This window comes from Alligator mississippiensis, chromosome 1 (genome assembly GCF_030867095.1).
Source record: "Alligator mississippiensis isolate rAllMis1 chromosome 1, rAllMis1, whole genome shotgun sequence".
In the NCBI taxonomy this organism is placed as follows: domain Eukaryota; kingdom Metazoa; phylum Chordata; order Crocodylia; family Alligatoridae; genus Alligator; species Alligator mississippiensis.
In genome coordinates, this window is record NC_081824.1 from 307,988,004 (window position 1) to 308,060,092 (window position 72,089).

The following is a 72,089-nucleotide window of genomic DNA, read 5'->3' on the forward strand; positions in this document are numbered from 1 at the left end:
CAATAGTATTAAGCTACTGCGCATTTAGTGTCTCATGTTGACTTGCCCATTGAAAACATTAACTCAGGTGAACATTAATTCATATGTATAAATAACTTGTAGTGAAGCATTGACTGCTCTGTCAAGATGCTCAAGACTTGATTTGTTTTATGAATTTCAAAGAGATGTAAATTTAATTTTAATTATTACAGAACTAAAGGAACAAACATTTTTGGATTATTTTGGCCTAGTTTGTTCTGTTTTTCAGTACAAAATTTGATATAGCAACTTAATGTACATTCTAATAAAGTTATATTAGTTTTTACTTTGCTCTTAAACTGGATAATATTGCCTTGGTCTCTAGCATATGAGTAAAGCTTCTAGGTTTTTTTTTTCACCTGGAGAAAAATAAGTACTATGTTATATGTAATGATGTACCACACCATCCTCCCCACTCTTTCAAAATTCTAAATTCATCCATGGTTAAGAGTCCTGTCAGTAGCATCGAGAGTACTTTCTAATGCCATAAGTAAAAGTAAAAAAATAGAGTTACACAATTTTCTGAGTTTTCTAACTCAGAAGTTATTTTGCCAAAAAAGAAAGAAAGCAGCCACATTTGTATGCATCTTGAAATCACCCTCATTTTTTTTCTTCATTTGGAGTTGGGCAGAGCAGACAAATCCAGTATGACAAATTTTAATTTACATAGCTTTGAAGCCAAGGACATGGAGTCACTCCAAGTCAATATGGAGATGCTAGTTTATCATGTCCATGTACATTTGTTCATACACAGCACCATCTGATGCTTATGTGCTAAAGAGAAATATTGGCATTAAGCTAAAGTTGTCACAAAACTCAACTAGGCTTTAAGATAATTATAGTACAGCCAGCTTGAATTTGATCCCAAGCCCTAGAGGATAGCAGAGTTATGAAATTACCATAAAATGAAACCTTAAAAATTTGGAGGATTTCATAAATTGAAAACCTGGTGGCTTTGCATTATGATAGCAGGTAATATACTTTAAAATGACATGTTAATGTAGGATTGTGAGGGGCTGCTTTGGAATTTTTCATTATTTTCATTGCCAATACTAAGACCAAATTCTAAAGTTGTCAAAAAATGTCTATTCCTTACTTTTCTGGCACACTCAAGTTGGTTCCTCTACCTAGCTGATGCCTTAGTTCACTAAGGTCCTTAAGGGCATCTATACATGTGCTTCAGGGGGCACTTTAATTAGAGTGGTTCTTGGAGCCGCTCTAATTTAAGTGCCCTCAACATCACGTGTATTCAGCGTCCCACACTTCAAAATGGCAATGAGGGTGCTTGAATTAAAGCTTATTCAAGCTTTAATTCAAGAACCCCTGCTGCCATTTTGAAGCACAGGGACACTGAATAAATGTGATATGGGGGCTGCTGGAGAATATTAATTAACACACTCCAGCAGACTTGATTAATCAAGACTACTCCGATGCGTGCTAATTAGCACGTAGAAGCAAACATTCAGCATGTGTATACGTGCACAAAGATTAGATCTAATTTTGAGCCTCTGAATGGCCCCGCTAACAGTAACTTCACTTGAACTACTTGTGGTTAAACTTAGATATATGTCTACAAATGCACTGCTGAATGGAGCATATATTTTCAGCGTCTTCCTACTAGCTTTGCTGCTGATAAATATTTTCTCCTAATGTAAAGGATGGTGCTTAAGACTCTGGACCTGATTCCCATTTGCACAAAGGTCAATTCATACCACATTAACTGCCTATGTAGTGTATAGATGTCTTGGCACACATGAAAGTATGGCTCTGTGTTGCTTTAAAATTTCTAGACATCCACATAGAAATCTACCCTATCACACTGTTTGTTCTGGCATCTGCACATAAAATATCCACCAGTCTTATACTACTAAGGATCTCCTTCTCAACCAAATGATTACATTTAGAAGACCAAAACAAGAGCTCTATAGCCAGGTTAATTTCCAAATGAACAGATTATCCTAGGCATCTGTTCTGAGCATGCCTCTGCATATACTGCTGATAGCCAAGATTCAAGAGGTTGTGCAAAACCAGCAGCACCGTTGCCAATAGTTGGCTGTGGTCCCACTGCAGTCCCATCTGGATATAAAGTTTTGAGCATAATGTAATGTTCTGTAAGTGGTAAAGGGAAGGGAAAAATCTCAGAGTTTTTACTGCAGATGTGAAATTAAAAAGAAAAGTAATGATCCTATTTAAATATTTTTTTAAAATTTAAGAATCATTTTGGGTGGAATGGGGAGAGGGAAAGGAGGGTTGAAATGCCAGGGTTGTGAAAAAAATATCTCACCGCTTCTCTTTATTTCTTGCTGGTACCCAATACTGCATTCTTTACAACTCACCCTTGTCAATCAAAAGGAGTTTAGGGTGACCAAGAACTCTAGGACTGGACCTATTGAAGCCCTTTCACTTTCATGCTAGTCGGAGAGATTATTTTTCAATCTATCATATTCTATGTGTTTTATAACTTACTTTTTCAGTCAGTGGCTGCTCTATACTTGGTGCTTCCTGTGCCTTTCTGCTGAAAGCAGATTAGTTATGCCATGTATAGTCTTTGACACTTTTGTTCATTGGATCATAGAAACTTCTCTCTTTTGATTTGTGCTGCTTATAGTCAATCCATTTCAGATTCTTTGCAAATCTTGGGCTCCAGTTCTGTCAGAATGGCCAGATTCTTTCCTCTTTGTGAGCCTTAAGTATCAGTTACACAGTTACTTACAAAGCTGCAGTTTTGGCACTTACACACAGTCTGGGATTCAGCATAGCTATGTTTCCCAACCCCTCCTTTCTGAATGCAGTCAGTCAGCTTCATTTTGGCTGCATTTTCACACAGGCCTGTGTACAGTGTCAAACAAGTCTCAGAATTTTGCTTGCCAAAATATTATGGTAGGGGAGAGGAGGAGGAAGGGAACTGTCCCATCTATTAACCTAGTAGATAAGGGCAGTTGCCTAGAGAGTAGGATACTCCAAATTTAGGCCTCTTTCACCCAGAAGAGGTTTGAACCTCTGTGTATCCTGCTTCTGAGTCATGTGTTATAACTGCCAAGCCACTAGCTATGCTTTGCCAAAAATATCTTCCACCCCTCTTATGGAAGCTAGCCTACTGGTCTACCACGAGGGGGCAGGAGGAGAGCCAACCCGATGGAGTGGGGCTTAATGAGACAGATGTTGCCTTGAAAAGGAGGGATCTTAGGGTTTTGGCTTTGGGTCTTGCTCCCAATGAGGTAGAAACTATCCCAGTGGTGTTTATCCCTTTATCCAATGAATATGAAATGAGAGCTTCTGCAGGTGTGCTTCAGGGGGAGGAATGGAAAACAATCTGGGCAAAGCCCAGCCTGCACTATGGTGGTTAGATCACTGTTAAAAAGCAGGATACATAGTAAGAGAAGTAGGGGCTGGTGGGCTAGAACATGGAGTTCCTATTCAGTGGGCTAAAAAGTGGAAGGGCCCTCCTCCTCTGGCAAGTCTGCATGCAGAAAGACCCTATTCCACTCCAGGTTGAAACAGCATCCCAAACTAGACATGTGTCAAGCATTGCAGCAATGTACACACCTCTTAACTGTGTGAAGGGGGATTAAGATTTACCCCTATCTCCTTACTCATCATGTATAATGAACTAGAAGATACCCAAAGATGCCTTTTATGCACAGAAGAATAGTTTCTGACCCCTATGATTTTCCTGTGGAAATAAATGAGAAAGGGACAAAGTTATGCTGTAATTTGCATTTGGAGTTTTCTCCTAACTTCTGAATTGAAATGTATTTGACTGGTAACTTCCACATGGAAGTTTCAGAGTTCAGCCTCCAAAACTATAAGTACCCTGAGATACACAGAGGAAATTAAGGACTTACCTCCATGATTCTACCCCACACCTTCTCTTGCAAGAGTTCTATAGAAGCAGGAACAGATCCAGAGTTGGGGGTATGGGGAAATACAGTTATCACACCTGTCTTCTGCTGCTGCCACCTGTCCCAGCTGCCTGCGGAGGGTTCGGGATTGATTGAGAATGTGGCCAGGGGTAGAAAGGTAAGAAAGGTTCATTGACTTAACAAAAACACAACTACGTGTAGTAACAAAACAAACAATGACACACAAGAATAACTCATGTCGGCAACTTATCAGCAGTCCCCTCTGATGCCTGATGTATGACAAGTTTCTCTTTCCACAAAGCTCAGCGAAGTCAGGCATCCCTGATCAGTGCTGTCCAAGAGGTACTGGGAAGGACCCTGGTATTAAGTCTTTGGACTCCTCGTGATCCACGGGCCCACTGATCCCGGTCAACAGCTAATTAGTCCCTTTCACAGAGCTGTATCTTCCTTCTGAATGATTTCCAGATGTGCCAGCCAATTTATAACTTCTGAGATGTGCTGATAACTTACAGCCATTCAGATTATTTTTACTTCAACTGTCCTTAGACTGACCAATAGCAGTACAAGCCTTGCATTCTTCTGATAAGGTTAATTTTAACTACACCACAGGGCCTTACTACTTCAAGGCTTTGCTAAATTTACTAGGCCTTGCTTCATACAAGGCCTTACTACATCTTAAACTTTAATTGGGCTCTTAGCAACAACATATAGCTTAATATCTAAACAAATGACAGAAAAAACACTTGGTCTAATCATCATAGAGCCTTCAGCAAGCACCTTTATTACATAGACATAATTTTCAGCTGTCACAGCCACCAGTGTCCCTAGCTGATCTGGGTGAAGGGGGAGCCCCAGAGCTGCTCCTGGCTGCTCCAGTCAGGACTGTGGCTGTTTGGGCTGCCAGGCTCAACCAGGGATAGTGGTGGTGCCATACAGGTTCCTCCTTCTAGTGCTTACTCCCTGCCTGCCTCTTCCCTGAAGGTGTTTCCCACTGGCTGGGAGCAGGTGCTGCTGCCACTTGCCCCTGGCTGATGCAGGCACGGGGGATCTCCAGAGCCGCTCTTGATTCACTCTTGCCCTGCATGTACAGCAAGCTGTGCTCAGCTGAGATCAGTACTGGCAGTGTACAAATTCTTCATTCCAGCGCCTGCTCCCAGCCAACAGGGAACATTGGTGTGGGATGTTCAAGCAGGGAGCAGGCACTGGAAGGAAAAACCTGCACAGTGCCACTGCTGTCCCCAGTTGAGCATGGCTCTCTGCAGATATGCTCCTCACAGACCCTGAGTGGAACAGGGCAGGAGCAGCTCTGCCCATCCCCTCCCTTCCCACCCCAGGTCAGCTGGGAATAGGTTTCCTCCTCCCGCTCTCCCCCCCCCCCCAATCATGTACCTGTTCCCTCGTGGCTTCTTGATGTTCCCTGCCAACCTGGTGGCTCTAGCCATTCCTTGTCCCCATCTCTCCATGGCCTTTGGGATAGTGTGCTGCACCCTGTTTTAGTAAATCCTAGATCCACCCATGTATATGAGCTGTGTATGAATGGTGGTCTTTCCTAAACCATACTGCTTTTCAGCATGTGCCATCTATACTAACTTGACTACTTCAAAGCTGCAGATTTGGGAAAGCATTACCTAGCGCCTAACCCCATCATGTCCTCTTCTAATTTTTCTTCACCAGTGGAACTGGAACTGCATGGAGCCCTGGCTGAGTAATTTTGGAAGGATATTACCTGAGGTCTAGATCTGGCCCCCATCTCATTAAAGGTTAAAATAAGTATTCCTCAATTTCTCTCTCTCTTTCTGATTAAAAAATTATGAAGTAATATGCTACCAATTTCAGAGGTGGAAGGAAACATCGTGGGCCTTATTTTTATTGCATTACTGCAGATTTACACTAGTGTTGTTCACTTTACTTCAATGGAATCAAATTGTAAAACTAGATAATGGAAGCAGTGAATTAAAAATTTTTCAAGATTCAGGATGCTGATCACTTCATGGAACTAAAATGCATAATGAACATAGTTAAACAGAGCCAGTTGACATCTCTGATGTAGACTAACTTACAGCACTGTTGGATAGTTCTCTCAGACAGGTACTATCTGACAGTGGAGTAAATTAGTGGGCTTAAACATATGTGTAGATGGTGACATAGGGATTAGCTTATTCTGGCTGAAATTGCACCAGAGTTTATTCAGTTGCATTAATTGCACATATAGACACCCCCACTGTATTGCAACTAGTGCTGCAACATACCATTTATGAACTCTGTCAAAAACAAGTGACAGCTGGGTGGTATGGAAAAGGAAGGGGAAAGGTACGCTGTATGGCTATTTGTTTTATTCTGAATTTAAAATTTGTGTGTGAAGCATAGCTGATGTGTGGGGAAATGCTGATTAGAAGACTAAAAACAAATTGGTGGTGTGCTAGAAAGCACCTTAAGTGCTGCCTTCTCATGGCATTCACACACATGTGAGAATGTATCCTATATCTCCATTTTGCAAATGGGAACTCTGAGATACAGAGGCCTAAGTGATGTGCCCAAGATCTCATAGTTAATATCAGAGCTAAAAGCAAATCTCTAAGGCCAGATCTACATCATAAATGTACCACATCTGGTAGTAGTGTCCTCAAGGTCACTGTCAAGTCCAGGCAGTTTGCTTCCAAAAGTAGAAGCAGCATAGTTATATCTGGGCTATACTTAAGCAGGCTAGCTGGCACTGCTGAGTGCTTGAAATCCAGTAGAGTAACTAAGAGGGTAGAACTGGGGACCAGCCCTGCTTGCCAACCCTGGGTGGGGGAGGTGGAGTGATGTAAAAAACACAGCAGCTGTTTGAGCCCAAGGTGCTCAAACATCCAGTTATATTTATATTGACACGGCCATAACTAGGCAGGGTATAGTTACCAAAGATTCTGGTTTCTCCCCATCTCTTTTGAGGTCCCAAGTTGCCTTTCTTTCAAATACTTTTTTCCTCATTGACTGTAATTAGACTAAGCTTGTAGTGATATAAGCATTAGTTTATAAAACTGAAAATAGCAATAAACAAGCTTCCTGTTTACCCTATATGATGAAAATCTTACCCTGCCTTCTGCCTGACTTCAGACTAACATGGCTAACTACCCCTCTCAAAAGATTTTGCCTTTTAACTTGAAGACCCACAAAATAAATTAATACCATGCTACAAGTACAAGCAAAAATGCAGCAACATCAATCCAACCAATGAAAAATGGATTTCTGTTGCTGCTCGCAGGCACATGAGAAGTGTTAAAATACATGAGCGAAGAAATGTGCTCAGTCAGAAATACAAATGACAACAATTTGGGAGAAAGATTGTAAATGTTATGAAATAAATTCTAACAGGCATCAACAAGCAGAATGAATACACGTCCTTCAATATTTTGGTGTGAGCTTTCATAGTAATTGGCTTGACCATAACTGGTATTGATATAGCAGGAGGTAACAGAATCCTTATTATCATAGGTTTTGTGGAACAAAGACGTCTTAACATCCAGTAATATTGCCCAGTCTCCCAGTCTTTGTAATGAATTCTCATTTGAATCATGTGCTTTCCTTGGCACAGCTAGTATCTGATGAACAATATAATTCATGCTCCATCTTTTCTTCTTGGGAAATTGTCTTACTTTGCTTCATCAAAATCTTCACATTACAGTTCACTTTGGATTGCTCTTATATGTTCTTTATGCTGCCTTCTGTTTGTGTTCTAAGCAGCTATTTTTCCATGATCTCTAGCACTTTTGCCACCTCTTAGGAACAATGGTTCTGTTTTTGCATCCAATGTAGTAAGTAGTATAAACCACTGGTTTCCAAAATATTTTTTTTAATAAGAAGATGGTGGGGAGAGAAGGCAGTTATAATACTGTCCAGTATTTGAAGGGCTTTCCATCTATTCCATAGGGATAGATTTATCATGGGTAAGAACAGCCAGCAGTCAACCCTCAAGTGCAGGGGGGTGGGCGCAATGATCTTGTAAGATTCTTTCTACCTCCTGACATCTATAAATTTATGCTTCCTGCTTGATAACTTCTTGGCTGCAGAGCCCCATCTGGAGCAATAAGCAACAGCAACCACCACTCATTCATAACCTAGATACAAAGGTAGTTAACAAAGAGCCAGCAGCATAGGGAAATAAAATAGTACTGCTGCTTTAGGGACTACTAGTCTTATCTTAAGGTCTTTATGCTGAAGTCACCAGAACCATTTGTATAAAGTATTTGCATAAAGGCTATAAAACATATGTATCCATTGACTTCAGTTGCAATGTAACTTTCATTACTTCTGCAGATGTGGCTGCAGATATCTCAGGCTGACCATTCATAAAATGTATCATACCCAAGTAACATTGAACTCTCAGCATTTTGGTGTAAAGGACTTGTACAGTACTTGTGGTAGAAGCAGAGATACAATTAAACTTTCTTGGGTTGTATTCCAACTACATGTAAGATTAACTTTGACTGGTTTATGACAGAGCGACTGTGATGCAGTTGCCTGCAATCTCAAGGGGCTAGAACTGATGACCTAGGAGATCCCTTCCAATCCTATGTTCCTAATATGGCACATAACCGGTATAGGAAGACCAATAGTTCCTGGTTGCTAAGACAGAACTTATGTTAAGGTGTGCTCTCTTGAACCAGAGAAATCTATACTCAAGCACTCCACATAAATGCCACCATGCATACTAAATTCTACAACCCATTCCTGTGCGTACATGACATGGTTTAATATTATTACTACATTTGCACACCATTCTTATATCTACCTCCCTTCTAACATTGCCCATAGCAAGAGAGCCAATACGTATGGCTACAAATACAGAGCTCATTTCTGAAAAGAGGCATAATGGATCCCACAAGGTACATGTACATCTCTCCAGAGAGCAGTGGGGAAGGAGAGGAGTTCAAAACTCTATCTCCATAACAGCATCACTGCAGATCCCCTCCAATTGCAATTACAGCTCTGTCAATTTGCTTCAACTGACAGAGGGGAGAGACCGGGAGAACTACATTTGTTGTGGTTGCTTCTTAACTCTTTAAGTCCTAGTTTTCAGATATCTCCAATTCAAGAACTTCACATTCTTGCAGAATATGAGATACTGCTAGGGATTCTGATCTTTTAATTAATGAAGTTTTTTGCCTGAATAATGCATATATAAGGGCACCAAATTTAGGTCTCACAGGAAGCTTTAAATCTAGCATTTTCTAAATTTAAAGTGTTAAACTTTACATCTACATGCTTTTAAAACAAGTTTAATATGCACCTTCTTAAAAATAATTCTAAACACATTCCATCATGTGGAATCCTGGTATGATTCCATGCTAACTCATGACTCATACCAGGATTCTCACATTTAGACACAGGGCTCAGACCTCTACCATTTCAACTCATGGTAGAAATGATTGGTTGCCAACTTCTATGTGGACTAGCTGACAGAAGAGGAATATAGGCTGCTTACAGACATTAAAAAACCAAAATGATGCTTTATTTTAAATTCCGTGTGCCCCCGCGCTGAGCCCAGCAAATGCCCAAAAGAGGCATGATGTTAGTTGGACCTGGCTTGCCCAACATCTATATAGATTGGGCGCTTTAGTGGGGCTTTTTTGGCACTTATCTAAAAGTTGATTGACTCAGCTGTTAGAGAAAAGTGCTGACGCCCAAGCTATACAGATGCTGCAAAACTGGGTCGAACTGTGAATCATGATTTTTTTTAAATGTCTGTAAGCATCCATAGACTGTCAATTCTTGGACCAAATGTCTGGTTTTAGACAAAGCTAAGCTTGTAAACTCTGCTGTCTTTGTTTCCCCCAACTTTGTTTTTCTTCCATTCTTCTCTTACCTATTTAAACATGTCTTCTACATTTTTCCAATATACTCCTATCCCCTCCCACTCCATTATCATACCTCCATGATTCTTTTAGACCTGACTCTAGCTTTTGCATCTAACCTCTGTATCCTAATTCCCATAGATAGAAAGAGCAATTTTAAGTAAAGTGGTACCTGTGAAGTCCCATGATGGAATATGCACAATTCTTTGGTCAGTCATACATAGGGACCTACCTAAGTTGCGGCAAAAGAACAGGTTTTTCACAGCCTGTTTGAAGCACACAAAGCTGATTTTTGTGGGCATTTTTGGTGGCCCTGCCCCTTGCTGCTGATTGGCGGATGGGCCCCAGGAGCCCCACCCCTCACCACTGATTGGAGGAGGGTGCCTTCTCCAAGTTTACATCACTACCACTTTCTTTGCCTCACTCCTCACTGCTGATTGGCAGAAGTCACCTTCATTCAGTCTACCTCACTACTGTTTTTTTTTTAGTTGATTTCATGGGAAATCATGGCCATGGTGGATTTCCTGATGCTTGCAGACAATGGTGTTTTTCACGGTTTCTGCAAAATCCATGAAACTGCAATTTAGGTAGCCCCTGCTCATACACAGTCCATAGTTATGTGCAGGAGGTGAGAGAAAAATGGAATATGCTCCATGTAGGACTTACATTTTAGGTGGAATCTTTGGAGCATTTATCTGTCAGGTGCTAGCAAGTCTCTTTTGTGAAAATGTAAGTATGGTTTGTGTGGTTTTGTTTTATAAACATTATTGGGATGAGTTATCATGGGTATTGTTAAGACTGCATCCCAGGTTGACCCTCTACCTGTTTCCAAGTCCCTCCTCCAAAATCTGGAGATTTAGAGATTCTCAGTTAAAAAGACTGTAAGCCATCTTTAAGAGGCAAAGCAATTCATTTTTCTATAATTTCCCTCTATGAAATGGCTGAACCACTTTTTGGTTGAAACTTAGAAAAAATCTTGAGATTGAAAACATTCTGCCCAAATAGTTAAAATGAAAGGTTCTTGAATGCAAAGTGTTGGGATATATTAACCACAGAAACTGCTGCCATCTCTGCCTGTAATAAGTAACATTTCCCAGGGCTGCTTGCATTCTGTTGACATTTACTCCACCCTTTCACAAAGCCGTGTGGGGGAGGGAGGGAGGGAGGGAGGGAGGGAGTGAGCCCTGAGCCATGATTGTTCATATCATCTTGATTTGGAATTGTGAGTCTCACTTGGCCCAAGTACGTTCTTTATCAATTTTTAATTCCACTCTCATTTTCTAATTATATTTGCCATGTTCTTCTAATTATTAATTATTACAAGCTGAATATAATACTGAGATAATTCAGCCAATCTGATTGGCTAATACATAAATGCCTTGTACATACTTTTTAATGGCACCAGCCATTTAAAAAAAAAAAATCCATATACCTATTTCCCACCCCCTTTCAACTGCATCTTAAAATAGAAATAATGACTCAATACAATGTATTTCTTTAAGATTAATAGCTGGCTGAGGATAATAGGCTTCAGTTCTGCTTTATGAGTTCACAAATTTCTACTGCACAGAACTTTTAGAAATATAAGAAACTTGACAGTCTATTTTAAAAAGCTTTTAATTCTACTAACATAATTTGGTTTCCACCTAAGCATTTTTAAAATTGATAATACCAGGTTGGGGAACAGAAGAGAAGTTAGAAATGCCTTTTCTATCTAGAAATGATTGTAAATATGCAGAGTCTACATATTGAGATGGCATCATGAAATAAGCAATCACATACAAGTCCACCTTACCCTAAGTAAGTACTGTATATATTTGTAATGAAAAGTTTCTTCCCCAAAGAGTCTGAAGTCCAAGTCATATGATTCTCTCTGTCTTACAATGGGGTGAAATAGGAGACAGTTCTTTTTAGTCTGTCTTTAAGATACAATAGAGAACCAATAGCATTTTTTGTATAGAGTTTTAAAGCAACCAGGATCAGGCCATTGGAAAGAAAACCAGAGCTTTGAAGAAAGAATGGTAAAAGGATTATTGATGCTGAAGTCATAGTTCCTTGGATTTCCAGAGTAGAATGATTGCTTCCCTGAGGTGCTTTCTCACATCTCATTTTTTCACAAACCTACCTCCAATGTAAGTGGCATCATGATGATCCCTCTCTTTTTAATCCAAGGCTTGAATTTATTTATTTTTCTATGTCAGCCTTCCTGGATACCAGATCTGGTCTCTATTAGTGGGTTGGGGGAAGACAGCAGTGCTTCTGCTGGAGCTGGCTGATGGAGCCAGGGCTTCAGAGTGGCTTTTAGGGTAGCCATCATAGAGGACATTCTGGTTTTCTGCTACTCCTCTATCGATACAAAACTGGGCGCCTTTGTGTCTTCTATTTTTCTCTTCAAGAGAAAGAGATCATTGGGTCTTCAAGAGAAAAATAGAGGGCAGACAGGCGTCTGATTTCATATCAATAGAGGGCAGAGGACAACCGGACTGTCCTCTATGATGGCCACCGTAGTGGCGTCAAGCAGCAGCAGGCAGGTGGCAAACCAGGTCCCCTCACACGCAGGGGCAGGGATGTAGGGTGGTAGCCGCGTTGGTCTAAGGACATCCATTCGCAGACGAGGTGTCACAGTTGTTCGGGGCTGGAAGGGACCTTACAGACCAGCGAGTCCAGCCAGCTTTGCCTGATGTATAAGCCTGAAGCCATCCTCAATCAGCTTGTGCCCATATTTCTTGTCCTCCCCTGGGGGGGCTGGGAGGGGTGCTTCGGGTAAATCCCATCTTTGATTAGACCAGCTCAAATACCAGGGGCAATTCTTCTTGGCAAGCTCTGTTTAGACCAGGGCTAGGCAACCCGGATGCCTGTGTGTGGCCGGCGAGGGCATTTTGCTTGGCACGGGCACTTCTGGGGGGCGGGGGAAGGGGCCAGGTCTGCACTGCCACCGCGAGGACTGGACCCCCGGTGGCTCCCCTGGCACACCAACACGTTAGGAGTCGAGGTGTTTGGGGCACTTTGCCCCCAGTCCCTTATACACCCCCTGGATTGAACCAACTGGCATAGCAGGGGAAATGCTTCTCGGGAAGCTTTCGGGCACAACCCCCTTCATGAGGTAGAGGGAGCAGCGGCGGCGAGCGGCTGCGAGGTGGCTCCAACTTCCCGCAAACTTTGCCTGGAGCGGGGGGGGGAGAGGCCAGGGGGCGCCCCCGCCCTTTGCCCAGCCAGGGGGCGGGCGCTGGGAGGAGCGAGCGGCGCCGGGAGCCGGGGGAGCTGCAGCAGCGGCGCGGGGCGCACTGCCCAGCCCAGCCCAGCCCAGCCCGCGCGGGGCCCGGGGGAGGCGGCGGCGGCGGCGGCAGCGCGCTCCTCCCGCCCGGGGCCCCCGATGGCTTCGGCCGGCAGCGGCATGGAGGAGGTGCGCGTGTCGGTGCTGACCCCGCTGAAGCTGGTGGGGCTGGTGTGCATCTTCCTGGCGCTCTGCCTGGACCTGGGCGCCGTGCTGAGCCCGGCCTGGGTCACGGCCGACCACCAGTACTACCTGTCCCTCTGGGAGTCCTGCCGCAAGCTCAGCGACCTGGACTGGATCTGCGAGTCCACCCTGCACAGCGGTGAGAACCCCCCTCCCCGCCCCCCAGCCCTGGCAGCTCCAGCTCCACCTTTGAAGACCAGACAGGAGAGGACGGGATGGGGTTGGAAGCCAGCTCCTGCCTCTCCTCTCTCTCTGCCTCGCCATCCTCCCCTCCCAGGCACCCCAGCCCTGGCTCCCTCAGCCCTCTCCGCCATCACCCTTGTGTCCCCTTTTCCCCCTCTTCCCTCCCTCCCCCCCCCCCCCATTGACCTTTATCCCCACCTGGCCACCAGCCTGGTCTCCCCACTCGCCCCATCTGCTCCCTGTTCAGCAGCCCCCATCCATCCTTTCCCAACACGCCAAATCCCAGTTTCCAATCGGCCATACTCACCCCCCCCCCGCCTCCCCCCAGGCTTACCTCCCTGTCCATCTATCCCTTTCAGTCCCCAAAGGACTGGAGAGGGCTTTGTGTAAATCACGCATGCCGAAGGAAGCTCCGTGGGGCACCTGCCCTGCCCCAGTTGGATGGTCAGGGAGGTGGTGAGGGGCTTAAAGAAGGGGTGCTGCCTTTAAGGGAACCGGGTGGCCCCTTATGTCTCAGTGTTTTCCCAAAAGGTCCTGAGTTGTGGCTGGTTTTTGGTTTTTGTGGGGCAGTGGTTGCTTGCCACATCATGAGGAATCAATGGAGATTAAGGAGCATCTCTGTGCTCCAGCTGGGAATTGCCTGCAAAGTTCTCTCTTGTCTAGGCATATCTACAAGCTCACAGAAACCACATTTTTTTTTACTTTGTCCTGAGCAAAGACATGTTCTGGATTTTCTTCTCCCTTTTGCTCTTCTCTGCCCCCTTGGATGTGTCTGTGCATCTTCTTAGCAAGTTCCTGTTCTTCCTTCCCTTTTAAGCTCCTTCTGCCTTATTGTCGCTTAATTTAGTTTCTTGGTGTTTCTTCTTCAGCATTTTGTCCCTCTTTTTCATGAACGGAGAAAAAACCCGGTGGCTTTCCTGTTTAAACCTTTCTTGGGATATTCAGAAGCTGGTTGTGAATGAAACAAGCTGCCTGTTGGATTTCTCTCAATAAAAATCGTTCTCTTTTTTTTTTCTTCTCATGGAGTGTTTTAGGCTTCATTGCAACAACTTCTGGAGTCCCAATGGAAACATTTGCAAATTAAACCAAAGCCCACGCATAAAGCATGCTAAATCATCCATTTGGATCAGTCTTTGCCCTCAGATTTTTGGTAACCATACAGGAAAAGATCACTTAATGCTTGTCTGGCTTTCTGCTGCTTGCTTTGAAAGCTTGTATTTCTACTTTTCTTGGCTTCTTGAAATCCTTTAATATTTTCAGAACCAACATATGTATGTGGAAAAATCACAGGCATTCCTTTGTTGCTGTCAGTGTTGTAATGATTTGATTTGTTGTCAGTGTTGCACAACATTTGGTGGGTTTGGCCCTTGCTTGCTTTAGATTTGTGTAACATGATTGCAAAAAATATATATATTTTTAATGCCACCTTCATTAAGTTACCAGGTCTAAACAAACTTTCCAGGAGAGCTTCTTTTCTTCCTCAGTATAAATGGAAATTTATGTAGGAATGTCAGCTTCAACATGTCGCCTTGGCAACCTGAATCCCTTGCCCCTTCTTTCTCTCTCTTGAAATAATATCCCCTTGATTGCATAAAGACTTTTCAGATGGCTTGGGTGAGGATGAACCCATTTCAAATCCCTCTTTTTTTATTTTGCTGCTTTCATCAGGATCATGACCCCTCCCCCCCGCTCTGTAAAATGTGGGAAATTAAAGAAAGATTACCAGTGTTTTCTAGTGCAGCATCTGAAAACTGCTAGTCAGTCCTCAGTTGCTTTGAGAGGCATTTACCTTATGTTTTTCTATAAAAAGGTGGGAGATAGGTGGGCGAGGAAAGGATGATGGGGGATGATTTAAAATGCAGTCTTGCTGGATGGTATATACTAAAAACCAGAGCAGATCTGTTGCCTTCTCCTGACCCTTTCTTCCACCCCTTTCAGAAATTCCTAACTGTTCATTTCTATTTTAGGTTTTTGAATCAGCCTTGCTCATTTTCCTTAAATACTTTCAGTGTAGTACAGCCAGGTTTCACAAGCTACTGGGGAAGAAGTGAATGATTGTTTTATTTGAGGTGACTTGAATAAGCCCTTCAATTTCCTCATGTTTGGCACGTAATCCCGCTCTCAGAGGAGACCTGAAATATAAGAAACTGCAGTATTCTTCCTGCCCTGCTCCCTCTCCTCAGAGCCTGATATAATTCCCATTAAACTCAGTGGAAAAGCTCCCATTGAAGTGAACGAATTTGGGATCAGACTCATACTATTTAACACTGTGTGTTCTTGCTTAATATTTTAAGTGTACTTTCCTCCCACATCAAGAACACAGCAAGCAGTATGTTTTGGAGATAGCAAAGAGTTCCCACTGGGAAAGCTCTTCCTACTTGGTACCAAGGCAGCAGCTTTGTAGCTAGCTAGCTGTGAGAAACAGTAGCAGACAGAAGCAAAAGATGTCTCAACCTGTGGTTTCAAGAGATTTGCTTCCTCACTCATTAAAGGAGACCACATCAAGTGGCACTATCCAGGGCAGGCTCAGACTGAAAGATGTTAAAGTGCTTTCAAAGTTTAATTAAAATCCTGTGTTATAATAAGATTCAAAAGGCATGTTCATTTTGTAGTATGGAATTTACCGAATATGATGGCATCAGTTGTAGCAAAAAATAATGCCTCTGTCAACCTCCCTCTGTTCCAAAATTTTCATTCCTTGACGTACCACATGTTCTTATACTTAAAGTGGTTTCTTTTTAAATTTTGTAACTTTAAGCATCGTTTAGCGCCAAGGTTTGTGTGAACACTTTCCAGAATTGCCAGCCTCAAGTATTCAAAATAGTGAGTCAGAATGATGTAAGAATCATAAGATTTAAAAGGAAAAAAAATGAAGTTCTCTTGATTTGCTTTCCTATTTTGAGTTTTCAGACTTCTCTTGGGTCACTCAATCTTTTCTCTGCAACCACAAACTGTAGAAACTAGCTATTGTTTGTAAATGAAAGCCGAGTTTCTTGCCTAATGGTGTATAAAAAAAAAAAAAAGAGTTGGGACTTTAAGAACAACTACAGATATGACAAGGCTAGCAATTCCAATTGAGAGCTTTAGGAGTTGTCCAGCCATGCAAATTTTGTCTAGGGCCAAACCTTAACATGAATAGTTTTGCTCATGTACAGATCTTTTTGTAACTTAAAAAAAAGACTTTGTGGTGATTTTCGTAAATATATGCGACTAAACCAAATAATGATAAATATGCAGAGTTTAGATGCTTTCTTTGCTTTGCTTTTAAACAGAATTTTGCAGATGATTAGTCTGAAGTGATTTGGCCCCATTTTGCATTTGAGTGTGCTTATGATAAAGCAGTTTATGTTTAAATCAGAGTTACTGTGCATAAACACATCATTGCATGTATCTTATTTAGAACTTAATTGGATGTGTGTGTGGTTGTTCCCATGCAGAACCATGTGACAATAAATTTGTTTCTGTGCAATATATTGCAGCTGTAATAATTTTTCAAATAAAAAATGCTTAAATGTGACCTAGCAAACCAAAACAATTCCATAGTATCTGGTCTCTCAGCTAAGCACCTTGCATTTTGTAGAGCAGAATGTCTCCTTTGGGAGTATTATGGTCTATTGTGTAAATAATGCACATGAAAATATGTATGAATGAATATCCTTACCCAGTATAAAACCTTTTTGATTCACAGGACATATATTTTGCTAGTAAATGACCTAAATGCATGTTTATGCAACATTCCTTTAAGAAAATTAGGTTCCTTACAACCTTCCATGAAGGCTTAAAAAAAACACCCCCAAAGGAATAAACACAAGAACCTCTCTGTATATCTTTTTTTAGTAGTCAGAAAACATAAAAAGGTGTACTCATAATCCATCCTTCATTTAGAATTGAGCGCATATTAAAATAATTATTTAATGTTGATGGTAGCCTATTCTAACATAAGAAGCTGTTCTTCAAATGATAAGCAGCATAGGATGTCCCCTTTTGGTGGGAGATCGCTTGAATGGACTTAACCTTAACTATATATTAAGTAAAAATTGCTGAATTTCCACAGTTCACTGGGTTGTGTGTCATCTCTTTTAGCTCTGTTTTGTTTAAAAACAAAGTTGCTAGTTCAAAAACAACATCCTTCTGTAAAGATGTGAATTGTTGGTCTATCTGAGTTGATATTGATGCACATTTGCAAACTGTTCCTCAAGGGTAGTAGTCACTAATCAATACTCTTCTCATTTTAAAGGTGGTTAAATAGAAGTAGAGAATATTGGGCGTTCATAGATGTGTTCCGGGAGGTGGTGGTAGGGGGGGGCTTTAATTAGCACAGTTCCACGAGCCATGCTAATTAAAGCACCAGGATTGTCATGTGTATCAGCATCCCTGAGCTGAAAAATGGTGGCAGGGCACTTTGAACTAAAGCTTGTCAAATGACACTGAAGTCTGCTGGACTGCAGCAATTACCATTACAACCCGCTGTAATTACGTGTTGGAGAAGCCTCCCTGCACATGTATAGGATTTCTTAATGACCAGTCCCATAGCATGAAAACTCTCATGTTTTACTGATATGTCCAAAAAGTTTGATACCAAACCAAATAAAAGGCAAGTTCAACATCCTTCACTTTTTTGCCTTCGATTAGGGAGGGTGTAAGTTTTGGATCATGCTGCTCCAGAAAAAAAAAGTCTGATCTACAAGAATTTATATTCAGCATACTTTTCTCTCAAGATATCAAGTAAAGCTGTGGAACCTGTTGATTTTTTAAATTTGTCTTTCAGCAAACTCTGCTCTCAAATACCACTTAGTAGTATTTTACTTGCTCAGGTATTTAAAAAAAACAAAACAAAATCTGATTTAGATCTGTAACCAATAGAATTCCCTTGTTACTTAACACGTATGAAAATTTTCAGACATGTTCAAAGTGAATTATAATTAATCATCAAAATAGCCTGAAAGGTGGTGGTATAAGCATGCTCCCCATTTTACAGGCAGGAAAACAGACCAAGTGATCTTAGTGGAACCCATGCTTGGGGTGATTTGCAGAACCAGGGCTTTTTCACACCTAAGCATACATGCATACTTTCAGCTGCATGAGCTCCTACTGTAGTGTGTCATTAAGCATGAAGCTCCTGGCTGTTCAGAGGATCCTGGCAGACATTAAGATAGTGGTGTGATGAGATCTGATCCCTAATTCCAGGAATTGCACCTCCTGCCTTGCCACATGTACATGGTAAGAGGTGCGATTATTGAGATTGGTTACTGATTCCAGTTGTGTCACTATTTTAATGGGACCCTTGCAAATTGATTGGGGTTAGCAAGGTTCCAGATCCCCCCCCACTGAGGACTTTAACCGTTTCCCATGCCCAGCAGTGCATCTGAGTATAGAAGAACCCAAGTGGTTGGCTGCCTTGTCCTATGGCTCCTTCTGGAGCTGTTTTGAGCTGTTGGGTCCTGGTGAGCCCTGTGGCTGACCACAGCCTGGCAGGTTGCTTTCCTTGCCCCACAGTGCCCTGCATCAACACATTGAAAGTCACACATGCTTCCTCATACAGTGCTGCACTGTGTGGCTGTTAGCCTACCAAGGTTAAAGAATCCATCAGCTGATGGGATCCCAGTTCTGCACCTAAAGAAGTGTGGTGCTGAACCAGCATCACTGTCTGGCAAGCCTTGCAATGCAGCCAGCATTGGTTCCCATAGTGGTCTGCCCTGCCACACATTTGGTTTAAGGTGCACTGCAAACTAGCCACAAACGTGTTCCACTTATTTTGTAGCAAAATGTGGTGGTTATTTTGTTTGTTTGTTTGTTTTTGCCATGCCATAACTTCCGTGAATGTGTGCCCAAGTTACTATTAATGGTTCAATTAATAGGTCAATCATATTATAAAAGTAATATCTGCCAGGTCCACAGTAACAAAGGCAAACATCTCACCACCTCTTCCTCCCTTGTCATGTGTGAAGCATGTCCATGGAACTCAGATATAATATGGCTATATGAAATGTGTGTTGTATGCATGTTGTACATGGGTACAAATTAACAACTATTTTTTTTCAAAAGTAAAACAAATGTCATCAATACACTTAATTGACCTTACCATAATTTCTTTTGTGCATCATCACTCCTAATAATGGAAAGCTGCTGGTTTTTTGTTTGGCTTATTTACTGGTAATAAATATCTTCACCCAGTAGTTTAAAATGCTCTTAATGCTAATGATAATAAGTGGTTTAAATATTTTATGAGACTTATATTTAGAACGAAGCGGGGTATAGCCTTGTCTCTACTACTGATTTGTGTCCAAAGAGGACCATACAAGTTCCAAGCTAGCAAGCAGAAATGGATAAGATCTGTTAGTTTGTATTGCTTTCAATGTATTAGAATGCTCTGGTTCAGTAAAAAAGGCTGCCAGTTTGATGGAAAAGGAAAAACTATATTTAAATGCTAATTATTTTTTACAAGGTCCACTGGAATAAGTTTTGAAAATATCAGCAGATTGCCAGTTAGTTTGATGAACACTGACATTCCTCTTACAGCCTAGATCATGGTTAGAGTTGCTGAAATATTACTAAGTGCCATGCTGTATATGTGGAGGTCAGAAAAGAGAGCTCAGGCTCTTTTAATCTTGAAAAGAACATCTTGTGCCTTTTGTCTCTCTTCTTCTCCCCTAGCTACATATACTTGTAAAGTTTCTTCCATGGATGTTTGGAAGGACAGCCCAGTAATTAATTTGACACGGTAAACCTGTTCTATGAATCTCGGAGCAAGGCCATGCATCTGGTGTGAGAGATCCCTAAGCATAGTTTGTACTTCCTTTTCTGTGAATGAATTATAGATGACATGATTTCCTGTAATGCTGTACTCAAGCTGGCAAAGGTGGTATGTAATATATTAGACCTCAGAAAAAAAGTTAGCATTTCAGGTAGGTCTTTTATCTGAAGAATGCTTTCTCCTCAGCATCTAAAGAATGGTCTCTTGTGGTCCTTAAAACGTGTGTTCATTGAGCTTTGAAAAGAAAACAGCTGGTTTAAAAAGAAAAAAAAGGCATCTACTTGTTTTGTGGGAATTGGAGGTTTAAAAAAAATAAATAACAATTTAACTTTTACTTTAGAGAGCGATATATTAATGGCCACATGAGCAAGCACATGCTACCTCTCAAGTAATTCATAGACCTGTAAACCTGTGGATCTGGCAGCATTTTGTGGACTTGAAAATATGTCTTAGTTGCACAGCACTAGGTACTGGGTAACATTTTAGTTGATGTTCTACCATGAAGACCAAAGATAACGTTTTCACTGGTGTCTAGTTCTAAATGCACAAGGGAATGGGTGAGATAAATGAAATATAGTTTGAGATTCCTGCAGGAGCCTAGCACCCTTGAGCAGCTCTGTAGCATCAGTAACTTTGAGGTGCTTTTCTATATATCCATTTTTGGAAATCTAAGCCACTAAATATTTATATATTTGGATATCATCTGAGTGGGGTTGGGAAAGTCAGTGTTGCCTAAATGTTGAACTTAGGTACCAAAGGTACTTTGACATTTTTTCCTTAAGTGATTTAAGAACGTAAATTGTATTTTCTAAAGAGACTTGGGTTCCTGAGTTCCACTGATACAGGTGCTTTGGAATATTTTATTCCTACAGTCCACTTCCATTGTAAAAAATCCCTATCAATCTGGAACTGATCTTGCCATTGTCTAGTGCATTTGGCACAGAGCCTCATGATCTACAGTGAGGTTTTGCATGGATACAACATTTGCTTGCATGGAACAGCTTGCAGGATTGAAACTTTAACTGTGTTTTATGAGAATAAGAAAAGTAATATTCAGTTCCATATGTCCAGAATGGTAACTTCACTCCTCAACTATGAAGTTTAAAGATAAAATGTATAGTGGGATGTTTTCATTTCACTATATACATTTTTATGCCAACATCCTCTAGTTTGGGATTTAGATGATTAACTTAACTAAAATGAAGTTTCTTGTCTGTAGGTATTTTGCTCTAACATGTTAGCAGCAGAATTAAGTATGCCTTATTACATTAAAAAACAAATTGTTCTCTTCACTTCCTGTGAGTGGCTCGTCTCAGAACCTCAACTGCAGACTTACATAGATGCTGTGAGCGCCCAAATTTACCTTTGTGTTAAAGTACAGCAGTGACTTAGCAAAATAGTTATGCTCACCTTGAGAAAAAAGGTGTATACAGCCAAAGTTGCTCTGGTTCATTTAGCAGGCAGTAGCTGTACATGCATATTGTTGGCTGTGAGTAAAACTGTCACAAGTTCCTGAGGGGCTGAGGAGCCAAGTAGTCAAATCATTTAGACAGGGGTGTCAAAGATATGGCCTGCAGGCTGGATTCGGCCCGCAGAGCCACATAACTTGGCCCCCAGTGCTGATTCCACACGGGGCCAGTCCTGGATACCCCCACCTCTCTGCCTCATGTACCAGATCCAGGGCCTGGTCTGGCCAGTCCAGAACTTCACTGCACACAGTGCCTGCTTTGGCCAGTCCAGGATGAGCTGCATGCAGTGCCTGCTTTGCCTGGTGTGGGGTGGGTGCCACATGCAGTGCAGGTCCCAGAGCAGATGGGGAGTGCAGCACAGTCCCAGGCCAGCTAGTGCAGCCATTGAATCAAGTATGCAGGGGTTGGGGGGTCTCCCACATGCTGGATCCAGTGCCTGGGCTGGACCCACTTGGCACATGGCATCTGTCTTGGATCAGCTGGAGTGATGCTTGTGCTTTGTGTCCCAATCTAGCCAGAGTAGGGACCACGTGCAGCACACTCACTCCCTAACTGGCCAGAATGAGCACCACGGGCACTAGATCCAGCATGTGGGGTCCCAAAGGGCTTGCCTCATCCAGCTTGTAGACCAGTCCTGTGCCACTGTTCTGGCCCACAGGACCAGATGAGTTTGACACACCTGATTTAGACACTTAAAAAAATTTACTCCATTTTCCATAAAATAAAAAATAGAAAATGGTCTACATGGGCCAGGCTGGACAGCAGCCATGATATATGCACAATCTATAAATAGAAGGACCTATGCATAGAACAGTAAAGGTCTGCTGGTGGAATAGATTTTGGGGGCAGAAGGCCTATTCACTGCTAATAGGTGTGGAAAGCGTCTCTGCGAAGAAAAGCAGAAGAGAGATGCTATAGATCCCTGAGAGAATCATTGTAGAGTAAATAACATTTTTCTTATCCTGATAAGTTTCTTGTTCAGTGTTTGAAGAAAGCAATTCTGTGATTCATTACCATTGTAATGACACTTGACATAAACAATTTGCAGTATTTCATTCCATACAAGGAGAGGGCTTAGGAGAGAACTATTGTGGAAACTAAAGGAATCGGGGCCGGCTTTATCTTGTTTTCCTAAAGAGATTAACTAAGTTTCCTTATAGTGTTTGATAGAGCTGCCACATGTTAGTATTCAGTATATTGTTTATTTTCACAATCACTTTGAATTCAGAATTCTATGGAGAGGAAAATAAATATATGTATATGTGTGTGATGCCTTTTCAGGACTGCACAGAAGCATTAAAGGACTGACAACACAAAGCATTTGCATGGCTTTTTCGTACACTAAGAACAAATTACCTAATTAATAAAGCCAAATGTTTTCTTTCAGAACTTTGAGAGATTTTATTCCTCTATTATTACTTCTCTTGATGTTATCCTAGTGCTAGAGTGTTGTTTTGGCAAAGAAATAAAGCAGATAAAGCTATTCCTAATTAAGAATGAATATACAGCTAAAAGCCTCAGGTCATTTTGCTTTAGGGGAAAGCAGGGAGCAGAGTGAAACTTTTCAGTGTCCAATTAACACTATACTTCTATGTAGTTAAAAAACTGGCAGAATTTCTAAAAAGCTATGAAACTGAAAGAATTCTTAAATAAGAAAAGGCAATAAATTACAAATGTTACAAGTGAGCATTAAATTAAAGGAGGGGGCGGGGAGATGGATTTTCTTTATTTATTTTTGAGGAAGATCTTTCCCTGCCCTCATCCCTCTGTTTTTCATCATCTGTTCTGGGTGATTTTTTGTTTAAAATGTACATATATTCCTAAATATAAAAGGGATATTAAAAACACCTGTTATTTTATTAAAGGCTACCTAGGCTACCATTTTATTAAAGGCTACCTAGGCTACCATCAGGATCAACTAAATATTTCCTTTAACATGTGCATTATGACTCCTTAGCAACATAAATCAATAGTTTTTTCAAACATACTAATGAACATATATGAGGAATCTCTCTTTCACTGCATCATGGTGACTATGAAGCATGTCAATTCTGGTAATGTTAACAGCACTGCTAAAATAAAGAACTAGATGTTTAAAACATAATTTATGAAGTGAGCTCTATGTTTTCTGCATTTTTCTCAGCTTGTCCAATACAAATCAATCAAATAAACTTCACTTTTGTTTCTTTCCAGTTTTAGGTTCTAAGTGTTGCAGCGTGTGGTTTTCAAATACTTTATCAGAAGTATTTGCTTAAAAATAACTGTTTCCACTGTGTCTTGAATTACCAATGGACATTTTAAATTATATTTAAACAAAAGATAAAGTATTTTCACAGTTTTAATTTGGGCTTGGATTTGAAGCAGCCCTTTAAATTGAAGAAGATAATGTTTTGAAGACAATACCAGGTGTCACACTTTCTTAACACTTCATGTATGAGAAGACTTCTGTAATTCCAAGGACAACTCATGTAAACAACTCTGAAGAATTGGGGCTTAAGTTTTTGAGGAATGCATATAAATAATTTTTATAGTTTAATCTGACATTAATGCTCTATGTACAGGTCACATGACATTGCAGAGGGAGTCCACCGTTAACTTCTTTCTCCCTTTATTGCCGTTTATTATAAATTATTTCACTGCAATTTCAAAGATAAGTGAAATCTAAACGAATGTATAAAAACAATGCTTGTTAATTACATTTTCCTTGCTTCTTTCTTTTCCTCTACATGAAATAAGTTCAACAATCCTTTTTTCTTTTAGAAAATTATGCCATATGTAAGATGAAATTCACCTCTGTTTAGAGAGGGCCACTAGAAGGTTATTAAATCCCATTTAGTCCCTCTTTTTGCCATCATCAGAAAGCCTTCACAACATAAAGGCTGACATTTTTTCTAGGATGACAGGGGCCTTTAGACATACAAAGTGCATTTAAAATCAACTCTGTAATTCTAAGACTAGAATTATTTCTTGACCTGTGTCTATCTTGACAATGGTCCATATTTGCCATCAGTTTTCAAGCAGTACTCCTATATTGAATTCAATGGCTGGTTCTGCTTAGAAGTTTATTGGCACAATACAGTTTTGTGAGTGGTAACTACATATAGGATGACATGAGGGGACAACCTTTTTGTGAGCTAGTAAAGGGAAGGAGGACTGTACCTTTTTAGCCTTGAGTCACTACCTATAGTTAAAATAACTTGCCCTCAACTATTATTTGGGAGCATATACATGTGCAAATGCTGCTTGATGGATTTACTCTAGAGTATTCTCCAGTAGCATTCTGCTCCTACCATGTTAGAGCACCCTGCGCAGGCACTTACACATGCGTCCATTTGGGAGCAGATTTGATGGTCCTGGCAGCAGTCTGCTTTAGCCCCTGACCAGGACAGTTCCTGATCAGCCCTGGGCTGATCAGCTCAGGCTGCTCAGTCCCTGGCCAGCTCCAGGCTGCACATGCAGACTTCCCCGCATAGCCTGGGGCTGGTCAAGAACTGTCCTGATCAGGGGCAGGTCTCAGCCACAGCTCCAGGCTGGATGGGAAACTCTCCCTTGGTAGGGAGCTCCCTGCCCTAGTTCCGCTCTGCAATTGAGGAGCAGGGGCTAGGAGTTCACTGCTGCTGGGGAGGAGGATACTGTCCCCAACTAGGATCTGGTGGCGGGGCCCACCCAGGTAGCAGGCAGCCCCTGGAGGCAGGGAGCAACCTCCTAACCCCCTGATGCCTGGCTGACTGGGAGCAAATTTGCTGTCAGACAGCCATCTATGTGTGCCTTACTGCACAGTAATTACTAGCTACTTGCAAATGCAAATAGCAAAATAACTGCCTAGTAGAGCAAATTGCTGCGCAGTAAGGGTCTGCAGTACTTAGACGCAGATGCTTACTATTCAGTAATTTGCTCTATCACTCAGTAAAGCATCTCATGTAGACACACCCTTTGGTAATAAATAGACAGAAACTGGGCTTTTACTGTTCTGAATTTATTGTCAGCACCATAATCTTGGACACTTAGGTCCTAGGAATTCATTCCACTTAAATAGAACTCCAGAGAGTGGCTGTCTTCCAACACTGATTTGTCCTTTTATAACCTACATGCATATAATAATAAAGTAATAGATATATTTTTTTAACCTTTGCAAAATCTATAGATGTGACTGCTAATGATTAAAATATTAGCCCACACTTGCATCTCTTTGTGCCTTAACTATAGCACGATTAATTGCTTTCCTGCCTTATCTATTACCTGTTTATCATCTATTAGAAAAGCAAAAGCATGCTTAATTTTTTTATCGTCCTGCTACTCCAGTGTCATTCACCTTTTATTTAGAGCCGTTGGCTTCTGATCAGCCTGGAGATAGTTGTGTGTAATCTCCTATTACTTGTACCGGCATTTAAAATCTTCATTCAACTGCTTCTCCCATGTGACAGTTTGATTCACACTTGCAGTCTTTTATGGGTTTGGCCTCTGGGTGAGACAATTTTACATGTCTTCTCTTTGTACCTGTGCAACTTCTAAGTGGAGAGTTTTCTTTTATGTGGTTCCAAGCTGTTGGGAAAGCCATCTTTTTCAAGTGTGTGTATTTGTTGTTAGTTGCACAGGGCACTTCATAATTTGCATAGGAAGTGTACTAACCAATGTTAATCATTGCTTAAATTTTTCAGGGTTCATCAACATTAATTAGTCAGTCTTTGCAACGCTTCTGTAATGTAACTGAGGTTCTTTCCATTTTGCTTTTAGTATATCAATAAGACATATAAAATAAATGACTTTTTAAACTACATACTGAGATAGGCTAAGAGGGTTGAGGATTAAGTTGTTCCCAACTCCAGTGTCTGTCCATTTAGACAATACCTAGTAAACAAAGCTTGAAAGTTTTAGTATTTTTTTCTTTGTAATAAAACTGATGTGTTCATTAACATTTTAGTAGTATGACAGTAGAGCATATGCATGGAGAAATGTTTACAAGAAAATTTTTTTTTTTTTTCATTTAGAGACGCACTTTCAATCTCTCCTCAGTAATCTTTTTATTTTCCATCTTTCATTCAGTGATTCATAAATGACATTTAGTCATACCAGTCCCAAAAAAGCCATGCTGTATGTATTCTAACAGTCATTATTGGAACCTAGATGTGCTAAATCTCAGAGACACTATTTTGTGCATACATTCTTGCTTGTGCTTATGTGCACTCTCTCTCCCAAATCAGTTTTGAACTTATTTACAAAATGCACCTTGGACAAAGTCATATCAGAAGGATGCATAGCTCATCTGTGCTTTCCCCCTTCTCTCCCACTAATTCCTTGCAGAAATCTGTGTTCATTATCCCTCTTTGTGCTGAGTGATGGAAAGGATGCTGGGATTCTATTTCTTGATCCACATGAGAAGTGGATCCAGGATTTTGCAAAGTGGAGTGATGGATCAGCAACCAGGGCTGCATAGGTGTTTGTACCCCCTGTTCCCAGCCTTTCTCCCCTTGTCCCCCACCAAGGGTGCGTAGACCATGCCACAGGAGAAGCAGTCACGGACTTTAAGTCCCCAAAGCAGATAAAAATCTTCCCCCTCTTCCCCTCCATGCTCAGAATCACATCCTTCCTCCCCCCTTCCTCCCCCACTCCTGCCTGCTGCTGCCACTGTCCGCACTGTCTTGGGGGTGAGGGAAGCTCCAGACCCACTCCTACCTGCTCCAGCTGGGTTGTTTGGGGACCAGGCTTCAGGCTGGTGGCTCTGATCCCCATTTCCAGGTTCCCCCTTTCTGCTCCTAGATTGGCAGCTGGGGTGACCAGGGAGGGAGGGGGAACCTATCCGCTGCTGCGGCTGTCCCCATTGACCCAAGGGCAGGAGGAAGCCAGAGCCACTCTTGACCATTCCAGCAAGCCTGCATGCAGGCTTACTGCAGGAGGACATGCCTGCATGTCCTCTTGTAGTGGGGAAAGGAGTGGTAGAATTAGGAAACTTAAAACCAAATTTGCTGTCAGCTGCTTCTGTGGTGTTGTCAGAAAAGGTGGGAGTAGCCGTGCCTTTGCACCTTCTCTGGATCTACCCGATCCACATGGCAAAGTGGTTAGGTGTGAAATCTGCTCCTGTGCAGAGGAGTCATCACCAGATTTGTGCATCACTCAAATCCTACTTAAGCCTTTAGCTTAGAACTTAAATGGTGCATAGGCCCTTCCTGGCGATCTGCTTACAGATGGATTTTTACCTTGCCTGATTCCTGACTCTTATAATGTTCCTGGCGACTCATCAGTTACATGCTGGGCCAAATCTGAAGTGGCACATAGGCAAAGCTCCCATTGATTCATTAGGAATTTTGCCAGGGTAAGTGAGAGTGGGTCATTCCTACATCCCTTGGAAGAGTCAGGGTTATTATTTCTTTATTGATTTGATTTTTATGCTGCCCTTCTTTAAAAAAAGAAGGCTCAGGACAGCTTAAAATAGAATCCAACAATGTATAGAAACAGAGTCAAATCTTAAAATAAAAAAAATGCAACAAAATACCCGCCCAAAACCTCCAGACTGAAAAGCAATCCACTCTCTTCTGCTCCCCTACATCTGATCACGGCCTGGCTCCCCCCACCCCACCTATCTTTCCAATCTACTTTCAATACAAGAAAATAGACATTCCCTCTCCCTCACCCCACCCTCTGCAACCATTTCCCTCCCCTCCCTTCCAGCTCTCTACCTCAGACCCCGAGGAGTTTTCATGTCCCCACCTTTGCTTTGCCTCCCTTTCCCCAAAACCCACTCATTCTACCCCCACCCCGCATATATTAAAACCCATTGCTCGGTTTAAAAAGAAAAGAAAATAGAGACAGTACTAATAAAGCCTCCCTTTCCTCATGTCTGTCCCTGTCATAGGGCAATGCCAGAGGACTCCCTTTGGCAGCACCAAAGGGTTCAGTTCTTTTAAGGGCCCCATGCTGGTTTATTTTTCCAAATCCTTAATTTTTCCAGCTCAGCTGGTCATGCATTTTGCTCAACCCTCATTGAGTAAAATTTTTGTACAAAATAATTTTTACTTTTAGTATCTTCCTCGTTTCTTTGGGGTTTATGTTCAGATGCCTAAATGTATAATTTTTTTTCCTCAAGACCCTGCGTGTGTGGTTATGGTTCCTGAATTATCAGTCTTTGTGAGACTTCATGCTGAGCTCACCCTTGACCACTTCAAGCTAAAGTGAAGGGAAAGTTTGTGATTACTCTAGCGAACGGTTAGTACTAGAAAGGGTGTTAGATAACATAGGCCAGAATTAGCTGATCTAACCTTAAATCCTCTTCCTTATTTGGACCAAGCTTAAGCAATCTTCCTAAGGCAAAATTCCCAATAAAATTAACTGAACCTTGAAAAGATGTCACAGGAAGGATTTGCACTCATTCCTAAATCAAGATATTACATGTTTACCCAGGGCTTAGTATAAGCCCTGTATTCTTCTTATTCCTCCTCTTCTTCTAGAGGGCAAATGTTTGGTCATTTTTAACTGAAATGCATTTCTTTAATGTCTTATCTTTCTAGACTGGCAGATAGCTACTCTTGCTTTGCTTTTGGGTGGTGCTGCCATCATTCTCATCGCTTTCCTGGTTGGATTGATCTCTATCTGCGTAGGATCTCGGAGGCGCTTCTACAGACCAGTGGCAGTCATGCTATTTGCAGCAGGTAAATACATTACCCAAACAGTTTGAAATTTCCTAAGGCCAGCTGCTTTTTCTTACAGAAGAGTGATGTGAGTTGGTTGCCTAATAATTCAGAGATATTTGCATTGTCTTATGCTAAATTGTATTACGTATTATTTTTGCAAGGCATTAATCATTTTTACAGTGCACTGATACCACTTTTAAATCTAATGCAAACAAATATTGTTTATAAATCATGTGATGTAGCAGGGGCTAGAGGGGATGATGTTGAAAGAATCAGCTTTTGGAGTCCGTGATATTATGTTGCCTGATTGCTCCCACCCCCTTAATATTTTTGAAGCCCTGTCTGAAGTTTTAATGTCCTTCATTTTAAAATTCAAAAATAGGAAAATTAATTCCTAAGTGTGAACCCTTGAAGCCATAAGTATGAAAATAAATAGGATTAAATTGAAAGGTGTTTATATCTGTTCCTGTGCCACAGGAGGAATTAATTTCATTGTGTCAGGTTAACTCTTAGTTATTAATTTAACAACTGTCACACTGTAAAGCCCCTCTTTGATTTTCAAAGTACCAAAATGGAGCAGTTTATGCAGAGTACAGGGAGACTTTAAGAAAGACCCTTGAAGACAAACAGGCCAGAAAAATGCTCTAATGCAGTACATAATTGCCATACCGAATCATCCCTCGTTTTATGCATTCTGGTGTTTTCATTTTAGCTAGTAAAGGATATTTTTCTCCCCCTGAGATCCACCAACCTTGGCTTCCCTTCATTCTGTCAGTCGTATCCGTGTTGGAACCAGCAAAATAAGCCTGTCTCATAGCCCATAATGAAGAAACTGACAGCACCATCTAGTCTGTTGGATGGATTTTAAAAAGCCATTTACAACAATATGAAAAGATAGGTCCTCAGATTTTGAAGGGTATTTCGAACTGAAACAAAGATCTGAGGAAGGATCCTGCTGCCCCCTGCTGTTTGCTTGAAAATTGTTGAACTGTAGTTCAGAGCTAGAGAGAGGCATGTATACATGCAAGTAATATTAATAATGCACTCTAGCTCAGTTTGTTTTTTAAAGAGAGATGACAAAGTGGGTTCAGAATTCTTCAGTAGAATTGGGTCTTGATGAGCTGCATATTACATACATGCCCAAGACAAATAAACTAATCCTTTTCTTCTTTTAAGAAGATTGAACATTACAAAATTATGCCTAGCAATTAAATTTAGGGGAATGGGATTATTGACCTTCATTAGTAGTTATTCATTTGTCCTTTGACTCCATACTTCATAACAGTTTGCATTAACTGCTTAGAAATATACTCCTGGTCATGTCTTATAGCTTAATTAATATATTATTAAATTAACAGCTTAAAAAGACATGTTTTCTCTTTAGAGAGACAGAACTCAATATATTTAATTGGGAATTAATTGAGTTTTCTTTGTGTAGTAAAACAATTTTGCTGTTAATGATAATCTCCATTAATAAGATACCTATATTAGTTATCTACCATTTGAGAGAGATCTGCCTATTTCCTTTAACTTATGTATTGGGTATAGGTTTGGGTGTTAAAGTGCTGTGGTCCAGAATGTGTTGGAGGGAGGAATATGATGAAGCTGAGCAGAGCTGCCTTATGTCACATCATTATCTGACAAATTTTATGCTTTGTGATTTCATGTTCACATTTTCATAGTTTCCTCTTCAGGATTGTTGCTCTGGTTTCAGCTGTCATTGGAGGTGGGTGGAGGCTTGACATCACCTGAGAGCACTGTGATGCTGCAGGTGGGCTCTAGGCTACATTAGGGAAGGGTTTGCCCTCCATGCAGATATTCCTTGATTTTATATTTTTATGTGGTTTCAGAATATCTTTGTGGTTAGACAGCCACAGCACCAAGAGTCTGTTGATATTATGGCAGTTTCTGTGTGAATATGCTTAGGAATTTAATCCTAAACATGTTTCCAGTGAAGAGAGCTACTTAAAATACAAGGTACCTAGCACAACTGACAGGTGTAGGGAAATGGATGACAATTGTGGTAGGAGCTATAAAATAAGTGAGGGTGGGGGCTGTAGAGACTTTAGATACTGATCAGTTGTTTAAGGTGTTTATTTGGTTGGCTACATTTAACTTTTTTAATCTCAATTTGATGCTTACATGGCAAATGTGGAAAGAGTTAAGGGGGAAGAGTATTTGCAGGCTAAGGAAGAAGATGGACAAGTTAGTTTTTGCGAATAGGTGAATAAGGGGTAAGCCAGTAAGTAGACTGGCAGATGGATCATTTAAAATGTGTATGCAGAATTAAGTAGTTGAGTAAGTGGAAGAACAACTGCATAGAATTAATATTACAAACACAAACTTGTTTTTTCCATAAATTTGGGAAGCCACTCCCTAGAGCTGTTGACTTGTATATATAGATCCTTTTTCCACAGCCAGTCTAAATCTTGTTCATTTGGTCTGTAATCCATGATTTGCATTACATATCAGCATTCCCCAAAACTGAAATGTTTTAAGTGTCTTCCCAAAGGGGCTTTCATGATGGGGCATATTCTAGTTTTATGTTTTGTTTACCTTTAAAATCAGTTTGTGGTGGGGACTTTCTTGCCAGGTAGTGCCTGTTTCTAGATTCTCACTCACAAGTAAAAAGGAGAAGACCTCTCCAGACAGTAGGGTTCTCTCCAGACACTAGTAGCTGTTGGAGAGGCAGGATTTCATCCAACCATCATTCCATCACCTTTCCTAGTGAACAAGCAGTTTAAATGCCATTCCAGCACTAATTCTGTAGTCACAGATCGGGGGGCGGGGGGCTCCTTCCCTTTCAGATGGTTCCTGATTCCCATATGTACATTCATAGGGAGCACCTAGATATATCTTCCAATCCCAAGGTTAAATCTCATGCTTTTGCATTACTGCATAAGTAGCATGTCCTACTATTCACTCAGTGTTTGGCAAATGATGTCCTCATTCTTCAGCTGGAGGTGAGGTGACTTTCACAAAGTTTGAGAATCTGGGAACAGATGACTTTTATATTGTTGGTATGTGAAGCAGAGGCTCCATATTTTATTTGATACCTTTTTAAGGCCATGACTTGAATTTTCTTTAAGGTGCTGTTCAGAGCACCTTGAAATAAATAAATACATGCTGTTTTAAAGACTTGTAAGTGCAGTAGCATTCTTCATGAAAATGAGCCCTGCACTGTGGGATGGATTTGGAGTGAATATTGCAGTTTGTAACATGGGATTAGCCTTTTTTAGTAGTTAGAATTTCTTTTAAAAAGCTGTCTTTTATTTGGCTACTGAAAGAATTGGTGGTTCCAGAACTGTAGCATATTTAGTCCTATAAATAAGGCCACATAAAACTAAGCCTCTTTTAATTTCAGCTGCAAGGGATTTTTCTGTAGTAATATGCATTTGGTTTCAATGTGCCCAGTCATCTCTGGACTTGCTTACTGCTTACACCACCAGTATAAGAATGTGGCAGGGTGCTCAGGGTAACTGGCACACAGAGTGGCAACAGCAACTTCTGGGTGCTGCTGCTGTCATGATCGCAGTTCCAGGGCCATGGCAAAAGCTGTTTTACCGACACCCCAGTTGGTACCCAGGGCAGTTGCCCCTGTCGCTCTACCTTACAGGTGCTACTGGCTTACGCTTCAGGGTTTTTTAACTTAACTTTTCCAGCTGCCACTTTTCCAGCATCCACATAGCTTCACAGGTAATAAGAACAGTGAGGGGCATGTAGGTGTAATGGGTGTATGGGTGTAAATCAGCTGCAGAATGAAATAGAATGCAGTACAGAATCAATATAGTTGTTTGAAGCCAAAGGCTAATCTACACTTGCAATTCTGTTGTTTCTATGCAGCTAGGCCATTAATAGGAATAGTGATAACTAATATTTTTAAAAAGGCAGTTGGTACATAGCCTCTTTAACTGCAGGTTTCTATTCCAAAAGGATCCGACCACCTCTTCTTCTTTGTGAATTTGATGCATTGATTTCTCTGTAGTATACTGAATTTGTGTGTTAGCATTTCAGAAGAGACTTGATAAAAGTACCTCCTGATGACTCAGCATAGAAGTCCTGAGGCCTCAGTTCAGGAAAGTGCTAAAGCATGTTTTTAAGTCCATCTTTCTTTGGAACAATCCATTGATTTTGCTAGGACTTAGGCAGGGATTCAGCAGCTACAGGCATACCTACATGTTTTTTCTGAATAATAATGCTCTCAATCAGCATAAAAATATCCTTACCCTAAGAGTATGAACTTATCCTATTGTCCTTGGTCAAAATTTACTCTCCTGCCCTTCCTGCAGTTGCAGAGTGCATTGTGGGCTAGAAGACAAAATGCTAAGTGTAGCAGCATTAAAATTGTACTCGCCTGAAGGGATAGGAATGGCTGCCTTGCAGAGGGACAAAGTGTGAGGAGAGAGAGGGTTTGTCTCAGTAGGGATATTGTTTGCCCTAAGGGTGAGTGAAGCTGCTTTTGAGGCAGCCCTCTTTGAAGTGGGAGGGGTGATGTAACCCCAGCAGGGGTTTTGCATGAGAGGAACATTAGCAAAAGCCTGGGAAGAGTCCCAGCGTGGAAGTGGCTGAGAGGGCTTGTTTAAAAAGGGGGAGCAGTTTTTCTCAGGAGGGAGAATAAAAGGAAGAGAGGGGAGAAGAGAGACAGGCTGGAGGCCAGGAAAAGGACCTCACCACGGCTGCCCCTTGGAAAGCCCGTATCAGAACTCAGCAGAAGTGGTAGCTAGAGGCTGCACCGGAGAGAAACACAGTATCCTTTCTTCCTCTTGTCCCCCTTTGGAGCCCTGCCGGGGCAGGCACAAAAGAGGAGCTGCCTGTCAGGAGACTCTGAGCCTGGGAAGAACCTTCTCCAAGCTCCTGCATGGCTTGGATGTGCACAGGAGGGGAGCGGGACACAGACCAGGGGGAGACTGCCCTGGTTTGCTCCATCAGTGAGAAGGCACCCAGGGAGGGGCAGGCTCAGTGTGCCAGAGTGAGCACTGGGTAGAGGGAGCTGGTGACTGTTACAGCACACCAGAAGCCCTGGTGCCAGGTTGGGCCCAGGGAAGGGCTGCATTTGTTGGGTGGTGTGAGGGGCACTGGGCAGCGGGAGCTGCTACAACCTGCAGTCCAGACACCGCTCCCTGCTGAGGGGAGAGACGTTGCAGGGATCCTCAAATCAAGTAGCAGAAACCCAGAAATGCCACAGGTGGTACACACCAGCCCCAACCCCATGTGCAGCAGACATTCTGTGCACAATGTCTGTCCCAGACTCCTTCATGTTTTAAGCTAAACCAGAGTCCCCCAGCATTCCAGATGCTTTGCAGCCCTAGACAAGGCTCTCTCGTCCAGAGCTGCCCCTCTACTCCCTGGCTGGAGCTCCGGCAGAGACTGCAGGCACAGCAGTGTCTACCTGGCTCTTCCCCTTGCTCCCCACCCACCCTGCTCGAGCAGGGATTTTTCCCTCTCTTCTCCCACAGCACGGACCATAGCCAGCATGTGGTATGCTAGCTAATGCTGAGAAGTGTCTGTGTAAGGCAGACAAGACAAAGGCATATAGGACAGTATTTGCTTAGAGCTTTTGGGGGCTAATCAACCGGTAGCTGGTAATGTCCTTCTCTTCCTTCCTTGGAAAAAGTTGTTTAAGAAGAGGTTGAATTAATGAGAGATCCTTTTGCTTTGTTGATGGGGTGCTAAATGCTAACAACTTCCTGTGTAACTCTCTGCTGTCTAACTCAATGCTCTGTTATCAATTCCCTGCTGGCCCCCTCCTGGTGGTGGGGGGGGACCCCTCCCTAATCAGAGCATCCTGTGAGGCCTGCCCATGCCCCCCTCAGCTCAGCACTATGGAAGGTAAGGGAGGGTGGTTCTAGCGCCCCCTGGCGTATATCCTGAGCCACTGTAGGCATGTGCCTGCATTTCCTCAGTCCAAAGGGGATCTCTGTGTGGTTACAAACTGGTTCAGCCTAGCCAGGTTAGACTAACCTGCAACGATTCAGGCTCAGGCTTTTTTAATATCTGTCCCTAACCACAGTGGACCAACTCTGTGTGCCAGGGTTGGTGGCCACTGCATGTAGCACATGGGGCTGGAGCTGGCATGCATGCTGCATGCAGTGCACGGAGGCAGTTTAGGATGTGTGCTGCATATGGGGGTCAGTCTGACCCCATGTCCCTCGTATGGCCCATGGGCTGAATGAGTTTGATATTCCTGGTCTACATCAGGAATGTGTGGTTTGAAAACAGTCACTTGAAAACACAAGTTGTGACAGCCGAAGTCTGTCTGGGAGCTGCTTGATGATCAATACTTTTTGGATTTATCCTTCTTTTTTTTTTTAAATCATAGCTATAGAGCTTGATTTTCTGTTCTCACAATTAGCTGGAGTTACATCAGTTTAAAATAAACAAGGGATGGGAATGAAGCCCAGGAATAGAAAACATAAAACATGAAAAATATGTTTAATTCCATGCAAAGCTTAGGCCTTTATTGTGACAACATAGCTCACACCATATACTACCATTGACTTCAGTTGAACTGGTGTGAAAGTATGGTTGTAACTCAGCTGGAGCAACTTCTTGCTGAGAATCTTCTTGGTTTAAGAAGTACTGTGTTCCTTTCATTTCTAGATCACTGCTTTAGACCAGTGATCTAATCTGTCTCTTGAATCTACACTGTATTTGTGCAAAGATCCTCTGATTTGGGAGCAGCTCAGAACAACTGACGACGGACGTCTGTTTTATAAAAACTGCTATCCACGTTGGCAGCCTTGAGTGAAAAGCCAAAGATTGAATAGAAGTGAAAACCCATCTTACAATAAGTTTGTTTCACAGTACTAGGTCTGTAGTACTGAAAATCTTGCACTATACTTTTGAAATAGTAATTAAATAAAGGGCTAAGTCTTTAACTAAAATGGCAAACTGGCATCTTTCATTAGTATTTAACCCTTAGTAGTTTGTAAAGTAAAATAAAAAGGCAAGTGAAAATTTGTGTGTACCATAAATGTGTAAGCAGTATGTTAGTAACTGTAATATTTTATTGTGCTATAATTTCTTACGTAATTTCAAAGATAATGCTATAATTCAGAGCTCTTTTAGTATAATTATGAGTTTGGCCCTGGGCATTTAAAAAAATCTAATAGCTTGTTTGCTTTTTAAAAAGTGACTTCCTGTTTGGTTAAAATATATGCGGTAGTGCACTTCCAGCGGTGGACACACCTATCCTGCCTATATTTAAATATGTGCTTTGGATGTGAACAACCCACTGAATTCAAGGGACTCTTTGTGCCTGCAAAGTTAATCACATGCTTTAATATTTGAGTTTTAAAGCCAAGAAGGACCTTTGGAAAAGGTCCGTGCTATGTCTCTGGGATGCGAAAAAACTGGAATTTATTTTCCTGTGCTGCCAGATGATCACATATTGTGTACATGTAGTCCATGAAGCCCAAGACCTAAGGGACCATTATATCATCTTGCCTGGCCTCCTGTATGTCACAAGCCATTACATTTCATCCAGTTATCTTTGTATTGAGTTCAGTAACTGTTTATTCCAGTTAAATTAATGGTAGATGTGTGCCTGTGTTTAAGGGAGAACAGATCCTTATGAGCGTGGGTTCTTCCTCCATTCACAGTGCACATGCGTCGTATTGGTAGTTGACATACAATGCTATATTTATCAGGTTTATTAAATTCTGTTGCAAATGTGTTTAGAACATACGTACATCAGGCTGCATAAAATCTCCTCTCAATCTCTCTGGGAAATGTCATCATCATCATACAAAGAAATGGTTTTCTGGGTTTTTTGCTGCTGTGAATTTATTCTGTTTCATTAGTTTTCAGCCAGGGCAGGATATTGTACTCCACCCACCCTTGAGTTCTACTTTACTAGTAGTTAACTAAATTTCATGAATTCCTCTGGTGCTCTGTGTAATTATATGATTAATTCTAATTACAATAGGTGATAAAATGCATGTAATTCATAATTCCTTAAGAATTCCATTAGACATTAATAAATAACACCTAATACTATGAATTACTACTCATCTAAAATAAATGGTTTCTTTGATTGTGAGTTATGTTTCTTCTTGTTTCTTTATTCTTTTTCTCCCTTATGACACGTTTATAATATCTATAAGATTAGTCATTTTAGTTCTGGTCTCAAAAAGAATTCCAACTTCAGACTAAAAAAAGGGAGAACAAAAAATGGGAAGAGATTGGTTGTATTCATTATCTGGGGATCTAGAGTGTCTCACTTTATTATAGAGCAGACGTAACATTTGTTCATATCCAGCAGAATGTATCGCAACTGCTATACTCTCTATAGATAGCGGAGACAGCTTACATATTGTTTCTATTCAAATAGCACAATACCTATAAATAAAAAATTGCAGCAAATGTAAAATTTGATAATTGAGTGTTTGCCTTGTTTTATGTAATAGAGCAAAAAACCCATTCTTTTCTGACCTTTGGCTAATTTTTATTTCAGTTGTTCTTCAGGTGTGCAGCCTAGTCCTTTATCCAATCAAGTTCATCGAGACGGTCAGCTTGAAAATATACCATGAGTTCAACTGGGGCTATGGCCTGGCTTGGGGTGCAACTATATTTTCATTTGGGGGTGCCATCCTTTATTGCCTGAACCCTAAGAACTACGAAGACTACTACTAGAACTGTTTAGTTTAACAAAGCAAAAGAAGAAAAAAAAGAAAAAAATAACAAAGGATTACTCCATCTTTTCTAACTCTCAGTTTTTTTAGAACACTTGTGGAGCACCAGACAGTCTGCTCTGTGGATAAAGTAGCCTTTGCCTTTTGGCTGTGAACGCTGTAACCAGCTTTTATGTTCAAGAGAACAGATATAAAACAGCAGATTAAAAATGGCTGATCTTGCATAGACAAATGCTGCAAACTGTTGATACATTGACTTCATTTTTCTTGACAACAAGCAAAGGATCTACATGACAAATCATTATGAGAAAAGTAGTTGGAATGAAAATGCCCATATCTGCCATTGCCTGCAGGGGAGCAGCTGGCATGAGCTCTATTTAGAAGTTTTCTTATATCATGGAGGATTCAAAGGTTGTTTTGAGCAGGCAGTACCATTTTATACAATGAGCTAGCCTCTGGTCATGTATTTGAAAAATCTTTTGGGGACTCAGTTGCAAGTGGATGTATGTTAGAGACTGTGAGTGGAACTGGTTAGTGACTTTCCTAATATCTGCATTCAGAAGTCTCTGGAAAAAAGGAGGAGTTTATGCATTGGTGATCCATATTTTCCCACCAATGGGTGGCAAATCACTGAAGGAAGACAGAACCTAAAAACACATGTTTCTAATTATGTGGCTGGAAGTTGTCTCAGCTCTGAGCATTGTGGAGGGAGGAAGGGAGGGGCTAAATGAAGGTAAAAGAGGGCCTCATTTCCTTGAGGTATATAAAATGCATGCAGAAGCTACATTTGTCCTAAATATCATTTTAATTTCAAACATCACAGTAAAAAATGCATAATGAGTCCAAGTAAGTATTTTTATAGAAGGTATTTGTTAGTACAAATAAATATATAAAAAATATATAGGTAATGAATCCTCACACAGAGGGAGACACATATATTACATCTAAAGGTAATATTAGCTATGGTGTAGCGGTTAAAGCACTAACTTTATGCACATTCTCCAGAGTATTGGACTAGTATCTCTAGTTTGGGTTGGTATTACAAAATAAATATAATGTCAAATGCTCTGTTCTCTCTGTATGTCCTTATAGAAGCTCACTTTGATGGAAAATGTGTAAAAGTTCATATAAAGTTAAGTTTGAACAGAATGAAATGATTAGCTGATGATGTCATAATTTGGTAATTATTACATTTTTTAATGCTGGTTTAAAACGAAGTTTTAAACAGAATTGCCATTTTAAAAAATCCATTAAACTCATGAGTGTCTTCAGTCAACAAAAATATAGTTGAGACCAAGTCATGCACAAGAACTGTTATCAGTATGGTATATCAGCTTTATAAGTTACATTTGTTTTTTCCCCGTTTGAGTTTATAATAAATTGGCAAAAAAATATGCTTCTAAAGATGGTTTCCCACATAAAACATATAGACACTCCAAATGAAATGAGACCTAAGTTAAATTGGGAAAACTTTTAAATTCACTTACCCTGAATAACTTTTATTTTGGTTTAAAAATTGCTTATTTGGGTCCTTTCAATTAATGGTGAGCATATTTTTATACACCTGATACAGTTATAATATACAAGTTTAGAAAGAATTATTTTTGTTAATGGGGAGATTTAAAATATAACCTATTTGGTCCTTTTTGGGGGAAAAATAACCTTCTCCTGTATTGCTGTTATATAGGTAGTTCCAAAAAGTGATTGCAAAATTAGGACCACATCTAAAGTGCTAAATGGACACACCTTGGTTCACAGAGAGGAAGGAGGTTCTAAGAAAGGAGCTTATACACCCCAGTTGTGTAAGGGGTATATAGCCACAATTCCGCCTTTAGAATGGTGTTTATTAACTCACTGCTGTCTAACAAGAACTAGTTCTGAATTCTGGGCCTTACTGCAGTAAAGTGTGTAGTACAGTATGTAGTACTGCAGTAGAGTGTTCAGTATAGGCACTGTTCCCTGGACCAGTAGTGTTAGCTAGACTAGGATGACCAAGAAAAATGGTGGTTTCACGTAATGTGATGAAGGACAAAACTATGGGGACATGAGGAAAAAGAGAAGAGCATCTGTTTGTCTTGCAGGTATTTGAACATGTTTCTAACTATACTTTTCTGAAACTCACTTGAAGCAGAGACCTGGATGTAGTTAACTGTGACTTTCTAAACTACAGTGTAACTGCTTTTAATGTGCATGAGAGGAAGATAATGGGTTGCAACAGGATTTAGCCTAATTTTTAAAAAGCCTATTGTGAAAGCTCTCTGTTCTTTTCTAGAGGAGTGATACTTTGGGTGATGACAAGTACCTGACACTGCTTAGTCTGAGAAGAAAATGCATAAAATGATAGATCAGCATCATCGTTCTTAATCTTAACAAATCCCATCTCTCTATAGAGCTAGAGAGAAAAACATGCAGCAGACTAAGACACAGAAGCATAAATTGCATATATACATTGGAAAACATGGAATTCTTACATAAAAGCACCATTCAGCAATTCTTTTTATTTTTTTCTAAAAATTTTGGCCATCTAAAGTCAGGTTCCTATTTCCATAAAACACTCAGGGTTCCTATACACATGTGTGGAAACTGCTCCAATGCACTAGAAATCTAGCACGTCAGAGCAGACTCAATTAATCAAGTCTGCTGGAGCACAGAAATTGACATGCTGCATCGTGCGTATCAATGTCACTGTGCATTTCCACGCTGAAAAAATAGCAGCGCTGCTCTTTGAAATAAAACATATTCAACAAGCTTTAGTTCAAAGTGCTCCACCACTATTTTTTCAGTGTGGGAATGTGCAGCAACGCTGATACATGTGACACATGGGCACTTTTAATTAGCACAGCTTGCTAATTATGCACCCAGCGACACATCCCACAACACATGTAAAAATGCCCCCAGATTTCCAGAGATTCTTACACCTATATCTTCCATGAAATATATGGTATCTGCTCACCTCTTAAGGTCAGGTCCTTCATATTTAGGTGCTTAAGATAATGGATATAGGTACCTTAATTTAGCTTATGCTACTGCTGCTTCTCCCCCACCCCTCCCCAGTCAAGATTGGCAACTCTGACATGTTTCAGTGCTGAATTAAAAGTAAATGCAGTGTAGAACTGAACTATTTTTCTACCCACAAAATAAACCACTCTTGTGTTTCAGAGTGTATATAAAATAGATCTATCATTTTTATATATTATTCTTGTATCATGCCGTCACCACTTCAGTTGTATTTGGCTTTATCTCACTAGCAGGATAATTTTTCACAAAACAAGCCCATTGTTTATCTTCCAAATATATATAAATATATATATAGCAGACTTGCAAGCAGGGCTAGTTCTTTGTATTTTTTAAGCTTAAGGTATGCCGTCCGGTGCTGAAAAGTACCTAGCACCTCTTTTGGATTTCTTGCACAACTACATTTAGCTTTTGTAAGTTCAACATGTAAATTTTAAAGACATAAATATAGAGAGACCTATGTGTTTGAAAAAAAAAGATATATATGGATTAGCATGTAATTGTATATTATTAAACATGCAATGAACTGATTGGTAAGTGAAGTCTAATCTTATGGCTAGCAACGTAATTTATTCAGACTGTATTTTTGTACAGAACAGTGCACACTAACCTATTGCCTCTGTGTCCTCTATAATGCCTAAAACTGTGCCTAGAGATCTCATTTCTGTCTTCAAAAAACAAATTACTAAGTACTTCATGCTGTTGATGGTATTAGTTTCCCTAATGTTGTTCTTTATTTATTTTTAAAAAGTGTGTAGTGTGTTTATTAAACAAATTCATCAAAATGTGGTTCATTTTTAATGGTCATTGTTAGGGAGAAATGACATGTTTCTTATCTAAACTGTTTTAAGTTTGCAGTTTTATTACCATTTCTGCATTTCACAACTTTTGTAGCTTACATAAAGTTATGTGGAAAAAGTAAAAATAAAAAAAATACACTAACAAATGTACTTGCTTTGCTCTGTGTCGAATATTTCAGCAGTGGAAAAAACCCTGTTGTTTTTGTCAGGGAAAATGAGATGCATACTTTGTGTTAACTACAGATTGTTAACTCAGCTACTACAGGGGACACAAAATGTAGCAAGAAAGGGCCAAGTTCTGCCTTATTTAGTATCCCATGAAGTCGGTACAGTTATATCTCTTCAGAAAATAGATTATAATGTTTGAATGACTGAATTCTTCAGTTTTAAAAAGTGTGTGGTGTCTATTCTCTCTCCTAACTTAGAGGTAGTACTGTATAAGTGGGTGCTTCTAGAGATGTCTCACCTGCCCACACTACTGCCTCAAGTCCCCTCTTTTCTCTCCTGCCCTGCCTTGGTGTTTCAATAAAAAAAAAAAAAAAAAAGGAGGTGAAGTATTACCAACAACTTAGCATTATAGTTAGATGGCAGAGATTTTCTTCATGGGGCTTCCCCGTCCCCTACATTTTGCTCTATGCCATACCCCATTGGAATTAAGTCTTAAAGTCAGACCTCATAAATTTGAATCCTCAATGAAATGTGCTCCATCTGGTTTCCTGGCCAACCTGTCCCAGATAATCCTCTGCCTCAAATTTACTTGCAGCAAATTCCTGAGGTAGGTTCCCCCTCTGTCACCATCGGTGAAGCCTAATTCAGGTACTGTCACTTTTCCTGCTCAGCTGGTCACCATCACCACCACTGGAAAAATCAACTTTATTTATTCTTGCATTTGTACTTTCCTGGCCTAGTTGGTTAATGTCACCACTGCTAGAAAAAACAACTTATTTATCCTTGCACTTCTCCAGTCTAGCTGGTTAGAGTCACCCCTGCCAGTAGAAAATAAACTTAATTATCCAGGTAATGGTCTATTGTCTTTTTGAACCATTTCTCAACACCACGTTCGTGTAATTAACTTGATCAATTAATGTTTTATGAGTCCTGGCCCCTTAACTCAATCAGCTGTTATCTCATTTTGTTTTCCCTTGTCAGTCATCTTCAGACTGACATTCTACTGCAGTCAAGACATCTCTAGCCATCTGTATGCTAACTGGCTCTACTTTCCATGACTCCATCTCGACCCCAGCTTCCTTTCTGGCTCCAGCTCAGCTTCAGCTCCAGTTCTGGCTCCAGCTCCGTGTCTCCACACAGCTTGCACAGCTTTCTCAGCTCCCCATGTATTCCTTTCTCCATGGGTATCAGATATGCTGGTAGCCCCTTTGAGCAGTCAGCAAAATTCCTTGGGGCCAGTGGGAGCAGGCTCCCTCTGCACGTGGTCACGTGTCATCTGTTGCCTCCTCCAGCCAAAGCCTGTATCTGTGCACCTGCCACCGAGGCTTCAGCATACACACTGCACCGCCCAGTTCCCTGGGTAAGTCTTTAGCTGGGCTCCTGTCTGGCTGGCATGCACAAGTTGTAGCAGGGTCCAGGACCAGTGCCTGGTTGCATACTGTAACTAAGTGAACTTGACACCAGCCTTAGAGTCAGACAGATTCCGTAGAGGTTACACACTGGTCTGTCATATAAAGTGTTATTGGCATTCATGAATGCCTGTATTTATTGAACCTGGTGATCATGCATGGTAGCAGGTGATGAATATGAAACAACTTGAATAGTCCAGAAACTATGCAAAAGGCAAGGATTTCTTAGAGTGAGATCTTATAAAACTATCACTCAAAGAAATCTTTGCCACTTGCATGGAACTTGGAAGAATTTGAGTTGCAAACTGAAAAAATGAAAAGATGTCGTAACAGGACAGTTGGACATGGAAATTTTGCAACCTCCACCTTCCTTTCTGATACCAAGCAGTATCACAGAAAACGAGGCATTTGGTCAGAGGTTTGAGTGGAACCTAGCAACCACAGAGGCAGAAGAGAAAAATGACTAGTGAATCTTCCTGCATATTGTGGGGGAGGAAGCTCTGGCTGTTCATTATAACTTACCCTTTGAAGAAGGCCAAAATATTCAAAGAAATGTAATACTGTCCACCTTTGAGGAGTACTGCAAGACCAAAAAAGAGAGACCCTTAAAAAACGCAGATTTTTTACAGGAAGACAAACAACAGAACAAAGTATGTTATTGAACTAAAGAGACTGAGTAAGAATTGTGCTTCTGGGAACTTGACAGAAACTCCGTTAAACAGATGATTATAAGTGGCCTTGTAGATACTCCACTACAAGAAAGGATGTTGTGTGAGGGAGAGCTGCCCCTAGAAAAGACTATTTAAATATGCAGGACAGCAGAAACCGTGACAGACAAGGCTGCAGAACTGAATATGCTACAAGGGGGTGTCTATCCAATAGGCATGAATGAATGTGGCCAGAAAAAGCCTCCTCACAGGTAAGCTTTTCCATTGGTCATGATCCCTGTAAAGGAGAGAGTGCTTACAGGCAGCCATGCCGCAAATGTGTAAGACAACATGACCCCAAATATTGTGCTGCATTTGAAAAGCTCTGTTTTAAGTGTAATGAGAAACTATTTTACCAGGTTCTGCAGATCCCAAACACAAACCTCAAGTGTACACAACTGAGCCTACACTGAAAGAGGCATTTTTATAGATTAGGTGAATCAAGCAAAATCAATGAAAGGGAGTGGATTTTGCCAGTGGAAGTGCAAGAAAAAATGGTTTAATTGAAAGTGGACGTTGGTGCTCAGGTTAATAGTTTATCTAATCATGAATATAGAAAATTAAAATTGAGATAAAAAATAAGTCTCAAAAACATCAAAATGATTGGCCATTCAGAAACAAATATACCAGTGAGAGACAATGTATTACAGGCATCCAATATAAAAATAAAGTATGCAAACTCCCATTCATTGTAGAACCTTAAGAAGTGACATTAATTTTGGGTCTGGAAGCTTGTGATAAACTGAATCTAGTGGAAGTGTGGGCTTGCAGTACAAGAAGACCTGACATTCATAACTTCTGATGATCCTCTTGGCTGTCTCGGCCCAAATATGGACAATTTTTTAGTGAAAAAAACAATTCTTCCAGAACAGAAGAAGCAATCAAGTCCTTGTGGGAAGATGTGTGCCTACGGACATAAAATGCAAATACTATCATGCAGAAAGAGTAAATTAGCCACAGTGATCTGTAGCTAATGAATTGTGTGCTATATGCAAAAGCAAAGCTGCCAAAAGTACAAGTGAATTGGATTCCAGTATAAGGAATCAAGTCTAGCAAGACTTGGAGAAATGCTTCCCACCAAAAAACACATTAGAAAATGTGGATCCTGGTACTTTGTAAGTCAGTGAAAAAGTGAATCCTCCGGTGATAAAGACATACTCCAGAGTGAAGTGATAGTAGCCCCTCCTGTAGATGGGTGCTAATAGATTCTTATGCTAATTTGTTTTTATTGGTTAGGGGAAAGATGTGGTGATAGAGGCTATAGTTTGGAGAGGCCTCCTTATACAGACTGGGAATTGTGAAACAGTACCTCAATTTAGGAGCCAATTAAAGCCAGACAGGATGTGCAGAGGTTACACACTGCTCCAGGACTGAAGTTTGGTGTTCTTCTCATTCATGTATGCCTGAACTTTTTGAACCTGGTGATCAATACATTTCTGGCACTGGAAATGTAGGCCTATTGCTCACTAGTGCAGGAAAGGAATTGAACAATCTTGACCCTCCATCATTTAAAAAATTATGGGAGAGATTTTTCCTTTAATGGAATGTGAGAACTTGGGAGAGTATGAAGATGAGGTGGTAGGAAAGGAGGAAAAATAATGGATTAATTGAGGACATTAATTTAGATGGGAGATTCAGTGAAGTATTCAGTGCCCTGGAAACAGGTATGTATGAGGCACTAAAGTGAGAGATGGCAACCTAGAATCAGAAGTGCATGTATTCTAATGTATGTTGAGTAAATGCTGGTCATAGTCCTGCAGGCTCCAAATGGGAAGTGGAAAGTGTCTTATCAGAGTTATTTTAAATAAAACTAATTTTGTGGTACTTAAGGAATCTAGATGTTTAATCTCTATTTAAAACTAATTTCTACATGTTTGACAATTGTTTCCTGAGCAAATATTTCATACTTGTAAAAATAATGGAATTCAGAATATAAATTTTGGTTTCTCCTCTGCCTTGTACTCTATTCCTGTCATTCTCCTCTCTGTTTTTTGAAAGAGAACTAAGCAAAAAGCAACTTCAAAGTGTCAGTATCTGAGATTTGACAATGTCCTGCGCTTCATATCCATGGGGAATGCTATATTTCTCAGTTAATAACTAACAAAAATTTTGACCTCCGAGGCGGGAAATGCTGATGCATTAACAGCAATGTCAATCATATGGCAAATCTAACAATTTTAAGAATATAAGACAATGATATTCTTCATAGTAGAGGGCGGGGAGCAGGGCAGGCAAGGGAAGCATTGGGCATACGAGAGTAGATTTCGAACAGAACCCTTCCTATGGTCCTTTTTAAGATGCCAACCTTTTCTCATTCTTTGATGCCAGACTCAGAACAGTGACTTCAAGATGGGTCACCCACACTGTGACAGCTGAAATTATATCTCTGTGATAAAAGTGCTTGCTGAAGGCTCTATGAAGATTAAACCAAGTGTTTTTCTGTCATTTGTTCAGATATTAAGCTATGTGCTGTTGTTAAGAGCCTAATTAAAGTCTAAGATGTAATGAGGCCTTGTATATAGTATGAGGCCTGGTAAATTTAGCAAAGCCTTATAGAAGTAGTGATGGTGGGCCCTGTGGCATAGTTAAAATTAACCTTATCAGAAGAATGCAAGGCTTGTACTGCTATTAGTCAGTCTAAGTTGAAGTAAAAAGAATCTGAATGGCAGTAAGTTATCAGCATAGCTCAGAAGTTACAAATTGGCTGGCACATCTGGAAATCATTTAGAAGGAAGATACAGCTCTGTGAAAGGAACTACTAACTAGCTGTTGACTTGGATAAGTGGGCCCGTGGGTCTCGAGGAGCCCAAGGACTGAATACCAGGGTTCTTCCCAGTACCTCTTGGACAGTGCTGATTGGGGACGCCTGACTTCGCTGAGCTTTGCAAAAGAAAAACTTGTTATACATCAGGCATCAGAGGGGACTGCCAATAAGTTGCTGACGTGAATTATTATTGTCTGTCTGTTGTTTTGTTATCTGTGTGTAGTTGTGTTTTTGTTAAGTCAATAAACCTTTCTTACCTTTCTACCCCCCGACCATACTCTCAATCCCGAACCCTCCACAGGCGACTTGGACACCACACCAGGTGAGTGATGTTTGATGTGGAGGAACAGGGGGTGAAGTTGATCAGAAATACCACTCTGGACCTGAAGGCTTTTTTTAACAAATTTTCATTGCATAAAATCTGCATAAAATGTCAGTTTCATTGACTCCACATTTTTCAATGAGAAACAGATTGAAAATTTCCCGACCAGCTATGTACAAAAAATTTAGGAATCTTAACTGGACTAAATCATTTGTCACTGACAAATGAGTTCTTGAATGTTAGCAAACACAAAAGCAGTTTTTCGACAAAAGTGTTATAACTAAAAAAAATAAAAATAAATCTTTGACCTCACTTCTTTTTTGCAGACTCATTTTCCTTTTTTCTTCCAATGCACAGTTATGATATAGCTACATTATGCTACTTGGGATATTTCACTAAGAATCTCCTAAGCATAGGACCATGCCTAGAAGGCGCAGGACTATTAGGCATGGCTTTATAAGAGGGTACTCTTATAGCCCTTGGAAGAGACTTCTAGTGTCACAATGTTGCTAACCCTTGCTTAACCGTGACTGATGCAACATATCCTAGATCAGATGAAATGGTGATTTCATATCTAAAGTCTTGCTTGTGGACTTTTGTGCAAGTTGTGCCCAGTCTTTTCTTCCCCCTCTCCGTTCATGCTGCTGTTACCTCTCTGGACACCAGAGATAGTAATGCATGGCTAATATTATACTGTGTGAGAAGCATGCGTAGTCCTACCTTCTAGAAAGTGGTATGTGAACCACTTATCCCTTCTCTTTGGCCTCTCCAGTCTCCCTTCTCCAGTCTCGATGTGACTGGAACTGGTTGAGGCATGCATGACTGTAGCTCAGCAATATTTCTTGTATGTGAACACTGTTCAGTTCTGATAGCGAGATTAGCACAATACCCATGGGTTTTCATGGCAGGTTTTTGTAGTTGCAGCCCAGTGTTCTTATAAAAGGAGTGTAGAGAAATGTCGGAGGGCCTTCATGAATCAGACATGGCACTCAAGGGCTAGGGACAGAAGTTACACATAAACTGGTTTAAGTGATAAGAAACTGGTTTAAACCTGTAACAGAACAGAAGCTCAGTGCACATAAACTAGTGTCAAAACGGTTGAAACGGGTTTGAGATAAACCAGGTTGAAGGTAGTATCAGACTTAATTGATATGAGTCAAACTTGTATATGAAACTTCTGTCCCAGACCCCTTCCTGATTCAAGTTAAATTATAGTCCCCTAGCATCCCAGCATGCTTTCTAGCCCTGGCTGTGCTGTGGTATCTGCTCCAGCAGAGAAGAGTTCGGGGGGAGGAACAGGGACTGCCCCTCCCCCCCCCCAGGCAAACCCTAGCTGGGGTCTGGGGCCAGGGAGGGAGGTAAAACTTCCCTTCCCCCATGTATAGAGCTGTCCTTCCCTGCTAAAAACTTACTGCTGGATGCTATTGTGGACTACAAAGCCCAGAGGCACCTGGAGGCAGGAAGAGGAAGTAATGAGAAACCCTACAGAATCCTTCTGTTGTGACTGTGGAGTGCAAATCTCAGAGACCTCAGGGGAAGCAGGAAGAGGAAGCAAACAGCCCATGCTGGCTATGTGCCAGAAAGCCATGCTCTAGCACTCCCTGGTTTCTCGCCTGTCTCCCTGCAGGCATGTGGCTGCATTTCCCGAATCAAAAGTGAATGTTTGTCCAGTTGTTTCTCAATTTGATCTCTGCAATTTAGACTAACCTGCAAAGATTGAATCGATTCACCCTAGGGCTTTTTGACTGTCTGTACTTAGCCAAGGTGTACATTCAGGCATTCTTCAGTGTCCTCAATGGAGTGCAATGAAACAAGTAGGTTAAGCAGTATGTACATGAAGGCATACTTAGTGAATGAGCCTGAACTGACGCAAACTGCCATTGCTCATTTAGTCCTTACTGTTTATTTGCATTTTGCATCCAGGAGAACCAGTTCCAAGAGAACCTTGTGGGCCAAACACTTCTTTGTAGAATTGGATGACTAGCCTAAGCTCCAGAATTTCCACATGAAATGGCAATAATGAATGTGCTGGTACTTGCACAGAAGTACGTTGTTATCCCAGTCTGGAAACTGGCAACCCCTGATTTCTATGGGTCTGTGGCTAAACTACTTGGTAGTGGTAGGAAAACTGTGGGGGCAGGCTGTTCTACAGAATGGTGCCACAACACGTCTGGACTTCGAAGCTGTTGTTTTGCAAACTAATAGCACCCCTGTTAACAGTTTGAGCCATGGATCCATGGAAACAAGGGAAAGTAAGGATTCCTTGTGTGTCTGATGAGAGCTTGATGGACAATGTGTGTGCAGTCTGCTAACTAGTGCTTGCTTTTTTCTTTCTCCACGCCACTGCAAAACCACTTTGTTTGACAACCTGAGCAATTTTTTTCTTGTTACAGAAGTTTGATACTTTGAATTGCAACATTTGGTACTTTGCTTACAAGAATAACATTCTTTTCACATCATTAGCTGCTTTAAAGAAAATTCTGCAGACTGTGGTCCCCTAGAAACTGCTTTGTGTTGGGCAGGTCATTTCTGCCAACATGCTCCAGATCTGGGTTGCACGAGGAATGGGAACAAAGGGATGGGTATACCTGTGTTGGAGGTGATTACACAATAGCTTAAAATGAAGTCTCACACTTGTATATTGGGTGGGGTACAGGTTTGTGGGGGGCTGTGGGTATGTGAGGTGAGGGAGCATGTGTGTGGATGCAGGGTGTGGATGGATATGGGGCTTGTGGGGAACTGTGTGTGGGGGAGGGGGACTGGGGTGTGGGGGTTGGGGGTCTGAGTGTATGGCAGTACAAAGGGGGTGTTGGAGCATGTGTATGGTGGAGTGTTTATGTGGGACTCACCCTATGAACACACACACTCTGCCCCAGCCTACAGCCTGCAGGCCATATTTTGTCTGCCCCAGTCCTAGAGCAGTCACCTTCTCTCTCAATGCAGTTTCATGTTCCCGAAAGAGGCAATCACATTCCTTATTTGCCAGGCCTTGTTTCTCCCTCTCCCACTTTAATTATCCCTCTGAATCCTCTCCTCTTCCTGATGTCATAGTTGCTCTGCTCAGAGCTCCATAAGTCATTCACCTTTCTTAGCTTCTTGTATGTATAGTCAACAGCCCTTTTCTTTCTGGTGCTGTGCCAAACTCTTCTGGCCAAGAAAGGACAAAGCAGGGTGAAAGCTGTGAAGGGTCTGTTAAGGCTTGTGCAGTCCCGGGTTCCTACATGCTTTCAGATTGGGAAGTGCAGGCAAGGACAAAGGAAATCAAAAATGTTATTCATGTCTTTTATGCAAATAGAGAAAGTTTAACTCCTCCCTCCCCCCAATTACCAGCAGATAAACAAGGCTACAAATTGCAACTTTTAGCAAGGTAAGAATGCTGTGTTCTCTTCTTCATTAGTGGCTTCACAGGCCTCTGCATGTGGATTAAACCTTTCTCCTACTGGTGAATACAAATTTATAATCAGGTAAGTAGAGCGGCCTTGCTTTGCTTGTATTCTCATCCTGACAGTGTCAGGGGAAGGGTGGTATAAATGTAGTTTCTGTCCAGTGGTCTTATTGGAATGTGTAGTTTTCTATTGAAGTTAACACAATACTGGAAAGACACCCATTTTCTTCAAGTGCTATGGTGGAAAAGAGAAGCAATATTCCTATCTGCCTGAGATCCAGAAAGACTTAGAGTGAAACCATTCAAAAGTCTAGTAACACCATTCCACATTCTCTGACTAGAAAGGTATGGTTGGTGATTAAGTTGGAAATCACCATTTTGCCCTGATACTGAACTTGATGGAGCAGTTGGAACTTCTAGTAAGAGGGGAAAAACAAACAAGACACTTTGAAAACACTGATCACTTCCCAAGAGTGGTAGAGGGTTAGAAGATGCACTCCAGCTGCTGGAGTGAGTCCCTCCCCACCTTCTCCTTTACAGCATTCTCTTATGTGGGGTAGGTGGAGGATTTGTGGGTGATCTCACAGTTTGGAGCCACAAAAATTTTAATTTTCTTCATAGTGTATCAATCCCTGAGTTCAATAAATGCAGGCATATGTGAATGAGAATAACAACACACTTTAATTTGTGGAGCTCTGCACAGTGTCTGCACACTGTTTCTCTCGCTGTCTAACTTAGTTCTTCCCGCATTTTTCCTCAGCATGACCCCATTTATGGCCCCATTTCCTCAGCATGGCCTGTCACTTCCAACTCACAGCCCCCCACCCCCATGACCCTATCCACTGATGTTGTGGGTCACAACCCATAGTTTAGGAACTGCTGGGACTGTCTCTGAGGGACCATCTCCCAATGCCTAACTCACTTAGTCACTTGTTGGGGAACATCTATAAATTATAACTTTTATTTTTATTCATGACATTAATGACCTTTTGCTTTAAACTTTGTTTCTGGACATAGGCTCAGAAGTTTGAAAATGGATACTGTGCTTTTTTGTTCATTAAATTCTCTGATCCAGAGGCAATTGGCAAGGGACACTGGTATAGACTTAGCTATGGGAGAGGAGATCCCTTTTCATTGGGAAACAGGATCCTGTCTGGTTTCTGGTGCTTGTGAAAATAAAAGGTTTGCACTGATTCTATGATCATAAGGGGAACTTGCAAATGAGTGCGCACATGCATTTCCCCAGCATGTGTGCCACTGCCAGTTGTCCCTAGGGAGTGCCCCTGCACTTGCGCTCTGGTGCGGGGTAAATTGCATCAAGTGGGGTAAGGGAGGCTGGGGCCAGCACCCCATCAGCCTTTCCTTGGGTCCTGGGGGCATCTCAGGACTGCAGTGGCAGTGACCCAGGTGTGTGGAACCCGGCCAGCAGCCAGTGTGGCTCTGGCTGCCCAGGCTCTGGTTTTGGGTGGCACACGTTGTTGCCACGTGCACTGCGCTTTCTTTTCAGCATGGTTTATTTTGATACCAGGATTTCCTGGTATCTAAATTTGGCTCTGTGCTGCAAATATGCAGCATGGAGAACCAACTTGTGTGCACAGGGTTTGTTTTGCTGTGCCTCAAAAGCCTTGGGTTCGCCCATGTGGATCCACCCAAGGAGAGTGGGAGGGGTTGATGAGGGGTAGGGGGAAAGGATGCAAGGCAGAGGACTGTAAGGTACCTAGGATGGAAGAAAGTCTGTGTTAAGCCCCTCTTGGTTACAAATAGACTCCAAAATGTTCCAAAGCAAAAACCTTTCCTTTCTTCTTCAGTGCTGATTGTTGGTGTTCTACTGAGAACCATGTGTTTTGCACATGGTCTCCCTTTTGGTGGCCTGGGAGGTAGAGGAGCCTGGGGTTTTGGAAGTGGAGGGATTAGGGAAGAAGCAGCCAAATGGCTCTGGCATCATGTCCACTCAGATAAAGAGGCACCACGGGATTGCAGCATGGAGCTGAGGGGAGTGTGTGGAAGGGAAGGTGCATTTCCCATTGACTTTCCTTATTTTGGGTGTGCCACAGGATGGGGGCAAATGGGGCTGGGGATCCTCAGAAAAAAATGTCCTCTGCCACATTTAAGTTTCTGCCTGTCCTGTGGTGGCCACTGTAGGACCATACGACTTGCAAAGATGATTAACAAGACCCATCTTGTTCTCTTGGTGATCCCCTACACTTGTCACTTCCCTGGCTGCTGGAGAAGAGGACTGGCTCGCTGGGAGTCAAGTAGAGGCTAACCTGGAATGGAGAGGCAGGTTTCATTATAGTACAAAGGCAACATGCTGCATACTGGCTTGTATTGGTCTTGGCTAGTCCCAAAGAAAACTCACTTTACTACTTCATCAGTCTTAAATAATTTGAAACTAGGGTAAACTGCACTGGAGCAGTACATGTGCTAGATACAAGACTCACTACTCAAGACAAGCTCTTAGATATTACTGTGGTGCTGTAGCCTCACAAATACGTGACTATAGAACAGAAATAGTAAAGGAGCCTTGAGATTGCTTTAATTTCACCAGAAGCAGAATAGCCACTTCCCGCATCCCCAGGACTTTAAAAAGCAGCTCAAGTAGATAAGAGAATCAGAACCAGGCATAGTAACCAAAATATGCTCTCTTTTAATTGAAGACAAATTCCATTTTATTTCCAAGTTGTCATTCATAATATTTATTACTCATTTAAAACATTTTTCAACCACATCTCCTCTGTTCTGTTTTAAAATGATTTCTATTGCTATCTTTTTCTCTTCTCTATTGCTTCTTATTTATTTTTCTCACCAACCAACCAATAAGAACGAGAGAGAGAGAGAAAGGGAGCACACAAGCTGCTTGGGAATGAACAGAATGAGAAAGCAAAATTGAGCACTGAATTTATCTAAGTATAACAGGGCACAGGGAGGGCTCTCTCCAATATATAGCTGATGGCTTATCTAATAGCAAAAATGCCCGATAAGAAGTAAATGATTTGGCAAGAGAGAAATGTGCCTCTTTGCCTTCAATACACACATTTCAGTTTGCTATTCATATACCTGTAACCACAAAAAATTCTTTCAGGATTTTTCTGTTAAAAGAAGAAGCATGCCTACTGTAAAAACATATAACAAGGAACTTGTTAAACTAAGTTCATGCCTAAAGGAAATGTTTGGGATGTGTAATTTCTGAAGCCTACTTGGAAGCAACTTAAATTATTGTTTCAATAAAACTTACTTGAGAGAAGCCAAGAGTGCTTCCTGGGAGCCTTAAATCTAGCTACACATAATGGAATAAGAAATCCTGCGTGAAGAAACTTATTTCAAGTGTGAAACATTTGAACATCTTTGTGGCTGTTGAATTTCTTAGGTTTTCTTTTTATCCCATCTGACATGAACATTTTTGCATTTGAAGTGGTGGATCATGCTAAATATATTAAAGCAACTGGCATCAGAAAAAAAGTGGGGGGAAGACATTTGAGGTATGTATGTCTGAACAGATTGTGCTCTGTTTACTTGACAACAACCTTTACCTGATTTAAGTGTATTGCAGTTATGTGCTGTACCAAACAGCTTGTAAGTTTAAAACACTTTATACCCTGTTATTTTTCTGGCTGCTTTCAAAGCATTTGGGAGTGGGACAGGAGAGTGGTTTCAACTTCAGCTTTTGAAATACCTCAGCTCGTGGGAATCATAAATTCACATCTCAACAACATTATTAGGCCTTTCCTCCTTCTGGCAAGGTAGGTTAATTGAGTTCCATGCAGTTTACTGGATGTGGGTCTAGTTGGGCAATTGTGTAAAACCTGAGGTATGCCTGTTCCATGCAGGCTGTCAAGATCAGACAGTACTTTGGGGAAGGGATTGATTTTTTTTTTATTTTTTTGCCCCAATTTGCTTTACAGACTGTTCCTCTTTTCCCCACTGTAATAGACTGTGCTGTACTCAAGTTGGCAAAGACTCTTTGATCCAAAGGTTCCTGCCATTCACTGCTGCTATTATAACACTTTGTAGGTACATCTACAAGTGCAATTAATATGACTGAATAAACTCCAGCACAATTTTAGCTGGAGTAAACTAATCCCAATGTCACCATCTACACGTGCATTTAAGCATAGTAATTCACTCCGCCATTGAATAGTACCTGTGCCTGACAGGACTATCCTATGCCCTAATTGCAGCGCATGTGTAGATGGTGACACTTTACTGGGCAGAAAATTAGTCTACTGCACAATAAAGCACATGGGTAGATGCACCCTGTTAGTCACTGCTACTGTTCATTTTTCAAAATTGTTTCCAAGAGATATTTCCGTAGCTGATCTCTGCGAAATGGCAGGGTGTTTGAGTGAACATTGCCAGATGCAATACATAGCTCAGTTGGCTTAAACCCTTTCTCCACCTCAAAAGAAAAGTTGGAAATGTCACCACATAAGCTGGCTCTGTCATTTTTGTGTGGATAACAACTCTCCCACTGAAAACAATGAAAAGTGTTGCAGTGGTGTGAACAAAAAACAAATCTGAGCAGGAAAAGCATTATTGCAGGTGCTGACTGGAAGGGAGGAAGAAAGAACCCAGCTAAACTCACTGATCCCAGGCTGGTTTTGCAGGAACAGAAGACAAAAACAAACAATGTTTTAGTAATTAACTGAGCAAATTTGGCCAGGATATCTTCTGCGAGACAATACATGTAGAACATTATACCACCGTTGTTGTACAATCACTTTTCAAACCTTCTTTCTGAGAAATCTGAATGGCTACCAGTTAATTAGTGATCTATTTACAGCAAAGGTCAATAAACAAAGCTCTACACTAGACTTAAGTCATTGCATTGGAGCTCCAGGTCCTGAAAATGTAGAGGACATTCAGGTTGCTTCCTGTGAAATACATTTTAGTGTCATAACAAAAATATACAAAAAGTCAGATTAGCAGCCCCTGTGTCCAGATCCAGTCATATCTATGGAATTCAAAGCATTGGCTCTCTAGAAGCTGTTAATTACCTGTCAACCATCTGGAATACTAGAGGTTCACACATTTTTATCAGCCTAGCAAATTAATAGTATAACCCAAGAGCAGGAACAAAGGCTAAATTGTTTAGCTGGACAGAGTAATGTGTGGTCTTTCCAGGCCAAGATTAATGGAGAAACAGAAAAATGGTGTTCTTTGTAAAACTAAGTCTGCAGTGACCTTAACCCTGGCAAACATGCTTAATAAATTCAGTGCTATTTGCCAGTTAAACTGAAGACTAAACAGGGCTATAAAAACTGTTTGGAAAACTTTCCAATCTGAGGTTCTGAGAAATTTAGTTGGTTTCAAGTTTAGGAGCCAGCAGCATTGCTTCCACATGAAATACTGACACACTGTTAAAAGTGTGACTTGATTTTCATAATTTCATAGTGGATGTACTTCTGGTGTTTGCATGCTTATATTTTCAGGACAATACAGCCTTTGTATATGTTAAAATTCCCACTGATATGCAAGCCTCTTGGATCAAAGCCAGAGAGTGTATAGACTTCATGAGCATTATTTCCTGTATTATGGCAGCACATAATACATCCACTGTAGAAAGCACTGTATAAACACAGTGTAAGAGATGGTGTCTGGACTGAACATTTGCAATTTGTATAAATTCTGGAGTTCACAGAAGCCACTCCATAGTTTAGGTTAAGATATATATAAAAAGATGACAACTACTAAGCATCAGTGAAGAAGGAAGAATGAATTTTGTATGGATTGACCCCTTTAAAGACCATTTAATTCTTTTATTGATGAGCTGACATTTATTAGGTATTAATAATCACAGAATCATAGAGCTGGTATGACCTTAAGGATCATCCAATCTAACCCCTTGCACTGAAGCAGCTTTACTGTACTCAAGCTATCTCTGACAGATGCTTATACAGCTTTCTTAAGAGATCCAGTGATCCTTTGGGATTTTATAGTGTATTGTAATATCTAGCTGCTCTGACATTTATAAGTTTTTCCTCGGGTTTAAACTAAACTTACCTTCCTACAATTTAAGCGCACTCCTTCTCGTCTTACCCCTAACAGCAAAGGAGAACAGGTATTCGCCATCCCCACTTCATGGCAATGTTTCAAATATTTGAAAACAGTCCTCATGTCACCCTGTACTCTTTGTTTCTCCCAGATTGAAACTTTCCCCAGCTTACTTGTTTTCAAACCCTTGATGGTCTTCACTGCTCTCCTGTGGATCTTCCTCAATGTGTTCACATCCTTCTTCATATATAGTGTCTAGAACTAGACACAGTATTTGTTTTCTTTGCAACAGCTTCACAGTGCTGTTTGTGATCCACCAAAACCCCCGATCCTTTTCAGCAGCACTGCATCCTAGCCAGTGTCTTTTCAACTTTGTCTTTGTACAACAAGATAAATATAAGGCACCTCCCATAGGGAAGAAAAGTTAAGTGCATAATTGACAGCCTAGTTATTTTATTTGTTAGTTTTATATGCAACCCTTCCCCTAAAAAGCTCAGGGTGGCTTACTGTAAAAGACAGAAAACTTATGAAAACAGAATACAACATGAAATTAAAAAAGAATAATGAAACAGACTCTCACCAAACCCCCTGAATTCAGAAGTGACCCATCCCACCCCACCTACCCCTGCTCTCCTGCCTCTCAGCAAAAACAACATCCACTGCACCCTAATCTAACCTCAGTTACCAACACCCATTCATTACCTCCAGAAAGAAAACAAAAAAAATACCACCATCCTCTACAACCCACCTCATCCCTACCCATTATCTCACAGCCAGGAGAATCCATTCTCTCACCTAATATTTCCTCCAATCTAGTACCTCCCTCCTCTTCTCTCACAGGTCAGGGAAGAGAAAAGGGGCTAGTTATGCCAGCCTTCAAATCCCACTTATCCTCTTCTCTTCCCAAAGAAACCCATTATTCAATTCAAATAAGCAATACAACAAAATCCCCTTTCCCCCATCTCTGTCCCCACCAAAGAGCAACACCAAGTATGTCCGTAAATACCAGGGTGGCCTGCAGTACTTAAAAAGTCCACAGGCCATACAGTACTTGCTCAGTGTCCTAGCCTTTCATTGCTCTAGGCTTGATGTTTAGAACAGTGGGGGGATGTAAGAAGAGGCAGAAATGCTAGCAACCCCTGTTCAGCTGCGTTTATTGAAATAATTTTGGATTTTAATTCTTACTTTAAAAGCATTTGCATAATGAAACCAGATAAGCAACCCAGACCCAGCTGGTCCCAATCAGAAGGTCAGGGAAATTTATTATGTGAACAGGCACCACCTGCAGCAAGCCCAGAGCAGCACCCTTGTCCCAGCTGAGTTGAGCGAGTCAGTCATGGCAGCCAAATCCCTGAAGCCAGAGGCAACATGTTTCATCTGCTCTAGCTTTTGAAAGCCAGGCCCTGCCCACAACAATCTTTTCTGGGTGAAGGCACAAGTTATTGATTTTGACTCTCTGTGTGTTTCTTTGTCCTGGTTTTGACTCTTGGCTTCAATTTCAGTTTCTAATTCTGGTAGGAACTTTGGTATCCTCTGACTCCACTTTTCTGCTCTTGATCTGGTTTGATCGCTGGCTTTTGATTTCTGATGCTGGTTCACCTCAGCTTGCTTTGTCTTTGGCTTCAGCTTCTGATTCTGGTTCTGATCTATCTTGACTTTGGCTATGACTCCCAATTCTAGTTCAGGCACCAGATTCCTCCATACCCTCAGCTCCTTGGAAACCAACTTGGACTGCATCTGTGCTTCAGGTACCTAACCACTAGGCCAAAGCATCCACACCTTGGTTCCTAAGAGTTTGCTGTCCCATTCAGTTTTGTGTCATCTGCAAATTTGGTGAGTATGTTCTCCAATACTTAATCAGTCATATGTGAAAAAGGAGTGTTAGGAAAACATTAAAATGACAGATTCAGAGACCTTAAAGTCTATGTTCTAATTTGACCTCAAATATAACAGATGCTCAGAAACCTCACCCAGGGATTTCTTTGTCAAGTCCATAAACTCTATTTGAGCTGCAACTGCAATCTCTGCACTTCCTTAAGATTTGCTTTGAAGATTTCTCCGTCTCTTAAGATGTTTGCTACCCTTCAACTCTTGTTAAGAGCCTACAAATATGAGTTTGTTAGTAACTACGCCAAAGAGACTGATGTGTACAGTTTCAATTGCTATTGGAGTGTTTGGGGTTCAGGAGTTTCGAAGGAAGTCTCTGGAAAGTCAAAGAAAGCCATTGGCTGGACACAGGTACTAGCAAGTACAACTGCTTGAAGGTCATGAGGAGCTCGTAGGAACTTCACCCTTGTGACAGAAGTAACTCTGTGATCTACACCTGAAGAATTGCATGTCTCTAGGACACGGCAACTCTCCTAACTCTCCACAGTTAGTTCTCCTGTAAACTACTGCACAAATGATTCTTGTTCTATAGATTGTGCAATATTGTCACCAGAGGCATAATAGTGCAGCTTGATGTGTTGGGTAGCACTGATACATGGCGCAGCACCAACTGACATGCTGTTGGTGGCTGTGGTTGTCTAGTTGCCAGCTATTACAATAGCTATTTTTGTGCCCCTCCCCTTCCTAAAAGGTAGTACTCAGAAGTGTTGCCCTGGTCACCTGTCCTTCACCTCAGTTAAGCTCCTGATTGTCACTGTAAAGATGATATTCAGCATTGTGGTGACTGGGACTCTATACATAGATTTCAGTTTTGCTGTTCCTGTTCCCTCGTACAATAAATATAATCCTTAGAATCAGGTTTCTGCAATGAATACTCATGTTTGAGTTAAACATTAGTATCCATGAATATTCTCCATTACTCATTTTGAAACATGTCATTTCTGGTGATATTCATCTTAGTAAATTTATTCACAGGTTCATACGTCTCATTTATATTCCTAATAAATAGCAAGAGAGAAATGATCTAAAATAAAAATAAAAAATAACCTCCCAGAAGGTATTATGAGCAATAAACAGAATTTATAAAGAGCAGGTCTTGTCAGAAAAACCTTAGATGCTTTCCAAGGCAGAATTTCTAAAATGAGGATAGATTTTTATATCACCTTTTCTCCACATAGGCCCCGATTCTGCAAGCATATATTAAAAGGAGCCAAAATAACTCCTAATGAATTATGTTCCTGGGATGGCCCATAGTCTAGCCCTTCAACTGGACCTAACCCAGGCTCTTGTGGCATTCCATCATACATCTCTACCCAGGCTTATGTAACCTACTGTTCCTCATTACTGCTTGTTTGCAATGCTTCAGCTGCTTTTCAGTATACGTGACAGTATTCGCATCCAAACTGAAATTAATTAATTTTGAGAGTAAGGTTTCAAGAGACAATGCATCAAATGCTTTCCTGTAATCCAAAGGGATTGCTATTAGTGCTAAATGCTAAGCTCAGTGGGAAGTGTTTGCAAGATTGTGGGTGTATTTAACATCTTCATTAATAGTCTATGGTAGAAAAGGAAATAAGCAATGATGTGTTACATTAATTAAATTTGTGGACGATATTAAATTTGCAGGAGTCTCAATGGCCAGTGAGGACAGAGAAATTATACAAAGGGACCCAGAGAGAATAAAAATGGGTAGAAAATAAGATTCAGTTTTGAAAACATGCAAACCAATACTTTTGAGGAAAACAGTACTGGTAAGAAACACTTTGGAGTGATAATGACAGCAAATTAGTTAGGAGTTTGCAATGCAACCAGACTTCTAAAAAGACTAATTCCATTCTGGATTGCCTACACAGAGGCATTGAAACAGGGAGAATTGAAGTAACATATTTACTTGATGCCAAGGTTTTTTTTCCCCATTTTAATGTGGTGGGGCAGGGAGCCCCTCATCTTGGATGCAAGTGGAAGGTAGATGGCTGCTGCAGCTCTGACTCTGGCCCCAGACTGGGGTTGAGATTGGGATTGAAGTTGTGGCTGCTGACTAACCCCTGCCACTTCTTTCCTCACTGCCTATTTACACTTTGGCTCCAGCAGGGCTACATTCCCACTGCTGTCTGGGGCAGTAGCACAGTTGTCCTGGGCTCAGCCCAACCTGTTGGCAGTGGTGGCAGGTGTGGAGGGGCTTGTAGCAGGGGGGGCAAGTAGTGGTGGTTGGGGGACACATGGCAGGCGGCAAGGTTTGGAAGAGTAAGGGGCAGGTATCACACTGATTAACATACCCCACTATCTTTCCCCTATTGTCTCCCTCACTTCCCGCCCCCGTTTGCTCCACTGCAGTGAATGGGGAGGGGGGTGTTAAATTCATTTTAAATCCCCAATGTCAGCAGTCACTTTAACCCCCCACTTAAGTAGACTTGAATGGCCCAAATCCAAAACCCGTCTCAGCAGCCAGTTAACCTTAGAGATGCCTAATCTTGCTGGACAGGGCCTCCATAGGTACTGGCTGTTGTACTTCTGTGCATGCCCAGAACTGCCCTACTACAAAAATCAGGTCACGAAGCTCCCGCCTAAGTCTCATCAGGCCCACACCACACTTATAGGCTCAGCAGTGCCATACTCATGAGCACCATGTGGAGAAGCTTGAGTGTCCAGAGGAGAGCCACGTGAATAATTAGAGGACAAGAGAGCAGGCCTTATGAGGAGAGGCTGAAAGGCATGGGACTCTTCAGCCTGGAGAAGCGCAGGCCCAGGGGTGACTTGGTGGCAGCCTATAAGTACGTAAGTGGTGTGCATTAGGGCTGTGCAAAGCTTCGGTAGCCAATTTCGATTCAGAAGAGATTCAGCCTGATTCAGTGGCCGAATCTTTTAATCGAATTGGGAGACCAATTAAAAGGTCCGAATTGAATCAGCAGTCTTGGAATTGATTTGGAAGGCTTGCAGCAAATAGAAACTGAGAAGAGGGAGGGGGATGGGGTGATCTTGCATATTTGGAAAACAGCAGTTTTTCCACCCTTCTTAACCTGATACTGACATCTGTAGCTGGCCAGTGACTGTGATCTTTCTCCGAGTTCCCTTCCAATCGCAGCACTCTAGAGGATGTAGAAACAACATATAAAGCTGTGTCTGAAGTGATCTGTGCCTGCACCTATCTCCTTGAAACTTGGCCCTCATGCCTTCAGAAGGGGGTACCATCCCTGCTGTTTTCATTCAAATCTGCAAAAGAACGACAAAGTAATAGGTATTTTAGTGATTCCCCATTATAGTCTATGGCTGAATCAAATCGGGACAGTGATTTGAATCACTGAATCGAATCACCATCCCTCCGAATTGGCCAAATCCAAAGGGAATACTTGTTGCTTTGCACAGGCCTAGTGTGGATTGGGAACTGGGAGAATGTCTTCACCAGGGCACCCTGAGGGAAGACAAGGTCTAATGGTCACAAACTCCTGGAAGACTGTTTTTAGGCTCAATTTAAGAAAAAACTTCTTTTCTGTCCAAGTCTCCAAGGCCTGGAATAGACTCCCCCCAGAGGTGGTGAAAGCACCTACTCCAGATACTTAAAAAAAAACACTTGGATGCCTATCTTGCTGGGATCATTTGACTGCAGCTGATTTCTTGCCCTTTTGGCAGAGAGCTGGACCTGAAGATCTTGATAAGTCCCTTCCAGCCCTAATGTCTATGAAATCTATATGTTGGGCTGCATGCTTTCATAATGCTTAATGTAAAATAGTTATCTAACCTAGACCACGAGAGAAATGTCCTCAACATAGATACCATAGTACCTTGCATTTTTTTCAGTAAACTTAACCATGTAGAATTAGGCCATACTGTGGCTGTTCTGTGAAGGAGAGAGGTGAGTCCTTCTTAGTTTGGGAGTTGGTTAGTGCAATTCTGAAAAATAATTTTATTGTATTTTGTTTTAGACACTAAATGATAGGAAATGGAAATGTGTTATTTTAGGGTTATAGTTATGTTCAAACCTAGCAGATAGGTATATGTCTACTTGTACCTTTCCAGAATACCAGTCGAACTGCAGCATTTCTAGACTTGCCCTGTTGGATCCATTTGTCTGGACTTGGTAGGAACTGGTAAGTAGACTAGGGAAAGATTAGGGAAAAGTGGTTTTTGGTGTTAGGGCTTGTGTTGGGATAATTATTACTGGGTTAATGAGAGCATTTTAAAAATTGTGCTTGAAGAAAGTGTAAGAAGCACTGAGAAGGATTTTTCTAATCTGATCCATGCTGTCTTGGTAAAGCAGAAAGGTATTCATGTTGGCTTTGCAAGAGCAGAAGAATTGTTTTGATAGCCAGGATGGGATACTTATCAGTGAGGCATGCCAGGATATTCATTAATAAGCATTTATACAGTTCTGTAAGGGTTTAATTGGTCCCATTTTTTTTTTATCTACCTCTTTCTCTGAGACCAGTTACCCTTTCTTTCCTATACACGGGAGTATCACTAGCCACTCTATGAAAAGCTAAATTCTGGTTGTGTAAATTAATGAGTTGTCTCACCAACCCAAACAGGAACCAAAGAGGGATGTTTTCCCCCTAAGATACAGTTGAGAGCTATAATTTTTGGTCTCTATATTTTCAAAGATGGGGATGTTGAGGTTTTTTTGTGCACGTTTCTTGGCACTTCAGTGGGTTAGCTTCTTTTCTCTCAAAAAAGCTAGAAGCCTGTTCTTTCCTGTGTTACTTCAGAAACACTGTAATAATAATAACAAAATATAGCCTGGACACACAGTGCTGAGAAATGGGTATTATTGCCATTTTAAATTATTATTTTGGTTGCCAGTTTTGGTTATTTGTGGTTTGGTGGGGTTTTTTTGTCTACAATTTTCTCATACAGTTAAAGGCTGAGAATCATTACATCTGCATCTTCTCACAACATATAACAGGATTTCAGGCAACAACGATGCTTGACTTCATTCCATCTAGTCACATCCTGAAAAAGAGATTAAGTTGCCTGGGTGAAACATTAATTTCTGAGATTTCTATACTTAATTCTCATCCCAAACTGCTGCAGGACTCTCAAGCATGACTAAAAGTAAGAAGAAAGAAGTTAGGCTTTGTATTTTACATTCAGCAGCAGCTACCCACATTTATCTACAGTAAAAATGCTTGTGCATCTGCTTTCTTCCTCAGGCTTTGATGCATACTAATTATTTTCTTATGTATATTAACCAGGGTTTTATAGCTTTGCCTGTTTTGTGCACTCCATTTCAAATTTTTATCCTATAGCTTTTCTGCTTTCTTACTTGCTTTCAGCTGAATATACTCCTTTATAAAAAGTCTAGTGCAATTTTTCTTTCATACACAGTCAAATTCTTGTAGGTTTATTGGTACTGTATAGCACAGAGATCACACTTTTAAAAAGGAGCTTCAGGTTTCCTGGATAAGGTGAAAACCTGCAACATACTGAGGTAAACTGCCTTACTTTATAATGTTTCACTTGCCTCCAGCCATGAACTAGACCAGCCAAGTACCTTTATAATCACTCCCCTGGCATTCACAAGCTCACCCACAGCCTACTTAACTTGGCATCATGCATATACAATACATATGGCTTACAGATGCTACAGGTAGTGCACAAATGAGTCCAGCTCTAAACTTTGTTCCATTTGGCCAGGTTTCATATCCCACTGTTTCTAACATGTCTTTCTGTTTAATTTCCCTGTAAAGAAATCTATTTTTTCACAAAACACTTCCCTTTTCTCCACTGTGCTTCCTTGATATTTACCAAGCACATATTTGTTATTTCAGGTCAATAGGGTTTGAATAGTAATTTACATTTTTGCATGATTGATGACCAGCTCTGTATGACAGAGATACTTCTTCCCTTTGAACAAAGTCATAAATCCCCCATATGCTTGGCAGTAGAAATACCCTTTCCTTTCCCTGCTAGGCATGAATAATAGGCTCCTCACAATTGGCATTAATATTGAACCTGGCCAATACACCTTGCTATGCCTCAGCAGCTCTTTTCATGGTCTATGGGCTTCCTTTATTAACAGGTCAGCTTGAGAATTGAACCTCTTGAAGTAGCTAGGATTCCCAATCCCTTCCTAACAATTTGAGCATGTTATTTAATCCCTGCAAGCCCATAACATTTTAAGATGAGAGCTACCTACACATTTTTTTGAGATGCAGTCACCCTTTGTTAATTTTGATCTCTCTCTCTCACACTCACACACGGGATATGCACCAGTACGCATGCGCGCGCGCGCGCACACACACACACACACACACACACACACACACACACTCAATTTTTAATTTATTGCAGGAATCAGATGGTGAAGAATAATTTATTCTAAGTAAAGCACTTAAAACATTTGTTACTATCAGTCAGTAGCTAGGAGTTTATATTTTATTGCATGACTAAGAATTTCCCTATTTCTCTTGTAAAAGAAGAATGTGGATTTGCACAGTTGCTTCTAGATGTCTCTCTCTTCTGGCTAGATTCTCCCGTTGAAAAGCAGATATAAAAAACCTTTCCTCTGTTGTAAAATACTGAAATTCAACCAGTAGCAACCTTGACTGATGAACTGATCCTACATGCAGGCACCAGTAAACAACTCTTTCTTGGAAAATGGATTCTGTAAGTATGGTGTTTATAATGATCTACATCTATTGTACCTCAAAGCTTTCAGATGGAATATTTTAGTTTGTAAGTGAAAATCATACGTATTTCTAACTGCCAGTGCTGCAACCCTAACGTAAGAGATGGGTTGTGTATTGTCCTATGCATGGCCTTCTGCAATAAAGACTGTGGGCTGGATTAGACTCCCTGAATCATTCACACTGAGTGGGAACTTTCAAAAATGCCTAAAGGACTTATACTCCCAGATGTGAGCAGCGGGGTCCCCCAGGACTCAGTCCTCGGGCCCGCACTGCTTAACATCTTCATCAGCGACTTGGATGAGGGGGTTGAAAACACACTGCTGATGACACTAAGATGTGGGGCAAGGTGGACACACTTGAAGGGAGAGAGAGGCTGCAACTAGATTTAGACAGACTACAAAAGTGTGCAGACGAGAATAGGATGGGTTTCAATGTAGACAAATGCAGGGTGCTGCACCTTGGGAGAAGGAATCCACAGCATACATACAGGCTGGAGAGTTCCCTTCTTGAAAGCACAGAGGCGGAAAGGGATCTTGGAGTCATTATTGACTCCAAGATGAACATGAGCCGCCAATGCCAGACCTCAGCCAGCAAAGCCATCCATACCTTGTCGTGCATCCAAAGATGCATCTCAAGCCGCTCCCGAGAGGTGATACTCCCTCTCTATGCAACACTGGTCAGGCCACAATTGGAGTACTGCTTCCAGTATGGGGCGCTGCACTTTAAAAAGGATGTGGCCAGCCTGGAGAGGGTTCAGAGGAGGGCCACCCATTTGGTGAGAGGGCAGGAGGACAGGCCATATGAGGAGAGACTGAGGGACCTGAACCTGTTTAGCCTCAGCAAGAGGAGGCTGAGGGGGGACCTGGTGGCTGCCTACAAACTCATTAGGGGAGATCATCAGCAAATAGGAAGAGCCCTTATCTCCCCAGCACCACCTGGGGTGACAAGGAACAATGGTAGTAAGCTGATGGAGAATAGGTTTAGGTTAGAGATCAGAAGGCAATATTTTACAGTTAGGGTGGCCAGAATCTGGAATCGACTTCCTAGGGAGGTGGTCCTCGCCCCTACCTTGGGCAAATTCAAGAGGAGGTTGGATGATCACCTGTCTGGGGTCTTGTGAACCCAGCATTCATTCCTGCCTGTGGCAGGGGGTCAGGCTAGATGATCTGTTCAGGTCCCTCCTGACCCTAGCTACTATGAAACTATGACCAAGGAAGAGGTAACTCACTTTATTTATTTATGTATTTATTTATTTTTGGTGCCTTGATAAATCTACCTGCTGCTTTTAGCAGTGAAAAGAAAGATGATAATCTAGTTAAGATGTTGGTTTGGGTCACAGGAAGTGCCCATGGAATTTCTGCCTCACCCCAACCTTCAATAAGTGATCACCAGTAAGTTACCTTTTGGTGCCTTGGTTTCCTTACATGCAAACCAGGGATAATATGACAGAAGAAGAGTTGACCATTGCCAAATGCCCAGGTACTTTGTTAACGAGCACCATGTAATTATCCAGTGACGAAATACATCTCCAAGGATATATAGCTGGCTCAAATTAAGGGAAAAAACAAAGAAACAAAAAATGGTGGAAGATGCACAAAAAGGAAAGGATGCTTGCTTTCTCAGCCATTTTGGCTCTACAGGGCTAAGAGGAATAAAGGTAACACAAACTAATTTTAGTTGGTAATGTTCCATGGGAGTTCCTTAGGCATCTAAACCCCAACTCAAGTAGATTTGAATTGCCCAAATCCAAAACCCCTCTCTCAGCAGCCACTTAATCTTGGAGGTATCTAATCTTGCTGGGCAGGGCCTTGATAGGTGCCTGCAGTTCTACTTCTGTGCATGCCTAGAACCACCCTACTCCAAACATCCGGTCATGAAGCTCCTGCCTAATTCCCATCAAGCTCCAGAAACAGTGTCTCCATGCCTAAGCCTTCTGAGGTATAAGATGCAGTGAAAGTGCTCAAAGTGCACATGACATGCTCACAGGCCCAGGCCCTTCAGAAAGTAGAGTCAGAGCTGCTTTCTTTTTAAAGCATGGGTGGAGGAAGAAATGTTACTGTAACTTTTCACCATTTTATATCATGTGCTGGCTACAAATGTCCATCTTGGGATCCTTAAAATTCTGGTTTATTAGGCGGATTGAAACACTAATGAGTTAAATCATAAACCTTGGGGCTGGTCCTTCCATACACACACACACACACACACACACACACACACACACACACACACACACACACACACACAGTAGCAAGCTACAAGAGTCAGGTATACCTATCCTACAGGTGCTGGAGTCTGTCGTTGAGGCTTCTTTCAGCGTGGTGTTATTTTCCAGAAGGGGGTCACCGGCTGGTCCTTCTGGCTGGACAGGTCGGGTGCTGGTCAAGTTGGAGATCAAGAGGGCGCCACTGAGGGTCACTTTTCACTGCTTTTTATCTGTCCTTGGCAGACTTTGGTGACTCCCCAGTTTTCAGGTTTGCCCAATCCAGGGGTCGTTGACCCTCGTGGGACTTCCCCCCCTTGGTGGCTACTGGATGGCATCTGTCAGCCCCATGGGTCGTCTGCATGTACGTGCAGGTTTAAGAGTCCGTTGATGAATTTTGAATAGGGCTCTGGGAGCGGTCGATTTGGAGATATTCAGCCTAAAAGTTGGTCCCTGGTATTGATTAACTCAGGCCAGGGCATTTAGTCCTTGATCAGTGACGTTTAGAGATGTCTCAGTTGTTACATCGTCTTCTATTGAGTTCTTCCGTTGGTTGATCTGCAGTCTCCCAGGTGTTAATTGCTGCCTGCTACCATGCTACACATTCAATCACTGATTCACTCGCTCTTTCAGGGGCCAGCCTGATACAGGGAAGGGCAGTTTGATTTCTGCCTTGTTAACATTGTTACAATGTCTAACTTACTTATGAAACTAAACACATTTAGTTGAAAGTTGAAAGGTGAGGAGTATAAAATATAAGTTACAAAAGTAATGCTATGGCACACAAATAGATAAAAATACCAAAATACAAGGGGAGATACAAAATGCACACATACAAATTTCAAGACACAATTCCTTATCTTAAAGTGAAAGAAAGAGGAAGGAAGAAAAGGTAGAAGAAAAGAAACATATCCACAGAGGGGAGAGCAAATGCAGGCAAGAGGAAAAGGGGGCTTTCTCTACACATGGACTAGTGGTTGGAGCACTTGCCCAGGAAATTCAAGACCTGAGTTTGTATCTGTCTTTAGATTATGGAAGTTCCAATCCACATCACCTACCTCCAGCAGAGTGCCCAGACTTGTAGGCTATGATTTGGGGGGCATGGGAGCATTACTCAGCCTCCTAGGTAAAGCAGGCTGTTGTGCAGAAAGGAGTGTACCAAATAAATGAAGCATCAATTCCAACAGGAAAAGTGAGTTTCTAATATATACACCTTTCCTGCTCTTTCTCCCTGCTGTAACTTGAGTAGGAATAATGTGCAAAGAGTGTACCATGCACATAAGCATGTGTTCCAGACATCCAGTCTTTCCACTGTCTTTTCTTGACTTGTTTGTGGGTGGTACTAAAACAACAGCCTTTTATCAGGCAGTTGTATTGGTAGCAATGGCAAAAACCTCCACATACAGGTGAAGTGAACATTCCTCCAATTTATGAACTTACTCAACCCCTTCCACTACCTGATACCTACAGTTGCTATAAGTGTTTTTTCCTAATCCATGGTATAAATTGAGTTTAGAAATGACTATGCCAAGCTGGGTTTTCCTTGTTCTCCAATCTCCATGATCCTTTCAGGAAAGCTGTTTATGTGCTTGTTCTTCAGCCTTTGCTCTGTTCAAAAGTTTATGCAGCAAGAAACACATCAGGTACTCAGTAAGATTCTGAAAGAAATATTAAGGAAACTGTTGAACTGCCTGGAAGAAGCATCAGTTTAAAATATCCGTTTTGGCATTTGTAAGGATAAAAGATCAAAGAGCTTGACAGACATATTTCTAAAAGGTTGGTCTTTAATTTGCAGCACTATGTAAATAGTTATTAATTATTATGATAATATTGGGGCTCGATATGCAGCAGGATTCTAGAATTGGGGATTCTAAATAGAGACAGACTGACATTCTAAAAGCCATGATGGGAATGGAGGAAACTCTTAACAAGCTGGGGTTTGCAATGCCAGGGATTCTGCTTTGTATTGATTTGGCTTTGGAGAACTGAGCTTTCTTAAAGTTCAGATGCTAGAGTGGGAATCTGCACATATGTCGGCCACTACCAAGCCAGATCCTCAGCTGATGTAAATCAGGTTCCATTTAAGTCAATGGAGATGCAACAATTTACTTTAGCAAAGGAAGAATTCTCTTGAATTCAAAGGTATTTTACACCCATATAATTCTTAAATTTTGAAAACATCAAGGGATTACAAGTAATTTAGAACTGCAACTGATTTCTTATGCTCTTACCTATGTTTTACGTTATTAAAATTCATGTTTAAGCAACTTGCTTTCCTTACATGAACATGTGGGTTTTTTTTTTCTTTTGGTCCCCCCGCAATTGCCTGAGGATATACGTATGTTGCTAAGAGAAAAATCTTGAACCTAATAGAAATAGCATACAATGTCATCTCTAACAGGTATCTTTTCTATTAGCATTGGCTCATTAAATTGTTGAGCGTATAACATGAACAGGCTGATAAAAAACACATACACTTTATTAACAATCCAGTTAAATACCTCTTCACTTGTTGGGATTTTCCCTGTCTTTCCTATAACTGAGTCTCCCCCCCAGAAAAATATTTAAAAGTTTCTAGTTTTACAGCATGTGCATTTGAAGGAGACCGAGCTGAAGAAAAAAACCCTTCTTCCCCTTTATGTCATTGGCGGTTAGGAGGCTGTGCTTATATCTATAATACCTTGTGAAATCCTAAGAACATTAATCCCTTCTTTTTTGTTTTCTTTTTTGCCCTTCAGTTTTACTTCATCATGAATTATACTATGGACTGTGGTTTTTATGTTTCATATTTTTAAGGATACTTGCCAAGAATTCAGTGGACTTTATTTCTGTTTATATAATTGTTGCCAGGCAAATAACAGTGGCCTGTTTCACTGCTGTTTCAGTAAAAAGGCATGTGCAGTTTCAGCAGTAAGGCTTTCCTTTTTCTTACTGGAAAATGACTTCTTTAAATTTTTCCTTTTTCTTTTTTCTTTTTTTTGTTTTAATTTAACTTCTGGTTTCTTTGTTATCTAATAGATTTTTGGAATTTTTCTTATGAAAAATTTCTGCTGCAATTCCATTAAGCATTTCCCAGTGGAAAAACTATAATTTTCTGTGACACCTTGGTTGTCATAAATAAGTCCCACTGAGAATGCAAATGTTCACAGCAAGGAATTATCACTTAGTGATAAAGAATGCTTCCCATTTGCAAACTTATCTAAGTCTATTCCAACTACTCAGTTGTTCCAATAAAAGATATCTCCCACAACAATCACTGCCTCTCACTTAGTGAAATGAAATGCAGGGGTGAAAAATTTTGATGTTTCAAAGGTTTGTTAATGTAATATGGACCTTTTTACTTGTAGGTCACCCATTTTGTGTCTGACCTACATCAGAAGTGATAAATCTTTATCTCCAGGTGACTGTTCAGTTGCCTTGATGAAGTAAATGTGTATTCAGTTCAGTTTCTAGCATACTAGTGATCATTACTAAATCACTAGCATAGTTTTACTGATATTTACTAGGGGTATATGAAGTGGGCCCTATTTGATTTGGATTTGAATTTGGCCCATATTGGGGACAGTGATTTGATTCGGATCGCTGTCCCTGATTCGATTCGCCTGAATCCATACCTGAAGACTCGATGCTGATTCAGATAATCAGTGATTCGGACATAGACACAGCTTTAAAAGTGTTTTTCTACATACCTTGAGGTAGCAGGCACAGCTTGTGATTGCTGCGATGCTGGGGTGGATAGAGTGTCCCATGGGGGGGGGCCCTCCACGTGCTCAGCAGTGAACCCAGAAGTGAATTGGAAGTACTTCCGGTCCACTTCCGGGTCTGCCAATGAGTGCAGTGGGGGACCCCCCCTGTACCCTCCCGGCTCGGAGATTGGCCATGGGGGGACCCTGGGTGTCCCCTGCCAGACCCAGGAGGCACCAATCAGTGAGCTGGAGAGGCCGGGGGGGGGGGGGGGCAGCGTGCTCCCTGGTGGACCCGGAAGTGCTTCTGGTCCACTTCCAGGTCTGCTGCCAAGCACTCTGGGGAGCCCCCGTGCTTCTGTGGGACACTCCATGCACCCTAGCATTGTAGGATTCACAAGCCCCTGCAACCTAGATGTATGTAGAAAAAATATTTAAAGCTGTCTCTATGTCCAAATCTTTCTCAATCTATTTGGAGTGTTTCTATTCAATTTGGAGAGATTAAAGGGTCCTCTGATTTGATTCAGATTCAGAGATTCGGCCACTGAATTGGGCTGAATCTCCGTCAAATCGAATCAGGGACTGAAGCTTCACACAGCCCTAATATTTACCATGTATGGTATATGAAGCTGAGAGGCCCATGAATGAGTCCAGAACATGAATGACCCTGTCAGCTCTTGGGATGAATGTCAGCAGGACAGACTGTGCTGCCTAGGCTTTAGCCAGTGGGAAAATTGAGTGCTTAGGAAGCTGCTTTGTATTTTTGAAAATAAGGTTACTTTTATCTAGGTGTTTAAATATGAATTTAGGAGCCTTTATGCACCCATTCTTGAAAACTTTGGTCTGTGATTTTCATGAATGAGCATAAATTCTGGATCCCAGATTTTGGGAGTCTGCCTTGGATGGACAATGTGTTTTATTGCACTATTTCTGTGTTCACATTGTGATTTTGTACGACTTGGTTTACCTTCTTAGCCTGTGCACAAAGAAGGAGAGGTTAACTGCCAGGGCTGGCTATGTGCAGATGGACTTTTAGCATTAGCAGTCACGAATGCCTTTGTATTAAAACAGGTGAGCTGGCCAATATTCAGGAGCTGTCCAGAGGAGTTGAACATAAGAGAAAGGAGAGCAAGCTAGCAAAAGCAACCTGGCTGCTTCAGGGAGGAGAAATCCAGGGGTGGGAAAGAAGAAGAGTTCGACTGCATCTCTGTGGGCATGCTTGACTCCAGCTGGATTGGGGATGGAGGGACTGCTTAAGTCTCTTTTTTGGAAGGAACCAAGAACTGAGTAGGTGGC

The 72,089-nt window shown here is 41.3% G+C and overlaps 1 protein-coding gene across 1 annotated transcript; it reads left to right on the top strand.

Annotated features, from left to right (window-relative positions):
• Positions 1 to 12,997: 12,997 nt before the first annotated feature.
• TMEM47 (transmembrane protein 47) lies at positions 12,998 to 41,801 on the top strand. The gene is made up of 3 exons (XM_059720815.1): positions 12,998 to 13,311; positions 29,081 to 29,221; positions 37,659 to 41,801. The coding sequence occupies exons 1-3, from the start codon at positions 13,089 to 13,091 to the stop codon at positions 37,835 to 37,837; spliced, it is 543 nt and encodes a 180-aa protein (XP_059576798.1). The 5' UTR covers positions 12,998 to 13,088; the 3' UTR covers positions 37,838 to 41,801.
• The last annotated feature ends 30,288 nt before the right edge of the window (positions 41,802 to 72,089 follow it).

Coding starts and splice junctions, on each gene's coding strand:
- TMEM47 (XM_059720815.1), top strand. CDS start 13,089: ATGGCTTCGGCCGGCAGCGGCATGGAGGAGGTGCGCGTGTCGGTGCTG. Junction 13,312..29,080: donor CGAGTCCACCCTGCACAGCG/GTGAGAACCCCC, acceptor TTATCTTTCTAG/ACTGGCAGATAGCTACTCTT. Junction 29,222..37,658: donor AGTCATGCTATTTGCAGCAG/GTAAATACATTA, acceptor TTTTTATTTCAG/TTGTTCTTCAGGTGTGCAGC.